Below are 72,089 nucleotides of genomic sequence, written 5' to 3' on the forward strand. Positions count from 1 at the left end.
AGGAACACAGGGTTGATTCTGTAAGGCAAGCAGCAGAGATAACTGATGATTATGAGTTAGTGCATTAGAGCTAAACCCTTTCTCATCACCCTTTTAAATCCAAAAAAGATAGAAAGCAGGAAGGTGAAAGGAAGGTGGGTAGTCATGGGAGAGATGGAGAGGCTGGACATTCCTAGGAAGTTTTTTCACAGAATAAAAAGGAAGGTGCTGAGGGTACAATTGACATTTGAAAGTTGAGGTGTTTTCATTGTAATAAAGTAGGGCACATGAAGTCAGTGTGTTGGAAATTGCAGGGAAAACCTGTTGGCATTATTGGGGTACAGAAAAGTTTGGAGGTAAATGCATTATGGGTTCTGAGGTTCAGGCACAGAAAAAAACAATGGTTTGTATACAAGTAAAACGGGGAGAATCGGTGATAGGTAAAGTAGTGGGAATGTGTTCACAGTTTACCCAAGAGAATTCTGAGGAGTAGGTTGCAGAAATATTAAAGATTTTGTGCATACAGGGAAAATCTTTCCATATGTACAGGATGGAGTAGGTAAAGATGTTAAAATTTTAAGAGACACAGGGCTAGTCAATCCTTAATGTTGTGGGATAGTGATATTTGTTGCTCAGAGGGAGTATTGCAGGAGCAGGTGATAATGAATGGTGTTCATGGAAATGCTAAACATATTCCATTGTGGAAGGTAAATATAAAAAGTAAGTGGAAAAATGCAAAATTACTGCTGGGGTGGTGGAAAAATTGCCCTTTGCAGGGGTTCATTTATCCTGGGTAATGATATAGCTGGATCACAAATGTGGGTGTTATCTGTGGTAGTTGAGAAGCCTGTGGAAGTGATTTCAACAGTGGTGTTACAAGAGGAATATCCTGGATTGTTTCCAGGCTGTGTGATAATGAGATCACAGGCACACATGTTGAAGCTAGAAAAGCAAGAAGGACAGGCAGTTCAAAGGCAGGAAGAAGGTATTGACATCCAATTAGCTATGGGACAGCTAAACAAGCTCCACATCACAGGTGGTGCCTTGCAAGAAAAGGCTGCCAACAATGATGATCATCCAGACACTGCCAGTGGGAATTAACTGTTCAAACTACAGTTGTCTTTCTTCATTGTCATACTATAATTTTTTAGATGTTTGCTGGGCTGTAATGTGAAGTTCCACCAGGTTTGTCGAGTCAACTAACATGAGAGCTTCTGAAGTCTGCTCTATGGCTCATTTTGCAGTGTCATGGGCCTCATTGAGTCTGTTGTTGCCCTCTGTCTGTAGAATCCTTATTGGAATCATCATCCAAAACTACAGGGATCATGAACAATCAACCAGATACATTGATCGGGTTTAGAAGAGATCACATGATGCAATATTGCATAATGAAAGCACCTTGGGATCTTCCCAGGATCTTCCTGGTATTCATGTGGAGGATGAGCTAATTGATATCACACACTAACTGGACATTTATAGAATGAAAGCCTTTACTATTTATTAACAGGAAGTGTTGTTATATGGACTTCACATGGATTTTATCCATTGTGTCTTGTTTGAAATCCTTGCCAGGCTATAGAACTGAATGGGAGCAGGAGGAAGGGGAAATGAGAGAGACACACAAGACAATGGGACATGAAAGGAGAAGAAGACCAACTAGGAGATACCATTCATCCGAATCTATTGACCATCGCACTCCCTCAATCATGCCTCAGAAAGGATCTGTTGAAGGAGGGAAGAAGGCTTAAGAGGGAAAAGAAAAATACTTCCGATGCTGGAAATTGGAAATAAAAACAGAAAATTCTGGAAATAGCAGGTTTGGCTGCATTCGTGGATAGAGGAACAGATTTAATGGGCAGGATTTTCCCGTCGGTGAGCGGGAGGCGGGGCAGTGAACTCCCGACGTCACCGCGACCCGTTTAAATTTTCAGGTAGGCGGGGGCTTAGCAAAATCAGCTGTGCACCCGCCGACCTGTCAATGACCAATTGAGGCCATTGACAGAGTTATTAAACTAATTAATGGACCTAAAAATAATAGATATAAAAACAAAAAACTGCGGATGCTGGAAATCCAAAACAAAAGCAGAATTACCTGGAAAAACTCAGCAGGTCTGGCAGCATCAGCGGAGAAGAAACTCTTCAACTCTTTTCTTCTCAGCTGATGCTGCCAGACCTGCTGAGTTTTTCCAGGTAATTCTGTTTTTGTAATTAATGGACCTGCCCATCCAACCTTAAGGTTGGTGGGCAGGCCGGGAGTCCTGGCAGGAATTAGAAAAAGCATGAAATCTCATCCACAGGCAGGATGAGGTTTCATGTAGGTTTTTAAAAATTTAATTAAAGTTTTGAAAAAAAGTTATAGACATGTCCCAACTCTTGTGACAATGTCACATGAGGGGACATGTCAGAGAACTTTCTTTTCTATTTTTAATATTTTTGACAGTAGAGGCGATCTCCCTGAGACAGCACGCTTTCGTGCGCATGTGCAAAAGAGCACACTCTTGGGTTTAGGGATCCCCCCACCGCCCACCACCGCCCCCCCCCCCCCAACTCCCCCCCACCCCCCCGCCGCCCCCCGCCCACACAGGGAGCCCATCCCTGCAGATGTCATGCTGGGCGGGCCTTAATTGGCCCACCCACATAAAATGGCGGCGCATCCCTGATTGGGAGCGCCGATTGGAGGCACGTCTCCAGGCTCCCACACTTCAACTTCACCCCGACGGGGGGGGAAAATCCTGCCCAATATATCAGACTGATGACATTTCACCAGAGCTGGAAAAAGTTAGAGATGTAACAATTTTATGCAGAGAAAAGGGGAGAAGCAGAAAAAATAAAAGGGAAGGTCTGTTATAGGACGGAAGGCAGAGAGATTATATGAGAAAGAGATGAAGGTGTGAGCAAATGGAGGTGGTGTGGGACAAGCAAAGAAACAAAAGATTGAGCTAGAGGAGGTGTAAATGGAAATAGCTGTCCCCATAAAATGGAAGCTGTGGTTATGATCTGAAATTGTTGAACTGAATGTTGTATCCCAAAGGCTGTAAAGTGCACAATCAAAAGATGAAAGGCAGTTCTTTGAGCTTCATTTGAAAAGTATAGGAGCTCGAGGTCAGCATGGGAGTGGAACAGAGAATTAAAATGTTATGTGACTGGAAGCTCAGAGTCTTGCTTGCAAACTGCATGATCGCAGAAAAGTGATGGTACATTATGCATTTTATCTGTCCAATGTAGAGGAGATCACATTGTGAGTAGAGAATACCTTATACACAATTGAAAGAAGTACAAGTGAATGCTACTTCACCTGGAAGGAGTGTTTTTGGTGCTGGGTAATGGGAGGGGAGGAGGTGAAAGTATATTCTGTGCTTGCATGAGAAAGTACAATGGGAATGGCAGTGGGTATCGGGGGTGACTAAAGATCAGGGTATTGTAGAGAGAATGATCCCTTCAAAATGCTGAAAGGTGAGGGAGAGGAAAATCTGTGTGGTGGTGGCATTACATTAGAGGTGGTAGAAATGACGGACGATGATTTGTTGAATGTGGAGGCTGGTGGAGTGGAACATGAGGGCAAGAATCTCATGTGGTTCTAGGAGAGAGGGAGAGGGTGAGAGCAGAAGGGTGAGAAATGGGACAGACATGGTTGAGGGCCCTGTCAATCACAGTGGGGTGTCCTTGGTGGAGTAAGAGGAAGACATATTGGAAACACAGGGCTGGATCTTATGGCCACAAACTGGGCAGGCTGCCCCCTGTGCCAATGTAAAATAGGGTGTGATGGCATTGTGTCAACAATACAACATCATCATGCCTGTCTCCCAAATTGCAGGAGGTGAGTGGGAATGGAAAGTGGCCGCTCACCTGCCATTTTGAAACTGCTAATTAACCAACTATTGAGCTTGTTAATGACCCAATGGTCCACAAATTTTCGTTGCCTGCTGCATTTTTTGAGTGTTGGACTTGAAAATGTTTGGGAGTGTTTTACCAAAGCGGCACAAAGGAAGAAAAAAAGGCACTGTGTTTGATAACATTATTCAGAAAGACACAGGAAAGGGCCATTTAGCTGAAGTGTTTAACTCAAGGCAGTTAATTAAGTTGAAGCAAAAGGATTTGAAATTAAAGCAGTTATATCAGACAGCTTACTCAGAAACAGAGGTAAAATGTATTCCAGAATGTTATTACCTTAAGGGTGATATGTTAATGAGAAAATGAAGGCTAGATCATGTCTCAGCAAATGAAAGGTGGAGGGAGGTACATCAGATTGTTCTCCCATTAAGTTATAAAGATGAGATACTGAGGATTGTGCAGGAAATTCCCATAGGGGGACATTTAGGATTTAGAATGACACAGACAAAAATACAGAAACATTTTTATTGGCCAAGATTGCATAGGGATGTAGTAAAATTCTGTGGAACATGTCATACATGTCAGGTGACGGGGAAACCTCAAGCATTTGAAGAACCTTTTACTACGGTCATGATTGATGGTAGGACCTCCCCCCCCATTATTAAAATTGGAAATTAGTACTTACTGACAATAATGGATGTGTCTACCAAGTTTCCTGAAGTGATACCTTTAAGAAATATTACAACTAAGAAGGTTGTGCAAGAGTTAACTAAATCTTTTACAATATATTGTTTACCTAAGAAAATACAATCAGATCAGGGTTTAAATTTTATGACGCAGCTGCTTAAGGAAGTGCTGAACAGTTTTGGGATAAAACAGTTTAAGTCACCAGCTGATCATCTGGGGTCACAAGGAGCTTTGTAAAGATGGCTTCAAACTTTAAAAACAATGAAGAGAGCATACTGTCAAGATTATACACGGGATTGGGATAGGGGAGTTCTATTCTTGTTATTTACTATTAGGTACGCTCCTAATACATCAACTGGTTTTAGTCCTTTTGAACTAGTTTATGGTCATGAGGGAAGGGGACCACTGAAATTGATTCATGAGAAGTTGGTTAAAATCCAGAAACTACTCTCCTGGATTATGTATCAAGCTTCAGAGAGAGATTAGACTGAGCATATGAGTTGGCTAGGGAACATTTAAAGATATCACAGCAAGCGATGAAAGCGAAGGCAGATAAGAAAGCTAAAGCTCGCAGTTTTATTGCTGGAAAATGCTAGTTCTGTTACCAGTACTGGATGACTCATTAAAGTCAAGGTTTAGTGGGCCTTACAGGATTGAAAAGAAACTGAGTGAAGTAAATTATTTAATAGATATTCCAGACAGAAGAAAGAAACAGAAGGTGTGTCATGTGAATAGGATCAAAAAGTACTTTGACAGGGAAAAGGAACAAAAAGAGGTATTAGTGGTGGTAGATAATGAGAAAGAGTTAGAAATGCAGGACTCTGAAATTGAATTTCCTCTAATCAAATTGGATAAAGAGGGGGGTACTTGAAAACTTAAATATAATATTGAGTTACCTTCCAGACAAGTGTCAAAGTGATTTGGAAAAGTGTTACAGTCACGCAAAGCTATTTGTAGAAATAAGTTGGGGAGGATAGATTTAGCTATACATGATGTCTCTGTAAAAGTTTCACCTACGATAAGGCAGCATCCTTATAGATTAAACCCGGCAAAGTTATCACAAGTACAGAAAGAAACTGACTTCATGTTTCAAAATGATACCATTGAGTCTAATTGCTGCAGTTGGTGTTCATCAATTGCACTGGTACTGAAACTAGATGGAACACAAAGACTATGTGCACACTATCAAAAGATGAATGCGGTGACAAAAGCGGATTCATATTCTATACCACAGTTGGAGGATTGTATTGAGAAATTGAGGCAAGATTGACTTGCTAAAAGGATATTGGCAAGTACCAGTATCGGAGAGAGCAAATGAGATATCGGTTTTTGTGATGCTAAATCGGCCATATCAGTTTAAAGTCATGCTGTTTGCCTTGAAGAATACACCTGCGACATTTCACAGACTATGAACTGTGAACAAAGTAATTTCAATTCCACTGTTTATATTGATGACTTAATAGTTTTCAGTCAGATTTGGGATGAGCATTTACAACAACTGGAAGAATTATTTACTCGATTACAAGAAGCTAATTTCGTGATGAACTTGGCTAAAAGTGAACTTGTAAAAGCGCAGGTTACGTATCCAGGCCATATAATTGGACATGGTAAGGTGACTCTGAGAGCTGTGAAAGTCAAAGCTATCATGGGTTTCCCAGTGCCTACAACAAAACAAGAAGCTTTTCATGAGTGGATTTTACCAGAAATTTGTACCAAACTTTAGCAGTGTGGTTGCTTCATTGACTGAATTATTAAAAAAGAACAGGAAGTTTCAATGGACACTGGAGCGTCAGAAGGTATTTGACAGTTTGAAAACTGTACTAACTATGATACCAGTTTTAGCAGTACCCAATTATACCAAGCAATTTAAGGTCATTGCTGACACAAGTGATATAAGCATTGGGGCCATACTGTTACAAGAAGATGACACTGGAATTGAAAAACCGATAGAGTGTTTTTCATGGAAGTTGAATGCACAACAAAGAAGATATTCAACGATTGAAAAGGAGCCATTGGGTCTGGTGTTAGCATTGCAGCATTTTGAAATCTATATAGCAAACAATTTGTCAGAAACAGTTGTTTATACAGACCACAATCCTTTAAAGTTTCTGGACAAATTTTGAGATAAAAGTGCAAGGCTATTCAGATGGAGTTTATTAATGCCACCACTTAATCTACAGATTACACATGTGGCTGGATGGGAGAATTTGATTGCAGAGGTGTTTTCAAGGGTTTGAAGCTTAAAGGAAGAATTGGACATTTTTAAAACCTAGACACTAAACTGGAATGATTTTTGCTGATACCAGGGATTTGTATATATCTATAATGTCATGTTAATGAATTAAACTGGTAATGTAAGTATATAGTTAAGTATAGGAGAAAGAGAAGATGGGTTAATAAAAAATGAAGTTGTCTTTAGAATTATGACAGTTCATTTTTTGATAAGGGTGGGGGATGTCAAGAAGGTATAGTAATGTTATTGGAAATTATTTTAAAATAGAGTTCCAATGTGGCCTGTCTCTATGTGTGTGTGTATGTGTGTCTTCATTGGATTAAAACCAGTGAGATTGGGTGCTTTGATGCATAGTAGTTTTGAGACATTAATTAGGTAAAGGTAAGGAGGGTAGAAGGTAAAGTACAAATTTGCATTTGTTAAAAGAAACCATTTAAGACTGCGGGTGAAATCTTACACCTAGCTAGAAGACTCCCAAACAATGTGTTTATTTTTTCAGCTTAATAATAAAATTGGTGGGATGAAAGGATCTTATTGTTAAAAGAGATAAAGTTAAAAGCCTAATGATACAATGGAAAATTTACATTCAAAGAAAAAGATGTGTACAAAGGAGAAAGGAGTTTGTGTGTAAGGTCGAGGCATTTTAAGATCCAACAAGTGTGAGAAGCCTCCAGCCTGTAAGTCTCAAGCTGCTGCCTGCAAGGACCCAAAGCTGAAAGAAACTCATTTTGAATGTGACTGTCCAGGGTGTGCTTTGCCAGGTGTCTGTTTAAATCTATGAGATTTACTATTGCCTTAACAATGGTGTAACTGAGAGTCAGATTAATTAGGGGATTTTCTAATTATTACAGTAGTAATTTTGTAGATATATGTATGTATTTATAATGCTGAAACATATGAATTGCAAAGATAGGTTATGACAGTTGTTTCAAGTTCCCCTCTGGGATTTGAACAACTCAGCCTTTCTCATTGGCTGTGTCATAATAACATAACAAAACCTGCTGCGTCTGAAACTATATTGGATAGAAGGGTTTTAAATTTCCAAGCTTTTTCCATTATTAGCATAATGTCTGAAAATGTAATAACAACACAACTTATATGTGATCAGCTCATTTCATGCAACTAGCGAGGATGTATATAATTTCACCAAAAGTATTGCTTGGACATGCATTCAACTGGACATGGAAGAATTCATTCAGTCTGACATGACAGCAGGGTAGCAAGGTTTTAAGGTTATGTGTTTTTTTTCACAATGCTGGCTTGTCCAAAGTTCAGGGTGCAGTACCGATGACACAGTGGTAACAGGGTGACCGGTGAGTAAATATGTAATCTGTGTGTGAGCAGATTTATAGAAACCTCCCCATTAATTCCAGATTAGCAGAGTCTCTTATCCCTTCATGCTCAGGAATTTTGCCCTTCCTGAGCTCTTCAAAGAAGCTAGTCAAGCCACTGGATGACTTCTATCAAAACAAACATATTCCTCACAATAACTACATTCTTCTGATTGATTATGTGCTTAGCAAAGGTGAAAATGGTTGAAGAGGTAGAGGGAGAAGGGGAGGGAATCAGTGTTAAGTGGCCCACAGATTTTCTGTTTTAAATATCAATAGAATGTCTGTCATCTCTCAGGGCAATAGCAGCGTCCAGACATTTGACTCACTCTCCCTCCCAGAGGACCACATAAAGGCACATAAGAGAAAACACCAAAGGGTCCAGGGTGCAAGTTCCAAAGATGCATTGGATCTCTACCAGGACCAAACTTACACAAGAGGGATTACCCAATCACATGATTCTTTTGTAGAATACATGCAGCTCACTCTGACAATATTCACCTGAAGGAAGAACTTGAATAGGTGAAAGAAAGGCATAATTACCTGGAAAAACTCAGCAGGTCTGGCAGCATCGGCGGAGAAGGAAAGAGTTGACGTTTCGAGTCCTCATGACCCTTCAACAGAACTGAGTGAATATTAAGAGAGGGGTGAAATATAAGCTGGTTTAAGGTGGGGGGTGAGGGTTGGGGGGAGAGAAGTGGGGGGCGGGTGCTGTGGTTGTAGGGACAAGCAAGCAGTGATAGGAGCAGATAAACAAAAGATGTCACAGACAAAGGAACAAAGAGTTGTTGAAGGTGGTGATATTATCTAAACGAATGTGCTGATTAAGAATGGATGGCAGGGCACTCAAGGTACAGCTCTAGTAGGGTGGGGTGGAAAGACTAGCAGGGCATACAAGATTTTAAAATAATGGAAATAGGTGGGAAAAAATCTATATAAATTATTGGAAAAAACAAAAGGAAGGGGGAAGAAACGGAAAGGGGGTGGGGATGGAGGAGGGAGTTCAAGATCTAAAGTTGTTGAATTCAATATTCATAAATAATAAAAACAAAAAAACTGCGGATGCTGGAAATCCAAAACAAAAACAGAATTACCTGGAAAAACTCAGCAGGTCTGGCAGCATCGGCGGAGAAGAAAAGAGTTGACGTTTCGAGTCCTCATGACCCTTCGACAGAACTTGAGTTCGAGTCCAGGAAAGAGCTGAAATATAAGCTGGTTTAAGGTGTGTGTGTGGGGGGCGGAGAGATAGAGAGACAGAGAGGTGGAGGGGGGTGGTGTGGTTGTAGGGACAAACAAGCAGTGATAGAAGCAGATCATCAAAAGATGTCAACGACAATAGTACAATAGAACACATAGGTGTTAAAGTTAAAGTTGGTGATATTATCTAAACGAATGTGCTAATCCATTCTTAATTAGCACATTCGTTTAGATAATATCACCAACTTTAACTTTAACACCTATGTGTTCTATTGTACTATTGTCGTTGACATCTTTTGATGATCTGCTTCTATCACTGCTTGTTTGTCCCTACAACCACACCCCCCCCTCCACCTCTCTGTCTCTCTATCTCTCCGCCCCCCCACACACACACCTTAAACCAGCTTATATTTCAGCTCTTTCCTGGACTCGAACTCAAGTTCTGTCGAAGGGTCATGAGGACTCGAAACGTCAACTCTTTTCTTCTCCGCCGATGCTGCCAGACCTGCTGAGTTTTTCCAGGTAATTCTGAATTCAATATTCAGTCTGGAAGGCTGTAAAGGGCCTAGTCGGAAGATGAGGTGCTGTTCCTCCAGTTTGCGTTGGGCTTCACTGGAACAATGCAGCAAGCCAAGGACAGATATGTGGGCAAGACAGCAGGGTGGAGTGTTAAAATGGCAAGCGACAGGGAGGTTTGGGTCATTCTTGTGGACAGACCGCAGGTGTTCTGCAAAGTGGTCACCCAGTTTACGTTTGGTCTCTCCAATGTAGAGGAGAGCTCATTGGCAGCAACGAATGCAGTAGACTAAGTTGGGGGAAATGCAAGTGAAATGCTGCTTCACTTGAAAGGACTGTTTGGGCCCTTGGATGGTGAGGAGAGAGGAAGTGAAGGGGCAGGTGTTGCATCTTTTGCATGGGCATGTGGAAGTGCCATAGGTAGGGGTTGAGGAGTAGGGGTGATGAAGGGGTGGACCAGGGTGGCCCGGAGGGAATGATCTGTACAGAATGCCGCCGGGGGAGTGAAGGGAAGGTGTGTTTGGTGGTGGCATCATGCTGGAGTTGACGGAAATGGCGGAGGATGATCCTTTGAATGCGGAGGCTGGTGGGGTGATAAGTGAGGACAAGGGGCACCCTATCATGTTTCTGGGAGGGAGGAGAAGTTGTGAGGGCGGATGCGCGGGAGATGGGCCAGACAGGGTTGAGGGCCCTGTCGACTACCGTGTGTGGAAAATCTCGATTGAGGAAGAAGGAACTGTCAGAGGAACTATTTTTGAAGGTAGCAAGATCAGAACAGATGCAACGGAGGCGAAGGAACTGAGAGAATGGGATGGAGTTCTTACAGGAAGCTGTACTCGAGGTAGTTGTGGGAGTCGGTAGGCTTGTAATGGATATTGGTGGACAGTCTATTACCAGAAATTGAAACAGAGAGGTCAAGGAAGGGAAGGGAAGTGTTAGAGATGGACCATGTGAAAATGATGGAGGGGTGGAGATTGGAAGCAAAAATAATTAATTTTTCCAAGTCCCGATGAGAGCATGAAGCTGCACCGAAGTAATCATCATTGTACCGGAGAAAGAGTTGTGGGAGGGGGCCGGAGTAGGACTGGAACAAGGAATGTTCCACATACCCCATAAAGAGACAGGCATAGCTGGGGCCCATGCGGGTACCCATAGCCACACCTTTTATTTGGAGGAAGTGAGAGGAGTTAAAGGAGAAATTGTTCAGTGTGAGAACAAGTTCAGCCAGATGGAGGAGAGTAGTGGTGGATGGGGATTGTTCGGGCCTCTGTTCGAGGAAGAAGCTAAGGGCCCTCAGACCATCCTGGTGGGGGATGGAGGTGTAGAGGGATTGGACGTCGCATTCTGAGATCCACACTCAGTGCCATGCGCTGCCATATGAACACACTTGATCTCTCCCTCCAGCAGCACCGCCGCATCCTTTTTCAAAGCTGCACATGCCCCCAGTTTAATTTTATTCTTTGTCTCATCCGACGCCTCAACAAGAAACCTCTTCTCTTTCTCTCAAGTGCTAAGGAACGCAAGCTCCAACAACTCACCAATACCAACACCCATTTAGGACCCTCCACCCCTGCCTGTCCGTCCGTCCCCACCCCATCTTCCAATCCCAGCCCCGGCCATGTATTCACTATACCCCCTGACCTTCCCCTCTCCGACGCTGAATGTTCAGTGCTCAGCAAAGGACTTAGTTTCATACCCTTACGCCCTCATCTCAATTAATTTCGGGCTCGGCATGATGCTGAACTCTTCTTCCGCCGTCTTCGTCTCCGTGCTCACTTCTTTAGGCAGGAGTCCTCTCCTCGTTCAACGGATCCTTTTACCCACCTCCAATATTCTCCCTCCACCTGGACCCCTCCCTCTGGATTTTTACCTTATCTTGATCTTTTCATTGAGAACTGTCGGCGTGACATTAGTCGTCTCAATTTCTCTGCTCCTCTCACCCATTCTAATCTGTCTCTTTCTGAACTTACTACACTCCGTTCTCTCAGATCCAACCTCAACATTGTCAACAAACCCGCTGACAAGGGTGGTGCTGTTGTTTTTTGGCGCACTGACCTCTACCTCACGGAGGCTGAGCGTCAAATTGCAGACACTTCCTCCTACCTCTCCCTGGACCATGACCCCACCACTGAACATCAAGCCATTGTTTCCAAGACTGTCACTGACCTCATCTCCTCTGGAGATCTTCCTCCCACAGCTTCCAACCTGATAGTCGCCCAACCTCGGACAGCCCGCTTCTACCTCCTACCCAAAATCCACAAACAGAACTGTCCTGGTAGACCGATCGTATCAGCCTGTTCCTGCCCCATGGAACTCATTTATCATTATCTTGACTCCCTTCTCTCTCCCCTTGTCCAGTCCCTTCCCACCTACATCCGTGATTCCTCTGACACCTTACGTAACATCAACAATTTCCAGTTCCCTGGCCCCAACCGCATCCTCTTCACCATGGACGTCCAATCCCTCTACACCTCCATCCCCCACCAGAATGGTCTGAGGGCCCTTAGCTTCTTCCTCAAACAGAGACCCGAACAATCCCCATCCACCACTACTCTCCTCCGTCTGACTGAACTTGTTCTCACACTGAACAATTTCTCCTTTAACTCCTCTCACTTCCTCCAAATAAAAGGTGTGGCTATGGGTACCTGCATGGGCCCCAGCTATGCCTGTCTCTTTATGGGGTATGTGGAACATTCCTTGTTCCAGTCCTACTCCGGCCCCCTCCCACAACTCTTTCTCCGGTACATCGATGATTACTTCGGTGCTGCTTCATGCTCTCATCGGGACTTGGAAAAATTTATTAAATTTGCTTCCAATCTCCACCCCTCCATCATTTTCACATGGTCCATCTCTGACACTTCCCTTCCCTTCCTTGACCTCTCTGTCTCAATTTCTGGTGATAGACTGTCCACCAATATCCATTACAAGCCTACCGACTCCCATAGCTACCTCGACTACAGCTCCTCACACCCCGCTTCCTGTAAGGACTCCATCCCATTCTCTCAGTTCCTTCGCCTCTGTTGCATCTGTTCTGATAATGCTACCTTCAAAAACAGTTCCTCTCACAGGTCCTCCTTCTTCCTTAACCGAGGTTTTCCACACACGGTCGTTGACAGGGTCCTCAACTGTATCCGGCCCATCTCCCGCGCGTCCGCCCTCACGCCTTCTCCTCCCTCCCAGAAACATGATAGGGTGCCCCTTGTCCTCACTTATCACCCCACCAGCCTCCGCATTCAAAGGATCATCCTCCGCCATTTCCGCCAACTCCAGCATGATGCCACCAGCAAACACATCTTCCCTTCACCCCCCCGGCGGCATTCCGTAGGGATCGTTCCGTCCGGGACACCCTGGTCCACTCTTCCATCACCCCCGACTTCTCAACCCCTACCTATGGCACCTCCCTATGCCCACGCAAAAGATGCAACACCTGTCCCTTCACTTCCTCTCTCCTCACCGTCCAAGGGCCCAAACAGTCCTTTCAAGTGAAGCAGCATTTCACTTGCATTTCCCCCAACTTAGTCTACTGCATTTGTTGCTCCCAATGTGGTCTCCTCTACATTGGAGAGACCAAACATAAACTGGGCGACCACTTTGCAGAAGACCTGTGGTCTGTCCACAAGAAAGACCCAAACCTCCCTGTCGCTTGCCATTTTAACACTCCACACTGCTGTCTTGCCCACATGTCTGTCCTTGGCTTGCTGCATTGTTCCAGTGAAGCCTAATGCAAACGGAGGAACAGCACCTCATCTTCCGACTAGGCACTTTACAGCCTTCTGGACTGAATATTGAACTCAACAACTTTAGATCTTGAACTCCCTCCTCCATCCCCACCCCCTTTCCGTTTCTTCCCCCTTCCTTTTGTTTTTCCAATAATTTATATAGTTTTTTCTTTTCTCACCTATTTCCATTATTTTAAAATCTTGTTTGCCCTGCCAGCCTTTCCACCCCACCCCCACTAGAGCTGTACCTTGAGTGCCCTGCCATCCATTCTTAATTAGCACATTCGTTTAGATAATATCACCACCTTCAACACCTCTTTGTTCATTTGTCTGTGACATCTTTTGATTATCTGCTCCTATCACCTACAACCACACCACCCCCCCCAAACCACTTCTCTCCCCCCAACCCCCACCCCCTTCCCCCACCTTAAACCAGCTTATATTTCACCCCTCTCCTAATATTTACTCAGTTCTGTTGAAGGGTCATGAGGACTTGAAATGTCAACTCTTTTCATCTCCGCCGATGCTGCCAGACCTGCTGAGTTTTTCCAGGCAATTCTGTTTTTGTTTTGAATTTCCAGTATCCGCAGTTTTTTGTTTTTATCTTTTATGAAAGAAAGGCATATTTAGAGAAACAGGGGAGACAGAGTGTTCAGATATTTTGTATTCACTTTGTTTATTAAAATAGAATGTGCACTTATGCTGTGCTTTTTGTTCATGGAATTTAGAATCATCAAGTGAGATGATGATTATTTCTGTTGCCATTGCCATAATTGGAGAATCTGTGGTGAATTTAATGAGTGGTCAAGCTCTCCCAGGGGTATCACACTGCCAGAAACAGCCAGGAGTCAGAGGCTGTGTATGCAGAATACCAAAAAATAACGCCCAAAAGTCTTCCCGCCTTCAGTAATCAGTACTCAAGTTATATGCTTAGAAAGTCCTTACCTCTGCTTGTCTCAGCTAATCCTCACAGCAGCTATATCTTGTAAATTCTCACTCAAAACTATCCCGTTGTATTGTGAGTGTAAAATCAGTAAACTCAGGGCTATAGTGTCATTAGCTCTCATTAGCATATATTATAATAAGCTGGCTGAGTAATTGGGTAGTGGATCGGAGGAAGGGCCATTTTAAAAAATTCTTTCATGGGTTGTGGGCATTGCTGGCAAGGCCAATGGAGGAGGCCATTTATTTGGAATGTTAATTTGGCATTGTTCATCCTTTATGTATAAATTCATAGCCCATGAACCAATGGGTGTCTATTTTGGCAAAAGCAGCCCAACAAATACTGAAAAGAACATTGGCCCTGAAATTCCTCGGGTTGGGAGGGTGTCAGTCAGCAATTGCACTTTTGCAGGGGTTCTGTTGCAGAAGTGGAGTCTCAGCTTGCACTGGAGAAGTTCCAGCTCTCTCAGTGATGGAATTAGGTTGGATGGAGTCACCTGTCATAAATTCCATGACTTTTACCTTCCAATCCTCCCTTGAGAACTGAAACCACCATTTAAAAGGTGCAGTTTGTCAGGACTCATTCATCAAAGTAGAAATACACAGTTAAAGAAATAAGACAGAACTAAGATTGTTTGTGGAAAATTTTGGGCATATCTTGAGACTTATTGCAGCTGGATTCTATGACACTTTGTGTGAAAAAATACTTCCTGATTTCACTCCGAATGACCCAGCTTTAATTTTAAGACTTTGCCCATTTGCACAGTTAAGACTCAGGGCTCTTGGGCAAAAATGTTTCCCTGACAAATTGTGGCAGCTTGTTAAGTGCTTCCTGAATTTGCAATGAGGCAAACTCTGATTATAGATGTCCCAGAGGATGACTGAAAGGCTGACGATGAGGCGCTGAAGAATGGGCCCATGAAGTACAAGGTGGTGGAGGGGTAACAACTCCTAAATAGTTGAGTCAATCTCACATGGCACATCTTCACAGATGAATAGGGTACTGTTATTTGAAGTTCCAGCTCCATCAAAGATCTGCCTCTCTCACTAACTTCTCTCTGATCTAAGTGAAGCCCTTGCTCTTCACAGATAATCTTCAGCATCAACACACTGGACAGAATCGTCCCAGATTTGAACTGTGTGGTAACAGCCAGAAAAAAAGACGTTTTGCCCGCTGGCCACAATGTGGGTTGTTGTGCTGTATCGCCTCATTCCCAGCATGACCTGCCTCATTAATAACGTATTCTTAGGAGACACACCGGATCACTGGCGGGGCAGCCGCTGACTCGCTCGCCCCGCTGTCACCTCGTGTCTTCAGTAATCTGGGCGCCATATTTTAAGGGCACCCCTGCACAGAGCTAGCACTCCCCCCTAAAGGGTCGAAAGCTGCTGGAAAGTCATGGCTGCCAAAGGAAGGAAAAACGCTGCCCCCAAATTTAGTGATGCCTCCCTCAGACACCTACTGGACACAGTGGAGGGCTGTCGTTAAATCCTTTATGTTCACTCTGGGTGACGACCAGCAAGCAAGGTCACCAATCCAGCATGGGAGGCGGTGGTATTGGTGGTCAGTGCCAATGCCCTGCAAAAGAGGACAACCACCCAGTGCCAAAAGAGGATGAATGATCTCCTCTGTTTCAAAAGGTAAGTCACTCTTCTCATCACTCTCAACTCACGCTCTCACAAACCCATCACACATCCACAAGGATCTCACCCACTGCCAGTTCAAGGGACATCACTATTTACTGTCACACACACACCTTCAACAGCCCTGTGGAATAGTGTCTTCATCCTGTCCATGGCACCACACATGCCAGGCATCCATCTCATCTGGCCTGGCAGGCATCCTGTTTACACTGTCTCTATCTGTATTCATGCAGGACAAGCTGGCACACAACAGAAGGGAGAGATCGCAGACTGGTGGAGGAATGCCCAACATCCAGGTCCTCACGGGCTTTGAAAATAGAGTCATCCACCTGGCCCACAATGATCTGGACCATTCCTGTGCTGACAGTCAGGTTGGCGGTGCTCTACCAAGCGAGGACCCAGCAGTGCAACATCCATCAGACAACCATGCTGTGAGTCACTTCCCCTGTTCCGTAGTCCCCTGCCATGCACTAGTTATCTCTCCTCGTTTTTGCAGGCACATCTGGGAAGCAGCCGAGTGGGGTCCATGAGCCAGGTCCTCGACTCAAGCCCTGAAGACACCTTGGAAGAAGAATCTGATGACACCCTCATTGAGGACCCAACATAGCTCTCACCCACACCCCCTCCACCGATGCAGAGACACACACCTCAGTGGGGCTTAGTTCCAGAGTAGCCTCGGGGTCACAATCTGGTGAGCACATCACATTGTGTGATCCACAGCAGGCGGAGGCAGATTTTCCAGATTTCCGGCAGTCAGAGGACTGCTGGAGGCCAGGAATTTGTTGAGTCTGAGTCAGATGATAAGCCTCGGACTCGGTGATACTTCAATTGCTGGAGCTGCAAAGGCAAGCTAGGAAACATCAGGAAGGAATGTCCTCTGCACACCTCAGATTACAAGGCACGATGGAGGAGTCCGTCCACCTTCAGGCTGAGGTGATAGCGCCAACTTGCCAATGCACCGAGGTCAACACTGGTAGGATGGCGGCTTTCATGGAGACCTTGGTCCGAGACATCAGTCCTGCACTGCTGCACCGGTTGAATTCCATCACTGACGCCATAATTGGCCTCCGACAGTGTCAACGTGAGAGGGGTAAGGGGCAGATCGATCAAACTTCAGCTTCTGATTCTCCTCAAAGAGCCAGCCAGCGGCCTTCAGGCACCCATAGGGAAGTGGATCAGAGCATGCACACCCCAGGGCCATCCACCCAAGTATCCTGGAAGTATCCTGCCCATCTGAATCCCTTTTTCTTGTGACCCCAGCAGCTCCAGCTCCACAGGCCAAGGAGGGTCTCACAGCTACGCAGCAGGACCCCAAAAGCAGGCTGGGTCTCTCTGGGTCTTGGCCCTCCACAGGGTACCCGCCAAGGTCATCACAGACAGGGTGTCACAGTCAGCAGGCTGCCTCCACCTCCGCTGTGGATGCCAGGAGAGCACCAAGACATGATGGCAGGGTTAGGAAGGTTAAGAAGATGTAACTCTGTTGTTACAAAACAAATAAACTAAATTAGCAAATCAAGGGACAAAGTAAAAGCAGCCCCTTAAAGTGAAAATGTAAAAACAAAAGACAAAATGCAAAGGAAACTTACCAACATTAAATCAAAATGTGATTGAAGGAGTCGATAAAACACCCCAGTTCCCACGGTGCCCACTGAGCACGGAAGGCCTCGACAATGCCAGCAGACACCTTGTGCTCCCTCTCCAGGGACACCCAGCCACGAATATAGCTGCAGAAGAAGGGCAGACAGTCGGGTCAGATGACCCCCTCAATTGCCCGCTGCCTGGACCTGTTAATGGCCAACTTGGCCAGGCCAGGAGCAGGTTCACGAGGAGGTCCTCCTCCCTCCAGGCCCCCCTCCGCACCGTGTGCCCATATTTCAGGAGCATGGGGCTGAAGTGCAAAAACAACAGTAAAAGGTTTTTTAAATAACCGAAAAGGGAGTGCAGCTTACATCACCCAATATAGTCATGGTCCACGGACTCCAGAAGGCCGCAAAAGGCACAGGTATCTTGGGAGTCCATGAACCGACACAACCAATGGTTTTCGGGCTGCTGCATGCAACACCAGGTTCCCGATGGAAAAGGGGAGGATGCCTCTGTAGACGGCCTCCCACTGGGAACCTCCGTTGCCGGAAGTGAAGCGTGTGCAGCAGCAGCCCATACAGGAAACCCCTCTGAGACGTACTAAAGGGTACGGAGGGTATTTCGGAGAGGCGGCTCAGGTTGTGGAGCACCGGCTCTGGAGGGAGGGTTCAGGGTTTGGGGCCAATGTGGAACTCCGTCTGAACAAGGGTATGCTCAGACGGAAGACCACCGCGCACCTGCGCCACATTGAGTCCCAGTATGACATCGGGGCCACGTTTTAAAAAAAATATTTCATGGGACTTGGGCTTCATTCTCTATGCCAGCACTTTTTGCCCATCCCTATTGTCCTTGAGAAGGTGGTGGGGAGCTGTCTTCTTGAACCGCTGCAGCCCATGTGGTGTAGGTACATCCAGAGTGCTGTTGGGTAGGGAGTTCCAGGATTTTCATCCAGCGACAGTGAAGGAATGGTAATATATTTCCAAGTCAGGATGCTAAGTGACTTGGAGGGGAGCTTCCAGGTGGTGGTGTTCCCATCTATCCGCTGCCCTTGTCCTTTTAGGTGGTAATAGTAGTGGGTTTGGAAGGTGCTGTCAAAGGAGCCTTGGTGAATTCCTGCAGTGCATCTTGTAGATGGTACACACTGCTGCTACTGTGCATCAGTGGTGGAGGGAGTGAATGTTTGTGGATGTGGTGCCAATCAAGCAGATTGCTTTGCCGTGGATGGTGTCTGGCTTCTTCAGTGTTGTGGGAGCTGCACTCATCCAGTCCCTTGTCGATGGTGGACAGGCTTTGGGGCGTCAGGAGGTGAGTTACTCATCGCATGATTCCAAGCCGCTGACCTGCTCTTGTAGCCACAGTATTTATATGGCTAGTCTAGTTCAGTTTCTGGTCACTGGTAACCCCCAGGATGTTGATAGTGGGGAATTCAGCAGCGATGGTAATGCCAATGAATATCAAGGGGCAATGGTTGGATTGTCCAGGTCTTGCTGCATTTGGACATAGAACATTTTAGTAATTGAGGATTAGTACTGAATATTGTGCAATCATCAGTGAACATCCTCACTTTGGACCTTATGACGGAAGGAAGGTCATTGATGAAGCAGCTGAAGATGGTTGGGCCAAGGTCACTACCCTCATGAACTCCTGCAGTGATGTCCTGGAGCTGAGATGACTTACCTCCAACAACCACAACCATTTTCTTTTGTGCTAGTTATGGCTCCAACCAGCAGAGACTTTCCCCCCTGATTCCCATTGACTCCAGTTTTGCTCAGGCTCTTTGATGCCACACTCGGTCAAATGCTGCCTTGATGTCAAGGGCAGTCACTCTCACCTCACCTCGGGAGTTCAGCTCTTTTGTCCATGTTTGAACCAAGGCTGTAATGAGGTCAGGAGCTGAGTGGCCCTGGCGAAACCCAAGCTTGGTGTCAGTGAGCAGGTTAGTGCTAAGCAAGTGCTGCTTGATAGCACTGTTGATGACCCCTTCCATTACTTTACTGATATTCAAGAGTAGACTGATGGGGCAGTAATTGGCTGGGTTGAATTTGTCCTGCTTTTTTGTGTACAGGACATACCTGGGCAAATTTCCACATAGTCGGGTAGATGCCAGTGTTGTAGCTGCACTGGAACAGATTGGCTAGGGGTGCGGCAAGTTCTGGAGCACACGTCTTCAGTACTATTGCCAGAATATTGTCAAGGAATAGCCTTTACAGTATCCAGTGCCTTCAGCCATTTCTTGATGTCATTTGGAGTGAATCGAATTGGCCAAAGGCTGGCATCTGTGATGCTGGGGACCTCCGAAGTAGGCATCCACTCGGCATTTCTGGTTGAAGATTGTAGTAAATGCTTCAGTCTTATCTTTTGCACTGCTGTGTTGGGCTCCCCCATCATTGAGGATGGGGATATTTTTAGAGTCTCCTCTTCCAGCGAGTTGTTTAATTGTCCACCACCATTCACGACTGGATGTGGCAGGACTGCAGAACTTAGACCCGATCCATTGGTTGTGGGATCACTTGGCTCTGTCTGTTACTTGCTGCTTATGCTGTTTGGCACACAAGTAGTCCTGTGTTATAGCTTCACCAAGTTGACCTCATTTTTAAATATGCCTGGTGCTATTCCTGCCATGCCCTCCTGCATCTTTCATTGAACCAGGAATGATCCCCTGGCTTGATGGTAATGGTAGAGTAGGGGATATGCCAGGCCATGAGGTTACAGATTGTGTTCTGCTACTGCTGACGGCCTATTGCGTCTCATGAATGCCCAGTCTTGAGTTGCTAGATTTGTTCAAAATCTATCCCATTTAGCACAGTGGTAGTGCCACACAACACGACGGAGGGTACCCTCAATTTGAATGTGGCACTTCGTCTTCACAATGACTGTGCGGTGGTCACTCCTACCGATACTGCCATGGACAGTTGCATTTGCGGATAGGCAGGTTGGTGAGGATGAGGTCAAGTATGTTTTTCCCTTTGTTGGTTCCCTCACCAACTGCTGCAGACCCAGTTTAGGAGCTATGTGATTTAGGACTAGTCCAACTGTCCTAACGTCCTGGATGGCATTGGCCACTAGCCAGATGTACACCAACGCACATTACGCCAACTCCTGGGGAATCATCCAGCCCACTCCTCCACCACCCAGCATGTCCATGACTGGTCACCCTGGCAGCCACAGCCCTCCTGCCCACCAGCTACTGAAAAGGGCGGAGGTGCAGATTTCTGAGCAGCAGCTCTCTGACGATGGCCATTACTCCTGACAGCAGAGAGCTGCGTTGTGAGGCGACCATGTTCCAGACATTGATCAGGTTCTGGTAAAAGATGGGCAATGCCTGCAAGGAGCCACAACGCCCCCTTCAGTCTACAAACAGGAGCTGCATGTCATAATTCAGGCCATGCACCTGGATGAAGAATTACGTTGCCAGGGCGCCCGATCTCAGGTGGGGGCTCAATGTAAAGGCATCGCTGCAGGGCCTGAAGGCAGAACGTCGCCACCTGGGTGCGCAGGCACACCAGTTCCCTCAGCAGGAGGCTCAGAGCCTCAGCAGTGACCCAGAGCCACCTTTTGTCCCAGAAGAATTCAACAAACATTCTCTGGATTTTTGTGACAAAGACTGGGGGAGGGATCAAAGTGACCAGCTGGTACCACAACTTGGCAGCAATCAGCTGGTTTCTGACCAGAACTCGACCTCGGTAAGACAGCACTCAGAGCAGCCCTGTCCAGCGCTGCAGGCGAGCGGTGACTTTGGTCTGCAACTTCTGCCAGTTCACCGGCCAGGATTCCTCAGCAGGGCAGAGGTGGACCCCAGGAAGAGGAGACTGGTCCTGTTCCAGGTGAAAGGCCTGAGCTCCTCGGGTAGGGAATCCATCTGCCATGGACTGACCAGGAGTCCAGAACATTTGTCTCTGTTGATCCTGGCAGAGAGCGTGGCGGAGTAGACCTCCTGGCACTCGTATATCCTACGTAGGTCAGCTGGGCCGGTGAACATGAGGAGCACGTCATCGGCATAAGCTGAGAGGACCACCCCGATGCCCGGCCTGCACAGAACCAATCCCGACAACCTCCTCCACAAGAGGAAAGGCTCCATGCAGATAGAATACAATTGGCCAGACAAGGGGCAGCCCTGATGCATTCCTCTCCCAAAACGAAGGGGATCCATCTGGGACCTATTAACCTTAACTAGACCTCTGCGGCAGCGTACAGAAGGCGGATGAGCATGATGAAATATGTCCCGAACCCCCACAGAGTCCTGAATAAATATTCGTGACCCACCCTGTTGAACGCCTTCACCTGGTCAAAAGACAGGGAGGCGCTCGACAGACCAGTCCTCTGGGAAAAGTGGATAACTTCCCAGACCAGGTGGATATTATCGAAGGTGGTGTCGCCCAGGACTGGGTAGGACTGGTCAGGGTGGATCATGTGGTCCAGCACGGTGACAAGGCGAGAAGACATTGCCCTGGCAAAGATCCTGTAATCCGTGCTGAGGAAGAAGACTGGTTCTTAATGAGGCGGAGATCCCCCTTCTTAAGCAGCAGGGCAATCCCAGGGCATCTCCCCGGTAGTGATAATCTCCCACAGTTCCCCGCATGGTCGTTCCCCAGGACATCCCAGAACGCCCTGAAGAACTCCACGGTTAGCCCGTTTAGTCCCGGGAATTTGCCCCTGGAGAGGCTGTTGAGGGCGCCGGTCAGGTCCCCCAGGCTTAAAGGGGAGTTAAGCATTCCGGCGCCCTCCAGGCCGACCTACGCCAGGTCCTCCCACAAAACTCTGCGAGCATCCTCGCTGGACGGATCCAGAGAGAACAGGGCAGTGTAATAGTCTCAGGCAATGGCCCTGATGCTCTCTGGATCTGAGACAAGGGATCCATCGTCAGCCAGCAGTGTATATAGCTGCTGACGGAGCCTGTGCCTTTTTTCCAGCGAGTAGCAGAAGGGGGAGCCACGATCCAGGTCCTGGAGGAACCAGATCCGCAACCTGACGTGCGCACCACGGGATCCAATGAGTTGCAGGACCCCAGCGCGCCCTTCTCCTCGTACACCAGCCACAGGACCGGGTCCGCGTTGGGCTGACGGAGGTCAAGCACCTCCTTCCCCAACTCCTTACCCTGGATTTCCGCCTCTTTGTCGACACCCTCATGTACTCCCGACAGAAAACGCGGACATGAGCCTTGCCCACATCTCACTATAACCTCAAGGAGGTGAAGCCTCCCTGTTCCTTTCTCCAGCCGGCCCAGAAACGACGAAACGAATCCAGGAACCGCTCGTCCTCCAGCTGCAGGTTGTTAAAGTGCCAGTGCACAGACCCCGTCCGAGCGCAGAACAGAGCGAGCTCTGCTCACACCAGACGGTGGTCTGTGCACAGCACCTGCCTCACAGAAGCCAACGGAACGCAGGACACGAACAACTTGGAAACATAAAGGCGGTTGAGTCTGGACACTCCGACTCCAAGTGACAGGAAAACGAAAACTCGGGAGTCAGGATGGAGATGTCACCAGATGTCCACCAAATTGAAGGACCCAACCAGGTCCCTCAACTTACTCACATCTAGTGTTCCATGCCGTGCAACAAGACAGTCCCTGGCCTGGGGGGTATATTTGAAATTCACCCCAAGGGTGATGCACTTGCCCACGTCGATGGAGCCAAGATGGGTGAGCAGCAGCAAAACAGGCAAATAAAGAAGTCCTGAGGTGCCTGAGGCAAAAGGCACTAAGCAGCAAAATCTCAGTAACAACTTCTGACTCCTTCCAGCTCCAACAACACCCAGCAGACAACTGCAGCAGCAGAAATGAGCTGTAGCTGAGCCCAATCAGGAAGCTGTATTGCACAGCCTTGGCACGGGTGTTAATCACTTGTACATAATGTTCACCATTGTAAATACATTCCCAAGAATGTGTCCCTGCCTTTGGCTCCTTGTTCTGATGAGCTGTGTTTGTGTCACTCAGATGCGAAACCTTTCAGCACAAGATAAATGCAGGTATCTCAGTCCAGGGCCTCTTCTCTGTGTAGTGTGTAACCATCAGACCAAAGTAATGGTCCGGCTTTACACTCACTGGACACAATAGCGAGGCCTTGATGGTTCTTGTCATTGCTGCCAGAATGTCGTGAGCAGGTGTCACAGAGTTCCGTCATTCTCTCCGTGTGCTCTCAGCACCTTTAAGATGGGGCTGGCCCCCAGCTCTTCAGCATCTGTGACCAATGGCGCTGTGCTCCTGAAGAGGTCAGGTGCTGAAGGATGACAAAGGATCAGGTGCATTTAAAGTTTCATGGCTGCGTCTCCATGATATGACCCTAATCACAGAGCGAGCGGACCTCAGCCAGAAGGAGTCAGACATTCACAGAGGCTATGTGATAGATCATCTGTGGAGTGTCCTCACTGCATGTCGTATTCATCCTCCTAGAACCCAGGGAATATTAGGGCTTCCATTATGACTTCATAACATGAGCCTGAGCACTGAGGGTATGTATGCTGCGATCAGCCACACAGGAGTCAAATGTTCATAGATTCAAGGTAAGAATATCAGGACTGTCCTCACTGCATCTCATCATCACCCGCCATGAAAATGAAGCTATGAGGGCCGCCTAAGTACACCTGCCTTGTCTGGCCAGTGCGATGGCCTCCTCGCTGGCATCCTCACCTTCAAGAACAGCATCACCTACATCCCCTTTGACGTCCTTCACATTGGAGGAGATCTGCAACTCTTCCATCTCCTCCTCAGCCAGTTCCTCCTCCTGTTGCAGCGCCAGGTTGTGGAGCACGCAGCCTGCGACGATGATGCACCACACTCTCTGTGGACCGTATTGCAGTGTTCCACCAGACCTGTCGAGGCACTGGAACCTTATTTTCAAAATGCCTATCGTTTGCTCCGCTAGAGTCCAGCTTGTGGCATGAGACTTGTTATACTGTTGCTTTGCTGCAATCTGAGGCCATGGCGTCATCAGCCAAGTCCTCTTGTCCCTGAGGAGCCAAACCTCCAGCCTCTGTGGACCCTGGAAGTTGTCAGAGATCTGAAACCTGCTGAAGATGTAGGAGTCATGGGCGCTCTCTGGGAACTGTGCACAGGCATGTAGGATGTGTTTGTGGTGGTAGCAGACAAGCTGAACATTCAGCGAGTAGAAGTCCTTGCGGTTGACATAGTTGACTGCTTGTTGTTGTGGAGATCTGAGCACTACGCGAGTGCAATCGATAGCCCCCTGCACCTGTGGAAAACCAGAGATCAGTGCAAATCCCAGCACTCCTGGGTGCAAATCCCGGGTGAAATGTGCAAAGTTCTGTGCCTTTGCGAAGATGGCCTCCTGGATACACTTATAGACTCATGGATACACTTGGTAAAGGAGGCTTGTGAGATCCTGCGCAGGTCACCTGTGGAGCCCTGGAAGGAGCCATTGATGAAACAATTGAGCGCCACAGTCATTTTCATGGCCAATGGCAGTGGATGCCCTCCATGTCCCCACGGTGCCAAATCCTGCAGCAAGTGGCATATGTGACCGACCAGTTCCCTAGACATCCACAGTCTTTGGCGACACTGGTTCTCAGTGATCTGCAAGAATGACAAGCGCTGTCTATAGACCCTGGGTCTAGCGAGGTGCCTTTAAGCGAGAGACCACTGTGGAACTTGGTTGCATATGCAACAGGCCCTGCCACCCCTTCACCTTGCGGGAGGTGCTCCTCCTTTGGCCGAGCCAAGTGCTTCTGCCAGTCTTCCTCTTCTTCTCTGGTCTCTATAAGACATGAAGCATTCCGCTAAATCTCCAGGCTCCATGATCCTGATTTAGTCCTCCTGCAGGATCAAAGTGGGAGATGCGCCAGTTAGCATGTGTTATAAGAACATCTCTTTGTTAAGTCTGAAGGTCACTTCACGCATCCCGGAGCGTGCTGGCCACCACTTGGATGGCCAGTGTGTACTGTGCTTCTTGGCTGTCCGAAACCCTACCTACCGCTGCCCCACTCCACCTGACCGATTGGCGGAAGCTTTGCCCACTGGACTGCAGGCTGTGCTCTCAACTCAGGCGCAGGCATTCTCCTAACCCGCATTGCAAGGCTGCACTGTTAGCTTGAACCTTAATGGATACAGGTCCAACCTTAATAAAGACATTGCAAGGGGCTGTGAATGCCTCCACCAGTGACTGTGCCATGGCCGCCTTTCGCAAGAGGATTGTACAGTTACCCAGTCAGACAGTTGTTCTGTTGCCGCCTAAAAGGCACAAAAATTTGCAGCCTGTGTCCGAGAGGTGAAAAGTTCTGGAGCATTTGGTGGCACATTCATGCTTTTATATTGCTTGAGTGAGCAAAAATGTTCCAGAGGCCCGGTTCCAAGCATGTCAATGGAGCTGCAGCTGAATGGTCTCAGCTACGTAAGAATGCTCACTTTTGACAAGCTTTTCCAAATGCATAGCCACTTCTCTCAAACCTCTTTTCCCCCACCCTCTTGGCATGAGCTTGTGTACTTCTCTCAGTCTATGCTGCCTTGCTCCTCACCTGCAACATACCTCCTCCAGCCTCACTGCTCCCCACCCCAGCCTCACTCCTCCCGCCCATCCCCTGGCCTCACCCCTCCCCAACCCAGCCTCACCCTTCTCCCCCGCCACCGACCTCACCCGCACTGGAAACCAGCTGGAAAAAAATGACTTGCCTGTGTCCCCACAAATGCATGGCACCTCTTCCTTGATGCCCTGTGAGCAATGCTCGTGAGCATTGCGCAAGGTTGTATGCACTCAGCTCTGACTTCCCCTTGAAGTTCAGGTTGCCTGATGCACACCTTTTAAAGGCAGTTGTGAAGCACGTCATTCTGAACTCACGCCGACGTGGGCAGTAAATTCGACCTGGGGGATGATTCCGGTGAGCAGGGTGTATAATTAAATGTGAAACTATTGAAATTAGGTTCTTGGAGGGAAATGCGGCCCCCCATTAGCGGGTGCAGTGGGCGATTGTAAACTGGTTTCACAATGGTGTAAAACTGATTTTTGGCCTTCTCACCATATTGTCCAAACCCCTGCCCAGTGCCCGATACCAACGGGGCCAGAAGATTCCTGCCATTGTCTGATTCCCATTAATATCCAAGGAAACCAGTCTATCTTGGGGAGAAGGTGGGAGAATGGGGTTGAGAAACTTATCAGCCATGATTGAATGGTGGAGCAGACTCGAAAGGCCGAATGGCCTAATTTCTGCTCCTATATCTTATGGTCTTATGGTCTATCAATTAAATACTTCAGTGATTTTTTCAACTTGTTTATAAACTAATTATGAACACATTACTTGCTTCTGTCACTGTGCACATACACTATGACCATGTAAGCTAATATTTCTAATTGCTCTAGGATTTGAGATATTGATGGCTGCTCCAAACTATTTTGAGCCTCTAGGGGTGGAAGGTCCCCTCCTCTTTCAACTCCTAAGTCTAGGAACAGGGCAGACTGACTCTGTCATGGGGTCCTTGGCAACCTGATGCTGTAAAAGTGAATATTCCTGCTGAGGTGTTGATGGTGTTCTCCATCAGAGAAATAAGACTCTGAGGTGCACATTAATTTCACCACTGGGAATTGGATTCTGGTTGCAAGTGATCAGTGGCTGAAGAGGCATATCAGGATGCATCATAGGATGCTTGGCCAAGTTGCGGATCTAAGTTTTAAAATTGTTCTAGGTTTGAAAAAATGAATATGACCCCTTGGCCAGGCGCGGAAATTATATGACTAGCCTGTGGGTCAGTCCATGATAAACTAAGGAAAGTGACCAAGAAAGGGGTGAAATATAAGCTGGTTTAAGGTGTGTGTGTAGGGGGGTGGGATTTGGGTGGGGGGAGAGAGAGAGAAGTGGAGGGGGTTGGTGTGGTTGTAGGGACAAACAAGCAGTAATAGAAGCAGATCATCAAAAGATGTCACAAACAACAGAACAAAAGAACACATAGGTGTTAAAGTTGGTGATATTATCTAAACGAATGTGCTAATTAAGAATGGATGGTAGGGCACTCAAGGTATAGCTCTAGTGGGGGTGGGGGGAGCATAAAAGATTTAAAAATATTTAAAAATGATGCAAATAGGTGGGAAAAGAAAAATCTATATAATTTGTTGGAAAAAACAAAAGGAAGGGGGAAACAGAAAGGGGGTGGGGATGGAGGAGGGAGCTCAAGATCTAAAGTTGTTGAATTCAATATTCAGTCCAGAAGGTTGTAAAGTCGGAAGATGAGGTGTTGTTCCTCCAGTTTGCGTTGGGCTTCACTGGAACAATGCAGCAAGCCAAGGACAGATATGTGGGCAAGAGAGCAGGGTGGAGTGTTAAAATGGCAAGCGACAGGGAGGTTTGGGTCATTCTTGCAGACAGACCGCAGGTATTCTGCAAAGCGGTCGTCCAGTTTACGTTTGGTCTCTCCAATGTAGAGGAGACCACATTGGGAGCAACGAATGCAGTAGAATAAGTTTGGGGAAATGCAAGTGAAATGCTGCTTCACTTGAAAAGAGTGTTTGGGCCCTTGGACGGTGAGGAGAGAGGAAGTGAAGGGGCAGGTGTTGCATCTTTTGCGTGGGCATGGGGTGGTGCCATAGGAGGGGGTTGAGGAGTAGGGGGTGATGGAGGAGTGGACCAGGGTGTCCCGGAGGGAATGATCCCTACGGAATGCCGATAGGGGGGGTGAAGGGAAGATGTGTCTGGTGGTGGCATCATGCTGGAGTTGGCGGAAATGGCGGAGGATGATCCTTTGAATGCGGAGGCTGGTGGGGTGATAAGTGAGGACAAGGGGCACCACATCATGTTTCTGGGAGGGAGGAGAAGGCGTGAGGGCGGATGCGCGGGAGATGGGCCGGATACGGTTGAGGGCCCTGTCAACGACCGTGGGTGGAAAACCTCGGTTAAGGAAGAAGGAGGACATGTTAGAGGAACTGTTTTTGAAGGTAGCATCATCAGAACAGATGCGACGGAGGTGAAGGAACGGAGAGAATGGGATGGAGTCCCTACAGGAAGCAGGGTGTGAGGAGCTGTAGTCGAGGTAGCTGTGGGAGTCGGTGGGTTTGTAATGGATATTGGTGGACAGTCTATCACCAGAGATTGAGACAGAGAGGTCAAAGAAGGGAAGGGAAGTGTCAGAGATGGACCACGTGAAAATGATGGAGGGGTGGAGATTGGAAGCAAAATTAATAAATTTTTCCAAGTCCCGACGGGAGCATGAAGCAGCCCCGAAGTAATCATCGATGTACCGGAGAAAGAGTTGTGGACGGGGGCCAGAGTAGGACTGGAACAAGGAATGTTCCACATACCCCATAAAGAGACAGGCATAGCTGGGGCCCATGCGGGTACCCATAGCCACACCTTTTATTTAGAGGAAGTGAGAGGAGTTAAAGGAGAAATTGTTCAGTGTGAGAACAAGTTCAGTCAGACGGAGGAGAGTAGTGGTGGATGGGGGTTGTTCGGGCCTCTGTTTGAGGAAGAAGCTAAGGGCCCTCAGACTATCCTGGTGGGGAATGGAGGTGTAGAGGGATTGGACGTCCATGGTGAAGAGGAATCGGTTGGGGCCAGTGAACTGGAAATTGTTAATGTGACGTGAGGTGTCAGAGGAATCACGGATGTAGGTGGGAAGGAACTGGACAAAGGGAGAGAGAAGGGAGTCAAGATAACGAGAAATGAGTTCTCTGGGGCAGGAGCAAGCTGAGACGATCGGTCTACCGGGGCAGCTCTGTTTGTGAATTTTGGGTAGGCGATAGAAGCGGGCTGTCCGAGGATGGGCGACTAACAGGTTGGAAGCTGTAGGAGGAAGATCCCCAGAGGAGATGAGGTCAGTGACAGTCCTGGAAACATCCCATTCTCTCAGTTCCTTCGCCTCCATCGCATCTGTTCCAATGATGCTACCTTCAAAAACAGTTCCTCTGACATGTACTCCTTCTTCCTTAACTGAGGTTTTCCACCCATGGTCGTTGACAGGGCCCTCAACTGTGTCCAGCCCATCTCCCGCGCATCCGCCCGCACGCCTTCTCCTCCCTCCCAGAAACATGATAGCCCCTTGTCCTCACTTATCATCCCACCAGCCTCCGCATTCAAAGGATCATCCTTCGCCATTTCCGCCAACTCCAACATGATGCCACCACCAAACACATCTTCCCTTCACTCCCCCGGCGGCATTCTGTACAGATCATTCCCTCCGGGCCACCCTGGTACACTCCTCCATCACCCCCTACTCCTCAACCCCCTCCTATGGCACCACCCCATGCCCACGCAAAAGATGCAACACCTGCCCCTTCACTTCCTCTCTCCTCACCGTCCAAGGGCCCAAACACTCTTTTCAAGTGAAGCAGCATTTCACTTCCATTTCCCCCAGCTTAGTCTACTGCATTCGTTGCTCCCAATGTGGTCTCCTCTACATTGGAGAGACCAAACGTAAACTGGGCGACCACTTTGCAGAACACCTGCGGTCTGTCCGCAAGAATGACCCAAACCTCCCTGTCGCTTGCCATTTTAACACTCCACCCTGCTCTCTTGCCCACATATCTGTCCTTGGCTTGCTGCATTGTTCCAGTGAAGCCCAACGCAAACTGGAGGCACAACACCTCATCTTCCGACTTTACAACCTTCTGGACTGAATATTGAATTCAACAACTTTAGATCTTGAGCTCCCTCCTCCATCGCCACCCCCTTTCTGTTTCCCCCTTCCTTTTGTTCTTTCCAACAAATTATATAGATTTTTCTTTTCCCACCTATTTCCATTATTTTTAAATATTTTTAAATCTTTTATGCTCCCCCCACCCCCACTAGAGCTATACCTTGAGCGCCCTACCATCCATTCTTAATTAGCACATTCGTTTAGATAATATCACCAACTTTAACACCTATGTGTTCTTTTGTTCTGTTGTTTGTGACATCTTTTGATGATCTGCTTATATTACTGCTTGTTTGTCCCTACAACCACACTAACCCCTTCCACTTCTCTCCCTCTCCCCCCACCCAAACCACCCACCCCCCAACACACACCTTAAACCAGCTTATATTTCACCCCTTTCTTGGACTCACTCAAGTTCTGTCGAAGGGTCATGAGGACTTGAAACGTCAATTCTTTTCTTCTCCGCCGATGCTGCCAGATCTGCTGACTTTTTCCAGATTCTTCTGTTTTTCTTTTGGATTTCCAGCATCCACAGTTTTTTTGTTATTATCTAAGGAATGTGACCTTTGGGTCAGGATAAAATAAGTTGATGAATGGTCTATGAGTTATACTGTAATAAACTGATAGCTTGAACTCAGAGTCAGGATATGCAGATGACTGGGCACAGCAGCTAAATATCAGGGTAGATAAGCAAAGTTTATGTTTTGGAAACAACTGTGAACATTGTATGTACCAAAGGTCAAGTATTCCATGATTGTTTTACAAATTCCCCTGGAACTATGGAGGTGATGAACAGCTCATTCTGTGTTTATGCTGTAAACTCACTTGTAATTAAGGATGTAACAAATAGACATATAAAGTAAGAACATTGTGAGTTATCCCAAAGGTGGTATATATAACCAACAGAAACTGTGTAATTTCAAATTGCCTTTTAGAGCATTCTGAAAGAGCATTTCCCATGTGTGCACACTTGTACTAATAAAGAAATGCTACTGAATTTACTTACAGTTTACTGTGTTGAGTGTCTTTTAGGTACTCCACAACAGTGGGGCAATAGACCTTACAGAATTAGAAAGCTTTTAAAATATCGGGGAATTCAATTCTTAATATTGCACAGACAGATTAGAATACACAGCCTGAAACACATGGGCTGATCATATCTTTACAGTAACAGCAAAGCTTTCTTCAGCAGGTGAAATATTGAGGTAAATTTTGTCTTTATTTCCTAGACAATAATCTGGTGCAGAGTCGTAGATTCATAGAGTTATACAGCACAGAAACAGGCCCTTTGACCATTGTGTCCATGTCAGCCATCAAGCACCTATCTATTCTAATCCCATTTTCCAGCACTTGGCCCTTAGCCCTGTATGCTATGGCATTTCAAGTGCACATCTAAATACTCCTTAAATGTTGTGAGGGTTCCTGCTTCTACCACCCTTCAGACAGTGTGATCCAGATTCCAACCATCCTCTGGATCAAAAACTTTTTCCTCAAATCCTCTCTAAACCTTCTGCCCCTTACCTTAAATCTATGCTCCTCAGTTATTGACACCTAAGAGGAAAAGTTTCTTCCTATCTACCCTATCTATGCCCCTCATAATTTTATATACCTGGTGTTACTTTCAAGCCACCCATCACTCAAAAGCCATCACCATCACCCTTCAAACGTCTTCCCTCCCCAATGAGCCCACACCTGTCACAGTGCCCATGCCCACTCTGATCCTGCCAAGTCCCAAGATCCGCTCTTATGGTCCAGAAGAGACCTATACCTGCCGCAGATGGATTCTCACCCTCTCACCCGACTGCATCCCTCTGCCCTCTCACACAGTTACAGTGCCCTTCCACCACCAGGACCCTCCATTTGCCCCCAAGATTCCAGCATCGACAGCACAGGCCCCTCCCTCCAAATATTCACCCCCATTCAAGGCTCCCTGGTTTCTCGCACTGCCTTTGTCCTCCAACCCACTCCTTCGTCTTTCAGCAGCCCCCCTCCCTCCACCCACCCCATTGTTGCACACCCTACCTCCGTCTGGTTCTCCTGGTGATGCAGGCCACGGTTTTTGAGGTTCGTGCCGCCTCGCCATTTAGTCCATTTATGAATTGGACCGGGGTGAATTCCCGCTGGTGGGGCAGAGGTGGTGGTGGAGTGAGGGGGGGTTAGCATTCTGATCTGACTTGAATACCATTAATGATATGATATTCCGCTTCCTGACAACTTTTAGCGGAAATGGCGGACTGTCATTATCCTGCCATTACAGTCGAGACTGTTATTTCTCGTTGACGGGAAACCGATATTTTTCCTTCCTCATATTCTCTGCCCCCGCCCACTACGAACCCCGGCACTGGTGGGTGGGGAAAATCCCAGCCTATGCTAGCGGTGGGTCTGTAAGTGCTATCTTAGAGACAGCCACCACTTCCACTTCCAGAGCTCCAAGCTCTGTGAGAAGCTTTGTGGAAAGGTGAAAATAGACTCCTCCATGCTCTTTGATAATGGCAGGAGGCTCTGTGACAGGCTTGTCAATGCACCCCTAACATCTTGGTGTGGATCCTCATCAGCATTTTCCCATACACTGCCCCATCTGAATGCCCTGCAACATAACTTGTCTATGACCTCTCCCTCCACTATCTGACACATAAACTATCTACTCTCCATGACATGACTGCAGCTAGCCCACTTGTGCCCAGTGATTCACCACATGTTGCTTGGACTCTATGCTATCCCCTAAGTGAGCTGGTCAGATCAAGTGCCAGTGTTTCTTCATCAGAGGTCAGGTGCAGCTGTCATCTTGAGGTTGATGTGGCTGGCAGGTGGTAGTTCTTTGGTATCTGAAAGCAGAAATACAGAAGGGGTCAAGTGGGGTGAGGGAAGGGGCGTGTGTGCTGGTGGTGTGGTGGAAAACAAAAGGTCCATGGTCATACCACTTCACGCTTGCACTTCACATCAGATAGCAGGATAAGGGTGCGATGGGATTTGAGAAGGGAGCAGGACCATACTGACAACCTGAATATTGGGATGCAATGACCTCAGTCACAGCCAGCCCCGTGATGCAGAGTACTGCGTCCTTCAGAAGGCTCATGCTTGTCCCCACCTGGTTGTGCTCTGCTCCCTGACGCTATGAGCCATTTTCTGCAAGTGAGAGGGAAGGACATCATTGAGTGTATTTTAATGTGTTTTGGATGATGTGCTTGCCATAGCTGAACAGCTGGAGCTATGTGGAAACTGCAAGTGGTGGCTATGAGGTTGGCAACAGTGTGTGAGAGTGAGGTGGGGCATTTAAATGCTAGGCTTGAGTCCTGATTGCTGTTGGGTGTGTGAGGAGCGTGAGGTACATTGAGTAGCGTGAGAGGATGGTGGTGAGCTGGATAGACTTTAAAAGATACATTCATTGACTTTAACATCTGTGTGAGGTCACTAAACTTCAATGGGCTTTGGTGACAGGTCTTTGAGAATTGACCTTCTTGGCTATATGTTCCCATTCCCTTCTCAAGGTGTGCTTTGCGGGTCTCCTGCCTCTTCTCCCTTCCACCTCCTGGACTAAAGTCTCCAGTGCAGCATCAAAAGCCAGGAAGTCCTCACTCTTGCTTGTTACTCCACCTTGTGCCTTTTGTTTCTATTCAAATGACTGCAGCAACTTCTTTGCTCCTCTTTCCAGAGGGCAGGCTGCTTTTAAAATGTGCAGGTTCGCTGTGTCACATGCTAGCCACTCATGATGTGTGGCCCGCTGATGAGTGCTCAGCCAATCAACAGAGCTGAGTTCCCTTAGCTGACGAGGCAGCATGAAGTGTGCTGCCTGCCTCAATGGGACCGGGCACAGGTCATCGCATGTGACAACCTCAGTGCCCAAAAACAGGTTTTAATGAACTTTTCCCTAGATCCGATATCAGCTACACAAGTTAATTTAGGTGAAGTCACTGTTCAGAAAATCAGCTAAAATCATCTAAAATGTATTGTCTTAACTTGGATGCAGCTGCGTCTTTGGTTCTATAGTGGATATTTAATCTGGTGCATTGATGGCCATAAAACATAGGCGTGTAGAAAGCAGCAACCCAGGAGTACACTTTGCACTGTTCACCCAACTTCCATACTCTGTTAAATATGTCATTTTGTCACTGCTTTATTATTTTAGACTGACTTCAATCCTTGGCTTTTTGCTGTTACTTTTAAATATGAAAGACTTGATTTGTGGAAGATATTGGTTCTACCAATTTTGAAAATCAAGCTCCAAAAGAATTATAGTATCATTGAATTGTTACAGTGCAGAAGGAGGACATTTGGCCCCTCGTGTCTGTGCTAGTTCTTTGCAAGAGCAGCTCGTTTCGTTCCACACCCTTTGCCCTTTCCCCATAGCCTGCAAATTCTTTCCTCTTCAAAATAATTATCCAATTCTCTTTTAGGCCTCGAATGAATCAGTCTCCATCCCACTCTCAGGCAATGCATTCCAGATCCTAACCATTTGTTGCTTGAAAAAGTCTTTCTTCATGTCCTTTTTGCTTCTTTGCCATTCACCTTAAATCTGTGCCTTTTGGTTCTTGATCCATCCACCAATGGGAACAGTTTCTCCCTACCTACCCTGCCCAGCCCCCGCATGAATTTGCACACAGAGAACAGGCGTGTAGGTAATTAAATAAGTGAAATAAAATAAAATAATTATTTTCTGTGGAAGATATATTTGTTAGCACTCATGAAATATTCCACATTTGAGAGTGGAGAAAATAACTGAATTAATTGGCAATGGATAGCCCTTCCCTCTGTAATGTGATATTCAGAAAGTTGGAAAGACTAAGCTTGTTGAGCACTTTATGGTCTCTCATAACCTGAGTTAATAACCATTTTGGCTGTTGTTAATCCAGATGATAATATTCACAGTTTTAAATACTACAGCTCAAAAACATTTTAAAATCTTGAAACCTGGTAGCATGACGATACTTTTCCAATGTTTTACTCAAATTCGAATAACAGATAACTTTAATACACTTGGGCTGACTCCTGAAACTAGATCCTTAAATTCCTCAGTGTCACACGTCCATAATTCATTCAACTTAGGAAAAAATTATTTCATGTCAAATTGGCACACTTACCAGCCCAGTATTTATCTTAATTTTGGAGAATGATTTCAGTTTTTTGGAATACTGCAGCCTTGACTGTTGCAATTCTTGCTGTTAGTCAGGGTTTCAAGCGAATCTGAGCAGTAATCAGAGATAGTTGATTACTCTCTTCATGAGAACTGCTATGAAGCACACTTTACCATAAAATCATACAATGATGCATGTTAGAGACAGTCATTGCCTGACACTTGCATGGTGCGAATGTTACTTGCCACTTATCAGCTCAAGTCTGAATATTGCCCAGGTCTTGCTGCAGGTGGGCAAAAAATGCTACAGTATCCAAGGTGTTGAAAATGGCATTTGACAGTGTGCAATTACCAGCAAACATCCTCACTTCTGACTGTATGTTGGAGGGAAGGTCATCGATGAAGCAGCTAGAGATGGTTGGATCTAGGACAGTATCCTGTGGAACTCCTACAGTGACATCCTGGTGCTAAGATGATCGCCCTCCAACAACCAACAATATCTCTTTATGTTGGGTATGACTACAGCCATTGGAGAATTTTCCTCTGATTCCCATTGACTTCAAACTTCCCAGGGATACTTTATGCCACACTCAGCCAAATGTTGCCTTGATGTCAAGGCCAGTTGAACTTTGATCTAATTTACTGCATCATACGAACATATGAACTAGGAGCAGGGGTAAGCCACGTGGCCCCTCGAGACTGCTCTGTCATTCAATAAGGTCATAGCTGGGCATCTACCTCAATTCTACTCTCCTGCTTGCTTGCCCTATCCATTGATTCCCTGAGACACCAAAAATCTGTCTATCCCAGCCACGAATATACTCGATGGTGGAACATTCACAACCCTCTGGAGTAGAGAATTCCAAAGATTCACAACCCTTTCAGTGAAAAAATTTGTCCTCATCTTAGTCCTGACTGATAACACCTTAACCTGAGGTTATGCTGGATTCTTAGTCGAGGGAAGCAGCCTCCACGTGTCTACCCTGTCAAGTCCCTTCAGAAGCTTATATGTTTCAGTGAGGTCATCTGTCCATTGTTTTATCAATCAGAGACAGGCTGGCTGCTGGAACTGATGTAGAACAGGAGAAAATATGGCCAAGATTTTCATCCTATTTTTCCTACCAACTGAAAGCTCCAAGAATGAGGAATTGAAGCAGGTATTAATTAAGTGGAACCGGAACAAACTAAATGGCACAGGACATAATGGTTTCGAAGGCTGCCACCATTGAGCATATATGTGCGTGCAACACATTATTTTTCTGTTTTTTCGGGAGTCAAAAAAGTGCTAGTTTCAGGAATAATAAATCACTCATAGTCAGTTCACCCATGTAGGATAATGTTGCCAAAATTAATGATGACAATATTCGGCAATGTGAAACCTCATTTAGAAGTTAGAGTTTCACAGACAAAAGATCTGACAGTTTCCAAATCTCTATACTGAATCAAAATGGTCCAGTTTGGGCTTCGTCCCAGCACTCATTAGCAGACCTTGCCTCCTAAAAATTCAAATTCCATGGAATAAGTGGAAAGCACGCCGCAGAACTAACAATTGGAAAAAAACAGTACCATTGGCACCAGTATTCTGGAGTTCCATGTTCAGGTATAGAAGACTAGTTTGGCCAGTACCAGTCATTTCTAAGTTTACTGCTTTTTCCTTCTGGGTTAGTGCACCAGGCATTACTGGGTGCCCCTCCAGTGCTCTGTCTGCCCTGGAAGTTGGAAAACAACTCAATGGCTGATTGTAACTCCCTTCAGGAAGCTGGCAGGAGTGAAAGGCATTCCTGCCTGGGAGCTTGAGTTGGAAGTGCAACAGATTTTAACTGCTGGACCTTGTTTGAGTGCTGGCAGTCAGCTGCTTACTTCTTTTAGGTGGAAAGTAGCTTCTGGCCAATTAGAGGCATTCCTGCTCCTCCTGGGTCCGACTAAGGGGGGTTTCTCTATTTATTTTCAACAGCTTTGCTGACTTCCCAAGAGTTTTTATCTGTTGGAGCTGCTGCTCTTAGGAGCAGGTTAAAATGTCATTGGATCCTATGACCACAGTTAGTATTTATTAATGAAGTTCCTGCCTCCAAAGCCAGCAGCGTTAACATAAGGAATGGTGAGAACAGACTGGAAAATGGCCTTACCCCATTTCAACCATTCCCTTCTGTTCCTGCCGATTGGGGAGGGTTAAAATTCTTCATTAAGATCAAGATCATTGTGTTGAAACTATAATTAATAAATTAACTTACAAGGTTAATTACACAGAAATTAAAACACAACAAGAAATGAGCAGCACATTATTTGGCTTAGTAGAAAAAGATCATTCAATAATTTGCCAATGGAGTCTCTAATGAAATGCCATTTGGACAATTGACACAGCAGGTCTCCCCTTTTTAATATCTCAACCTGGAGACAGGCAGCTAGACAAAAGAATTGGAGCTGTAGGAAGAACATATAGCTCTTTTTAAATTCCTGCTGGTCTCCAAAAGGAATGTTTCTTCTAAATTTCAATCAACTCCTTTCCTAACAGTCTGACAAATGGAAAATTAATTATTTCTTCCAAACAAGTCAATGCATTATAAACAGCATCAATTTAGTTGTCTTTTTAACTATTCATTTGAGACACCTGGCCATGATTCATACCTTTCTAAATGCTAAGGTAGAGGTAGGGTTGAATAGAAATGAGAAATTAATTCTGTTGGAGAGTGAAGGAATGATGGAGATACTTTGTCTTGGTTTGTATAACTTATTGCCTCTAACCAGTGTGGGATTACACTTTGCACTACTCAGCACTATCTGAAGTAAGAAACTGTTCACTAATAACAATCTCATTAAGGTTCCAACTACATACTTAATCCCCTCAAATTGGTGTAGGGTCAAACTTGCATGACTCAACACTGACTACAACAGCTAACATGATTGGAAAGAGGTAAGCCATGGGTCTCAACACTAAAATCAACCACCTGAACAAGATTGATGAGTTGTCCAAGATGAGCCAACATGGCCTCGCACATCAACTCGGTCTTCAAAAATCTCGGACTTGCTGAAGCAGCACTTAAACTTTACATTGAATGGCATCAGAATTCTACAAGAACACGAAAAACAGGAGCAGGAGTAGACCACATGGCCTGTCGAGCCTGCTCTGCCATTCAATATGGTTATGGCTAATCTTGGGCTTCAACTCAACTTTGTTGTCTGCTCCTCATAACCCTTCATTCCCTGAGAGACCAAAAATCTGTCAATCGCAGCCTTAAATGTATTCAACAACAGAGCATCCAAAATTCTCTCAGGTAGAGAATTCCAAAGATTCACAACTCTTTGAGTGAAGTAATTTCTCCTCAACTCAGTCCTAAATGATCGGACCATTATCCTGAGACTGTGCCCCTGTGTTTTAGCTTCCCTGACCAGCGGATACAATTTCTCAGCATCCAACCTATCAAGCCCCTTCAGAATCTTATATGTTTCAACGAGACCACCTCTCATTCTTCTAAATTCCAGAAAATATAAGCCCAATTTACATAGTCTCACATCATAGAACAATTCCCTCATCCCAGGGAACAATTTAGTGAACCTTTGCTGTATCTCCTCCAATGTAAGCATATGCCTTCTTAAATGTTGAGACCAAAAATGCACACAGTACTCCAGATGTGGTCTCACTAAAAACCTATACGATTATGGCAGGACTTCCTGTACTCCAATCCCTTTGCAATAAAGGCCAACATGCCAATTACCTTCCTAATTGCTTGCTGCACCTGCATGCTAACTTTCAGCCTTCTTTGTATGAGCACACCCAAGTCTCTTTGAACATCAACACTTACATGTTTCTCATCTATTAAAAAATATTCTGCTTTTCCATTCTTATGGCCAAGGTGAATAACTTCACACTTCCCTACATTATACTCCATCTGCCATCTTGTGACCCACTCACTTAGTCTTTCTCTATCTCTTTGCAGCCTCTCTGTGTTCTCCTCACAGCTTACCTTTCCACTTAGCTTTGTATCATTAACAAACTTAGATACATTACTCTCTGTTTCTTCATCTTTTAGTGATATAGATTGTAAATGGCTGAGGCCTCAGTAGAGCCTTGCAGCACTCCATTATTCACTGCCTGCTAATTTAAAAATGCCCCATTTATGCCCCATTCTCTGCATCCTGTCCACTAACCAATCCTCTAACCAAGGAAATATATTACATCCAACTCCATGAAAGCCCTTTTCCTGATTATTAACCTTTTATATGGCACCTTGTTGAATGTCTTTTGGAAATCCAGGTATACTACATCTACTGGTTCCCCTTTAACTACCCTACTAATTACATCCTCAAAAAATTAGAATAGGTTTGTCAAAAAGGGTCTCTGTTTAATAAAACCATGTTAATTTGTTCTAATCATACAATGCTTTTCTAAGTGCATTGTTAAGACTTCCGTAAAAACAGATTCCAGCATTTTCCCAATGACTGTTGTTAGGCCTATTGGCCTGTATTTCCCTGTTTTCTCTCTCCCTCCTTTCTTGAAAAGTGATGTAACATTTGCCAACTTCCAATCTGATGGGATTGTTCCCGAATCTAAGGAATTTTGGAAAATCATAACTAGAGCATTCACTACCTCTGTAGCTATCTCTTTTAAAACCATAGGGTGTGGGCCATCAGGTCCCAGGGATTTGTTGGATTTTAGTCCCTTAAGTTTCTCCAATATCTTTTCTCTGCTGATAATTTCTTTAATTTCCTCATTCTTTTTAGTCCCTAGGTTACTGTCAATTTTTGATATGAAACTCATGTTTTCTACTGTGAAGACAGACACAAAATATTTGTTCAGTTCCTCCACCATTTCCTCATTCCCCATGATAATTTTTCCTGCCTCTGCCTCTAAGGGACTGACATGTCAGTAAGAGATGAATGAAATCATAAACTATGTAAATCAAACTTTATTCCTTTTGCTTATTTGAAACAAAAGATGGCCTCCGCAAGTCATCTGATGTCTGGAATTGTAAGGCATTATATAGGTTGGACTGGAGACATACCCTGATATGTTGTTCATGGAATCTCACACCTGGGACTGTCAAGTTCCATTTCAAAAAAGAACTATTGAAAGGAAATGGATGTCATTTGCACCTCTATAAGCTTACCCCTCTAGCGGAGTCCAAGGGTCCACCAAGACAACAACTACCCGGAACCGGGTCATTAATAGGCCTAATGACTCTTTCAGAGGCAAATGACTGGGACATTGAGGTCACATGACTCGTGCAGATTTTTTGAAATCTCTTTATACAATTGAGAACTCAGAAGCAGGAAAGTCTGCTGATTTATCTCTAACCTTCCAAAATCCAACCGCAGGACTCCAGGCCAACCAAGCAGCCTGCAACAAGCCCTTCTCAAAGCCTGTTTATCTGGAAGCCACTGGCCACCGCCTGCCAAGCACTTACCAAATGTCAATCTCATCTCACTGCATCGTCTTAAAGGAATTCTGCACTTCTGCCTTCAGCCAGGAACCCGCCTGAATTGGAACTTCCCAATGCAAGATCCCCATCTGGATTTGGACTTTCAGTGGTCCTTTTTTTTTGACTGTTAAGTTATACATAGTTGCAAAGCCCCCTCTCTTCTACCCTCCCCTTACGATATACAAGTGTGTGTGTGTGTGTTTGTGTGTGTGTGTGTGTGTGTGTGTGTGTGTGTGTGTGTGTGTGTGTGTGCGCGTTCATGTGTGTGCGTGTTAAGTTGCAATCATCCCCTGGATTTGAATGTGTGAATAAACTATACTTCTGACTTACTACTAAGAGAGTTTGCTGTGAGTTACTTTTAAAAATTGCCTACACAAACAAAGAGTTTTTGGAATAAATGCCACCGCCTATTTTTAAAACAAAAAACACCTCTGCTGACAGATAGATGGCGAGAGAATGAAGGAGCTCAGTTTTGTCTCTCCCTCCTGTCCACAACAGGGACCAACTTTTATTTTAACTACTGTTTTCCTTTCTATAAACTTACAAAAGCTCTTACAATTTGTCTTTATATTTCTGCTAGTTTACCCTCATATTCTATATTTTTCTCTTTATGTCAACTTTTCAGTTGCATTTTGCTGGTTTCTAAAGCACTCCCAATCCTCAGACCTGCTATTACTTTTGCAAGATTGTAAGCCTCTTCTTTCAATCTAATTCTATCCTTGACTTCCTGAGTGAGCAACAGATGGGCCTTCCATGCTGAGGTTTTGGAATTCCAATCCCAAAAGATAAAGGAAACATGGGGCAGAATTTTCTGCTTATCAGGTGGGCGGGAGTGGCCGCAGGTGGGCACCGACCTGATTGGCGTCCATGATCGGGGCCGCGCCACCATTTTGTGCAGGTGGGCCAATTAGGGCCCGCCCAGCGATTTTCTGACTCCCGTGAATAGCGGGACTGTGCAGGCTACGGCGGGCGTGCACAGACCACCAGGTTCAATGGCGACCCGGCAGTCTGTTTAAAGGAAGGCCTGGCAGCCTCCTATAGGCTGCTCACAATGGCCACATCGAGGGAGCAACACAGAGGGTCGGCTGAGCAGGCCAGGCTGGAGGGAAGGGCAGAGGAGCAGGGCAGGCTGCAGGGTAGGCCAGCAAGGGGGCCAATGTGCCCCTCGCTTTTCTGATGACTACCTTGCTGCCCTCCTTGAGGAGATGGCAGCACGGTGGGAGGTGTTGGTCCCTCAGGATGGGAGGAGGAGGCCCCTCCACACGGCCAAATGTGCCTGGGAGGAGGTGGTGAGCTCCCGCAACGTGGTGCCGCACACCTGGATCCAGTGTCGCAATCGCTTCAACGATTTGTTGCTCTCTGGAAGGCCAAGTACCATGTTGACATTGGGCATTTAACCCAGCAGGTAGTCTTAGCCTTTGATGACAGCCCCCACCCCCAAAGTCTTACTGTTGTGATTGCATTGAATCATGTTGGGCATTTCTCGTATGCTGGGTGGGCAAGCAGATAATGCCCATGCTTACATCAGCCTGAATGGTTTATGAGGAGATGAGTTCTCCCCCGCACCATGTGTTGCTCTTAGTCGCACATGACTAGTCTGGGGGCAGCCTGCAGGAGATGCAGCTAGGCGCATACTCAGAACTCCAACACATGATGATGGTGGAAGGGGAGCCTCAAGGGGCCGTGGCCTAAGAGCCATCTGCTGCCATTGATGCTGCACATAGTTGCGCCTCCTTGCTATGGGAGCGGATACCGTGTGTTTCCTAAAGTGATGTATGCAGCATGAGTCCAAGGTGGCCGTTGGGGGATGTTGGGAGCAGGCATACTATCTTTATGTGACTGATCAGCAGTAGTGTGGAGAGGAGGCACTGGAGGCCTGATATGAGCCACTGTGGTTGGGGTGCTGCAATGAATGGTCTTCTCTGTTTTTCAGGAGAAGAATGCTCATAACACATGTAAGCATTCGAGGACCTGGAGGCGGCAGGCCCAGCTCATGATTTTGAGCCATTTCGAGCAGGAGGCCCAGGAGCTTGAGAGGCGCCATGCAACCATGTCAACTGGTGTCGGTGAGGCTGGGGCAGAACGGCTAGGTATTTGATGCCAACAATGGGATCCGCTATGTCCTCCCAGACTGATAGAGTCACTTTATCTATGAGGGTCATAGTCAAAGGTCCCTCTGCCCAAAGGTATCCAGAACCTTCCAAAGTCACCTTATCCCATTTCCGACCACTATCCCCATGGCCTTGTATGCCATAGCATCACTACTGCACATCCAAATACTTATTACACGTGAGGAGGGTTTCTGCGTCCACCACCCTTTCAGCCAGTGTGGCCCACATTACTTTATGCAAAAGTTCCTCATCACCTCACCTGTCAACCTCATGCCCCTTTCCTTAAATCAATGCCACCAGGTTATTCACCCCTCCATCAAGGAGAAAAATTCCTTTCTGTTGACTCTAACTATGCCTCTCATAACATTATAAACCTTAATATTGTCACCCCTCAATCTCCTCTGCTCTAGGAGAAATAACCCCAGTCTAACCTATTTCTCCTCTTAAGTCAAACTCTCCAGTCCAGCATGCATCCTGGTCAATAACCTCTGCACTCCCTCCACTCCAATTACATCCCTCCCGTGAAGCACATTTCACAACTGAACGCAGAACTATAGCTGTGGCCTAGGCAGTGTTTTCTGCACTTGCAACATGACCTCCCTGTTCCTTTATTCTATTCCTCGGCTAATAAAGAGAAGTATGACATTTACCTTCTTAAATGCCATATGTACCTGTCCCGCTACCTTAACGGGCCTGCTGACATGCCCAGCAAGGTCCCTCTGATCCTCCTTACTTTCCACGGTGCTACCATTCCTCGTGTATTCCCGTACCTTGTTTGTCCTGCCCAAGTGCTTCACCTCACACTTATCCACATAACATTCCATTTGGCATTCATTAGGCCATCTGACCAGCCCGTTTGTATCTGCCTGTAATGTTAGGGTCTCCTACTGACTATTTGCCACCCCACCAATATTCAGCTCCATAGGTTCTGGAAGGTTGAGCGCATAATGAGCCCGGGGGAAAGGGATGAAGTTTGTCACTGTGTGCACGCTAACTGATCCACTGTCCTTGTTGTTCATTTCAGCATCATCAGATCCTGTCCACTAGGAAGAATTCCAGATGCCCCCCCTCACACCTGAGGGCCGTCAAGTGTCATCTGCATCACACCATTTCTGCGAGGCAGGCACCAGCGCAGATACTAGTACCTCGGTGGGAATTGCAACATCGGCTAGTGTCCTGGGGCACAGTGGAGAGGGCACTTCACAATCGCTGGAGGAGCTGGCAGAGACAGAGAGTGCCGATGCCACCAGCAGTTGGAGGACTGCAGGGGACCAGACACATGCTCAGTCGGTGCCTGATAATGTGCCTCTGGAGTCGCCCGCGACATAACAAACACAGGAAGTGCGGCTGGGTGTGCGGGAGCATCAGGGAGTGTTGCATGAGACCATGCTTTGCTTGGTGTCCATGGTGGAGGAGTTCACGTGGAGCATCAGTGATGCAATGAGCCTCATGGCCGAGCATCATGCTTCCTCCATGGAGAGAGTAGCGACTCTCATGGAGAAAGGCCCCCAGGAGAACAAACGGATTCTCCTGAGGTTACGCTCGAACCGGCAAGCCCTCACAGCAGCATTGGCCACAGTTAGTCAGTGCCAATGTGGGAGATGGTGTGGGCTTCAAGCTTCCCTGCTCGGTGCCCATCTGCGGGCTCCTCTCGTAGTGCTCCAGATGAGGGCAACAGCTGCTCCACCCCTCTCCCAGTGACCGTTTCATCGGGTGAGGCTGCGCCCAATAGGGAGATGCCAGCTGTGGACCTGGCAGATCCCTCCCAGGCGGGCCCAGCACAGGCTCCATGGGCCACAGGACAGCCACCAAGGTCATCGACGCCAACAGGGCAGCAGGGTCAGCAGGCTGTCTCAGAAGCCACTCTGAGCGATGGGGCGGCAGCCAGGCATTGCACCTGTAAACGTAAACATAAAGCACCTTAGTCACACCACGGCTTTCTCACTGGTGCTTTTTTGTTGGCCCGAGATTAGGTAATTATTATTTGTTTATGCTTGAAAAATGTTTTGTTTTGACTTTGTGTGACTTTTATGATGGTGAAAATTAAAACCAGATGTGTTACCATGGCTGAGGGTGGCTCCTTTGATTTGCATTTGTTTGTTTTACATACACATCATGAGCGTTTGAGTGGACATTGAGGTTTATGCCCAAAGCTCTTAGTTGCAGCTGATGAAGTGGCAGATGTAGCACTGACGTGCCGAGTTTGGAAGCGCCAGGCAAGGCTGGTCCTCCTGATCCATTTGTGTGGAGCTAGCTGAAGGTTGGTTGGATTAACATCTCCCGGGTGTCCCTGCCTCCTTGGTGTAGTCCCGGGTCAGCGTTTAGCCCCTCAGCATTCCCCTGTGCTTACTCATCATCAGAATCAGTGCTGGGCTCATCATGTGCAGCCGCATCCCCTGCGTCAACGTCTTCATCATTCACTGCGTCCTCCCTTTCCTGCGCACGATTGTGTAGAGCACAGCACACTACCACTATCACCAAGATATGATCTGGGGGTTACTGGGGTACACGCCCTGAAAGGTCCAGGCATCGGAAGCGCATCTTGAGAAGACCAATGGTTCTCTCCACCACAGCCCTTGTGGTGCTGTGGCTCCTATTGTAGCGCTGCTCAGCTTCTGTTCATGAATGGCGGAGAGGCATCATGAGCCACTTTCTGAGGGGATAGCCCTTGTCACCCAGCAGCCATCCATCCAGCTGAGCCGGAGCACTGAAGAGCCCTGGCACCTGGGAGTGTCTGAGGATGTAAGCGTCGTGGCAGCTGCCTGGGTACCTTGCACAGACTTGCAGAATCAGCATCCTGTGGTCACACACTATCTGCACGTTCATGGAGTGGAAGCCCTTCCTGTTGATGAAGGCACCCGGCTCACCTGCTGGTGCCTTGATGGCCACATGTGTGCAGTCTATTGCGCTCTGGACGCAGGGGAAGCTGCAAAGCCTCTGGCTCACTGTGTCTGACTTGCCTGGTTGCAGCGGAAGTGGATGGAGGTCAATGCCCATCTGAACAGAGCGTCTGTGACCTGCCCGACACGAGTGTACACAGCTGATTGGGAGACATTGCAAAGATCAGCCACCGAGCTCTGGAAGGAGCCAGATGCATAGAAGTGGAGGGCAACTGTGACCTTTAGAGCTGCTGGCATGGGGTGTCCACCCATACAGTTAGGGGAGATCTCGGGGCCAATCATCTGACAGATATAGTTGACTGTCCCCCTTGACAGACGGAGCCTCCTTCAGCACTGCACCTCAGTCATATTGAGGTAGCTGTTTCGCCGCCTGTATACTCTGGCAGCAGGATAGTGGCATCTTCTGTGGCCCCTTCTGCCTTGGACAACCTCTTGGCCCTGCACCCCTTGTGCCTGCCCCTGTCCTTCCAAAGGTGGCTCCCCTGGAGGCTGATTGTTCACTCCTGGCCTCCTCCTTATTCTATCCTTCCCTTCCTCCTCAGAGGAGCTGCCCCCAGTGGACATGTCAGAACCCATATCCAGGATAAATGGAGGCCTCCGGAAAGCTGCAGGCCCGATAAAGATTCCTGACTGAAGAGTGCTGACCTGAAGGTTCAAAGGATAGAGAAATCTGCTGGAATTTGTTCTGACCTGCTGCAGATCACACAGGCAAGTTTAAAACACTTTCTGCAATAAATACTCACAGACCAGATTGACAACCTCACTGAGCCCTCTCATCCTGCCTGTGGATGAGTTTTATTAAAAAGTCTCTTACCCGCCTGCTCGTTGCGCCATGCACTGAGCCGAAGATCGTACAGATGCCTGAAAATCGGCATCGCTTGCCAAGTTAAGGGCCTTAACTATCCTGTTAATTAATGGCAGGCGCGCATTGAACTTCATCGTGTGCCCACCCAGCGGAATATTGTGATGGCGCGCGGTGACGCTGGGACGCTCGCCTGACGTCACCGTGCATCATTTTACGCACTGACGTGTGGGGCCTGCACGTGAAGCAGAAAATTCTGGCCATGAGGATAAGGAAGGGGATCCAAAGGAGCATACACCTGCTTGTTTAAGAATGTATGGCTGATAGATGTCCTTATCAATGGCCCCAAAACTCTAAGCAGTTGGCTAAAGTTCTTGGAAAGATTGTTTTTAATCTCTTAGGTGTACCCACAGAAATGGAAGTCACTCCACAGCATTGAGTCCCATAGTGCATGTGGGGAGAAACTGATCTCAGAAAGTACAGCTATAGAGCATCGAATATATAGTGCCCAGGCTTCTCAAAAGATATGAACCTTGGAATATTTTTAATTTGATGAGACTGCGTTTTCCATAGGCTTGTTGGATAAAGCATACTTGCTTTCAAAGGTGATGCTCTGCTGGGCCAATAAAAGCTGTTATATGGGTGGCACGGAATAATATAATTTACTGGTGACTGGAAAATCACAAAGCTCTCTTTATTTTAAAGGAGTTCACCAGCTGCCTGTGGCTTGTTATATGACTCAGACTGTAGCTTGTTTTCTGAAAGGGTAAAACTGCAAGATTGCAAGATGAGAGGGTCACAAAATTTGACTTGATTCTATACCACTTTTCTGGGCACACTCATGTCTCTGGGCTATAAAACATTGGATTTATATTCCTCCCTGACAGCAACACCTGCCCGATCCAGCCCTTAGCGGGACCAAGGCATAGGATACCGTCTGAAGCAACATTTTGTGAAGGGAATGAGTGAGAAAGATGAGATAGATGATAATAATGAACTGACTACACTCCACTATATAAAAAGATTTCTTTTGGGTGCAGGTTATCTGTTGAGAGAGGTCTGGGCCTTTGCTAATCAACAAACAATCCAGCATTTCTTCAAGAAGGCAGGTTTTTTTAATGGTGGTGTGACAAATGCTGAGAAATTGTGGCAGAAATTATAACTATCAGGTGCAAATGTCAGAGGAGGAATTTTCTCCAATGTGTCAACTTGCTGACCATGACACTGCCTGGAACTGACACCAATGGCATTGGCAAAGTGATGGACAGCCAAAGTTTGAGGATAAAGAAGAGGATGTTGACAGTGGAGAGGTTATGGCAATGCAGAGCAATGTTTAATTTGCTGTTCTCGTCTTGTGATTTGCTATGGAGTAGCATTGCCGTACGAAACAAGATTGGGAGGCTCTCAAAAAGATGGGATATAGTTTGACATCCATGCTGCCAGAAGAGGACAGCTAAGACATAGACACCAGAGTTCTTTGGTGGAGACATGTAGGACGACTGTGGTGTAAATGCCTATTCAATTATATCATTCTTAAATTAGAATTTAATGCTTTTTAAAATTGCTTATATTTTTAGCAGCTGTGGCTTAAATGAAGCTTGTTATATGAAATAGTAATTTGCTTCAGTCCTGTTCAGTAGTAATAGTTTTACATATTTAAAACAACCAATGGAAATAGCAGGCAAATCATATTAGTCCCCACTACTCATAATGGTGTGCTGGTCCTGTACCAGCTTTTATCTTCCAATTTTTAAAAACTGATTTCAAATTCACAAGCTGCCATGGTGATATTTGAACTTACACTTTGTAGTTTTTCGTCCAGGATTGGGATCATAATGGCTGCACTACCAGACCCAGTTTGCAGCTAGGCTGTGTTAAAGGGGCTTTGCCAACTGTAATTCACAATCTGTTCAACCTGCCACCCGCAAGATGCCAACAGCACTGTAAAATGGGCCCTAATTGGACCTTTAACTGAGGAAATTGTCTTCCCACCTTCTTGGGATGGGCAGCCTCTGCATCGAATCTTGTTGTCAGTAAAATGCCCTGAAGTTGGGACTGCACAGAGGAACCAAGCTGATGCTGTGCCTTGCGATATTACCAGCCCCTCTGCCTTCCACCCTGAATCCTGGGGCAGAATTTTATGTCCAACCTCATCGGGCATAAAATTAAGCATGATGATGTCGAGTGAGTGTCCCAACATCATCGTGCAGTCGTGGAATGTTTCGGTTGGTGGGTGCACACTAGAGTCGACAGCACGCCTGCTGACAATTAAGAGGCCGATTAAGGCCATTAATCTATTAATTAACCTGGATTTTTCGCTGTCCATCCAACGTTATGGTTGACGGGCGGGCGAATCGGCCAGGCGGCCTTTGGATTTTTGAGGAAATCTCATCCAAAGGCGGGATGTGGTTTCCAATGTTAATTAAAAAAATAAAAATGTTTGGACAGAATTTTTATGTTTAGGTGAGTGATTCTTATGGATGGAAATTTTTTTCAGAATTTCATAATGTTTATTTTTGGCTTTAAAATCCTTCAACTCCCTAAGGCAGCTCTCTGCCTTCAGGGAGCTTTCATTGTGTGGTGCCCTGTGCCTGCGCTAACTTCAGCGCAAGCCCTCCTCCTGCCCCCATCCCGGCAGCGCTGGGCCTTTCAGCAAGCGTTTCATGCTGGCTGGCCATGAAATTGTGGTCAGGGGCCAATCGTGGGTGGGGGGCTGTTTCCCACCATGCCTGCATGCCGACCTAAAAATCCTACCCATGGAACTGGTAAAACTCAGGCCTAAGTGTTCAATTTACATTAAAGTATGCAATTGTTAAACATACATTATGCCAAACACGTTTTATTTCTTGGCCGTTTTTGCAGGAGGCTCTGTAGGGGCAGAATTTTCCTCCCATCAGGAGGGAAGTTCAGGAGCGGGGGTGGGGGGGTGGTGGGGGTGGTAGAGGCATGCCTCCGATCGGTGTCCCTGATCGGGAGCATGTTGCCACTTTATGTGGATAGGCCAATTAAGGCCCGCCCATTGTTACATCCACCAGGAGTCGCTATGAGCTCCCTGTGCGGGCGGGGGGGAGGGGGGGAGTGGGGCGGGGATATTCCCTAAGCCAAGAGTGAGCTCTTTCACGCAAGCGCACAAAAGGGCGCACTCATATCCCCGAGGCTAAATGTTGCCTCAGGAAGATCGGCTCCAAATGTAAAAATGGTAAAAATAGGAAAATAAAATTTCCCTGACATGTCCCTTCATGTGACACTGTCATATGAGTTGGGACATGTCCATCACTTTTAGTTAAACTTTTATTACATTTTTAAAAACCTACATGAAACCTCATCCCACCTGTGGATGAGGTTTCATGCTTTCTCTGAAGTCCGCCAGGGCTCCCGGCCTGCCCGCCAACCTTAAGGTTGGACAGGCAGGTCCATTGATTATGTCAATGAGCTTGTCAGGTCGGCGGGCGCACAACTGATTCGGCTGAGCCTTCGCCGACCTGAAAATTGAAACGACACGGGGTGACGCCCCCAGCTCGCCGACGGGGAAATCCTGCCCCTAACCTTCTTGTATCACCTCTTTACATCACCACCACCACCAAAAGTGGGGAAGTCAGTTCCCCTAGTTTTCTCTCCTATTCTCCCAAAGGGTGCTGACTTTTGTGGTTTCGCAGGTGTTGGTGGTCCTTTGATGCCTTATTCTAGTGTCCGTTTCACACATGTGTTTAGACAGAGAGTTTTGACTGGCTATTTGTTCATATGGAGCATCACTGTCAAAACTCGACCACTCCTAACCTGATGACCATGAGTGTGTGCTTTAAGCAGGAGTGATTGGATTGTTGTTAGGAGTGTGAATCCTGGGCTTTTTTCCCATTTGAGCCCTAGGCAGCTCAGCTAATTTTTGATTCATATCAGTCAATTCAGTAAACCTGCCACATCTTTACCTATTTGACTGAAGACTTTTAGCTTTCCCATTATTTTTAATACTCTTTTCTTTTGGACAATATATTGTACCTCAATGACATCTGTGTTCAACCTGGCAACTTTTGAAGAATGTTTTAAAATCAACTCACTAGCTTTACATAATAGTTTTTCATGAATCCCAGTTGGTAGCTCATTCCCAGTTATCACTGGAAGCCTGAATGGTATCATACATAATTCACCAATTGGAAGTCACAGATAGGGCAGAATAATCCCATTGCCAGTCGCGCATGACATTTTTAACACAAGAACAGGTGTTTTGCAAGCCATTAATATGAAGAGAAAACAACAGGGGAAATAAATTTAAATTCTGAGCAACAACAGCTACTCTTTTGGATTTTGATTAAACAGCAGGACCATCAGAGTTCAACTCACTAAATAAGGTTAAAATTATTCCTTGCAATCAGAACTAAACTCAAAGATTAATCATTCATGACATAGTATTGTAACATTGACATTTCTAAAGTGCTTTCCAAAAACTTCTCATAAGAAAAATGGATTTAGTCATCAAGGTTGGCAGTCATATTTTCTTTGAATATTATGTGAAAATTCCTCACTGGTTAAAATAGGAGACTTGATATAAAATTATGAGCTTGTTGAAAACCTATTCAAATGAGGGGTTATTATGCATTTCTTTAACATTAACATTAGTCATGTTAACTAGATTGTAGAGAAAAGGATTCCAGGATTTCAGCACCAAAATATAAACTGACATTCCTGTGAAGTGCAGCGAAGGATTGCAATGTCAGAGATGCCAACTTCAGGTAAGATATTTATGTGAGATCCTGTCTGATTTATTTAGCTGTCCATTAAAACTCCCAGCACACTTACCCAAATAAGAGCAAGGCATCCTAGTATCCTGGCTAACAATCCTTCTCCAACTAACAGCAAAAGAAATAGATTAACTAGTCATTCATCTCACTGCTCTCTTTGGGATCTTATGGTAATAAGTTTGCTTAAATAACCATCTTTATTGTGTGTGAAACATTTTGTGATAATGAACCTGATTTTGCGGAGTTGTAGAAAATCTGGGGACCTTTAAAAATGATGGCTGGGATCCGGATCCAGAAGCCCTGCCTCCATTCCTGACAGATCCTATTTTCACCGGAGTGGGGAACAGTGGTGAGTGTGACTCTTAGATGTGGGAAAGGTCAGCAAAACCATTTGAGCTCAATGCTGAACTCAAACTGTCACAAGGCTATGCCCCTTTATTTCTTCTCTGACAGTCATTAATCTTTGGAACTCTCTTCCCCAGAGAGTAATAGAGGCTGGATCATTGAAAATATTCAAGGCTGAGTTAGACAGATTTTTGATCTATAAAGGAGTCAAGAGCCATTGGTGGATGCTGGGGAAGTAAGTGGAGGGGGTTTTGTTGGGGGGGGGGGGGCAGTGAGAGGATGGTGGGGTAGTTGAGGGTGTCAGGAAAATGGAGTTTGGGCCACAATCAGATCAGCCTCAATCTTATTGAATGGCAGACCAGGCTTGACGGGCTAAATGGCCTGTTGCTGCACCTATTTATTAGGTTCTTATGAATCTAGGCAGTTGATGGAAGGACCTGTAGATGGTGGCATGTATGCGGAGGAAGGAGGATGATATATCATGTAAATTCAGTGGAGACATACTGATGTGAAGAAGAAATCTCCTGTATAACTGGAATGGCTGCAGGTAAAAATTTGGTGGGGGAGCAGTACTGGTGGGAGTGGATTGGCTGTCCTGATTTTCCTTCTGAGAAACTGCAATGGAAAGGAATGCTAAACAAGCGGCCTAACCACTGCTACCTATTTTGTGTCTCTTCTAAATTTGAATTTTACTCCAAATGTCTCTTACAAACATCAGCAGTTGCTCTCCATCCTTTTCAGGGTGCTGGTGTTCCTCATGTTGACTCCCATATTTCCTCTTCTGGGATTTCCAAGTACAGCAAGTAATTAGGAAAGCTAATAGAATGTTAATACTTATTGCGAGGGGAATTTAATACAAAAGTAGAGAGGTTATGCTTCAGTTCTACAGGGCACTAGTGAGACCACATTTGGACTACTATGTACAGTATTGGTCAACCTATTTGAGGAAGAATGTAAATGTGTTGGAAGCAGCTCAGAGAATGTTTACCAGACTAATACCTGGAGTTGGTGGGATGTCTTATGAGGAAAGGTTGGACAGACTAGGCTTGTATCCACTGGAGTTTAGAAGAGTAAAAGGCAACATGATTGAAACATATAAGATCCTGAGGGGTCTTGACAGGGTGGGTGTGGAGAGGATGTTTCCTCTTGTGGAGGAAGCTAGAACTAGGGGTCACTGTTTAAAAATAAGGAGTCACCCATTTAAAACAGAGGTGAGGCAAAATTTTTTCACTCAGGCAATTGTGAGTCTTTGGGATTCTCTTTCTGAAAAGGCGGTGGAAGCAGTCTTTGAACATTTTTAAGGCAGAGATGGATAGATTCGTGGTAAGCAAGGGGCTGATAGGTTATCATGGGTAGGTGGGAAACAGAGTTGAGGTTACTATCAGTTCAGCCATGATCTTATTAAATGGCGGAGCAGGCTCAAGGGGCTGAGTGGCCTACTCCTGCTCCTTGTTCGTATGTTCGTATACCAACGTTCCACTCATTACCTGTGATGCCACATGGGTGCCATCAGCCTATACAACAGCTTAGAACCACTATTGTCCTAGTACCAATTCCAAGGAAGGGGGAGGAGAGAAAGATAGGAAAGGTAGGCAGCTTGGTAGCAATGATACCAATGCTTCATTGGTAGCAATGAATCAGAGACACTTCACATTGTTACAGTAGATAGCCTTGATTTTCAAGTAAATGACAATTTGCCTTTCCTGATCAAAGAGTAGTGGCAATGTAAATTATCTGGAAGTGAAGGCATTGGAACAGTTGCCAGGGAGTTGCATATTGACTTACATATGGGTAATGGTGGAGTTGAACCAGTCCCTGACCTCTGACTCCAAACTTTGGTGCGGGACCCCACCTACCACAGGGCATTGTCTGCAAGGCATTCCTCACATCTGCCAAAGAGCTCTGTTGGCTGGCGATGATGGAGAGTGATGTTCATTGTTGGGAGGGCCAGAAGCCACAAACAGGAGCTGAAGTATGGGCAGGAGGAAGGAGCCTCAGGGAGTGATAAGAGGCTGATAAAGGGCTACGGCCGCAATGAGCCGAAACTTTGGATCGATGTGACAGAGCCTCAGGGAGAGGGGCCACAAGCTGCAGGTTGGAATGTGGGCAGGCTTGAAGGAACAGGAGCCAGTGAGATTGACCTGACCCCTATGTCGGGGCCTGGAGAACAAGTGAATGGGACTGAAGCAGGGTCCAGCTGCTAGGGATCAAAGAGGACAGTCTGAACAGCATGGAATTCCCAAGTCTGAGAAGCCCGGAGATGCTGGAGATACTGTTCATGGTCTGGATGGCAAAGTAACATGTTCAAGGGGAACTAGCAAAAGGAGTGCTATGAGATCGCTGGTTCTCAATTTTGGCCCCTCACTGCATTTTGAATCCAGTTTTAAGTCCAAGCCAATTTGTAAGGATTGCTGGGATAAAATAAAAAGGCCATGACTCCTATGCAAGGCACCCCAGCTCCCATTGTTTAACAAGCAAGTCCGAAAGTAAAAGTGAAAGCTGCTGTAGTCCTAGAGGAGTATAGGCTGCTCTCTCATTAGAGAGAGACAACTGGTGGTGAATTTAACTTGAGGGACACCATGCCTCAGGTGAGGGGTGAGGTTGAGAAAGCAGGGTCTTCATGGATGACCTTAGCCAGTATGGAAATTGAACCCCTGCTGTATCACAAACCAGCTGTCTAGCCAACTGAGCTAACCTAACTCCCCTAGCAAACAAGCCTACAGCACTGCTGACTTGAGACCATGAGTTGAGTTCTCAATGGATTTTCTTTGTTTTGTACTATTGAGTAACAGTCATCGACTGTAAGGAGTTTGTTTCTCTAAGATAAGCATTTTCATGAATGTACATGTATATTTGGTGCCAATGAAATAAAATGTCATGGAGCTGGTACCTTCTTGCATTCTGTGTGCTTTTTCCTGTGTTACAGAAAGTAGTGCTGCTGATTGGAAATGAGGACCATGTTCAAAAACTGAAATCCTTTTCTGGCATTTGGCAAGAGAGATAATTGAAATCTATGGCCCTGATATTTATAGAGCCATGCATTTGGAGCAGAGGGAGAAGTTGTGGGCGGCTTCAGTTTTAAACCACAGGAATGTCTTATAAACTTTTATTTTTCAGTTTTCCCAGCTGATAGGAAAGCTGATTGATCACCTGGCTGCCTGTTGGGAAAGCCTGCAGCACAGGGCCACAACTGAGCAGAGAACAGATAGGAAGAGATCATGGTCAGCGGGGAAGGAGTCATCGTTGGGGGTGCTTTTGATCAAAGGAGATTAATTGGGGTGTGCTTGTTTGTGGGGAGAAGAGAAAATCACAACAGATAATGTGGTCATGGATGGCAATATCCTCTTTAGAGGCAGATGGTGGTCGCAAGGTTGTGGTGGAGAAATGAGAGTAGACGATTGGCAAGCTGGAAGCAGGTAAGCTTGTCGGTCCAGGGAAACACTCCTTCTACTCCAAGCCTACCATCAGTGCTGTAAAGGTTACTTACCTTATGGATCCAACCCTTCTCACCTCCTTTTACCTGCCAGGTTTTCTGAGGTCCAGGAAACTAAAGGTTAAAATCTTGATTAAAAATCAAGAACCTTGTTAAAATGGAGGCTTGGAACCTTCTTAAAAGCTTTCATTGACTTACCCATGTCTTGTGAGGAGATTGGTCTCTCATCCTGACCTCTGATAAAACTTGAAGTGGGCTGGATCGAAGTGGTTTGGGGTCAGATTCACAATTTTTTACCCAACCTGTTCTTGGTGATCCCTTGGATCTTTGGAAAGCATGTCATGCTGTAAAATCATCACAGAATTATCAAATCAGAAAATAGTGCATCACAGAAAGAGTCCATTCAGCCCATCCAGTTTGCACTGGCTCTTTCATAAAGCAATCCAGTTAATCCCACACCCCAGTCCTTTCCTAGATCCCTGGAATATTTTCTTCTTCAAATATTTACCAATTTCCTTTTGAAAGTTACCACTGAATCTCTATCCACTGCTTGATCAGGCTCTGCATTCTAAATTCTAACCACTCGGTGCACAAAATGTTTTCCTCATGGCGCCTCTGGTTCTTTTGCCAATCGGCTTAAATCTGTGTCCTACTGTTATCAACCCTTCAGCCACTGGAAACAGTTTTTCTTTATTTATTCTATTTGAACTCTTCACCTTTGAACATCTCTAGTAAACTTCTCTTAGCCTTACTCTGCTTTAATGCGAACAACATCTGGTTCTCCGGTCTACCAATATAACTGTAATCCTTCATCCCTAGAACCATTTTAATAAACTTCTTCTGTACTCTGTCCAAAACATTCACACCCAATCCTAAAGTGTGGTGCCCAAAATTAGACACAATGTGGGGCCAAACTATTGTTTTAAGATTAAGTATAGTGCCCTGGCTTTTGTGCATTAAAGTCTGGAACCTACTAGCCCTATGCAGATGGGCTGGGAGGTGGGAGGGCCAGTAAAATTATGGCAGAGGATGCCAGGAGGGACGTTGTAGCTTTTCTGCCACCATGGCATATTACCTCATACCCCAGTTCCCATCCCTGAGATCTCCCTGATGGAGTCAGCCTGCCAGGCACTGGCTTATTTTTTTTTTAAACTGTTCTTGAGGGCCCTTTGACACATTGAGCTATCATCTCCTTCATCCTGCAGCCTCAGTAACGGCCACCTGAGGTTGCTGGGAACCTCAGCAACATGGCTGCCCACCAGGCTGCTAATTTTGTTGATTAGGTGACCATTTAAGGGCCACCTCCAGTTCCCGCCGTCATTTTACCAGCATTAGAAAGTGCTGCCACTGAGTGGGGAAACTGTCAAGTAAACCCTGGCAACCTTAGTTGTTTGGCCTATTCTATGGCCTCTCCTTGGACCATGAGGGGCCCCTATTCCTCCGCAGCAATGGCCACCACTGCTGAAAGGTGCCCACCCCATACCCCAGTTCCCATCCCTGAGATCTCCCTGATGGGGTCAGCCTGCCAGGCACTGGCTTATTTTTTTTTTAAATTGTTCTCGAGGGCCCTTTGACACATTGAGCTATCACCTCCTTCATCCTGCAGCCTCAGTAACGGCCACCTTTAACTGTGCCTGTGCTGGCCCCTCTGATTGGGCTGGTAGCTCTTGGAAGCAGGCCATTGTCTTCAATTGCACAGTAGCCCAAGAGACACCCTCCCAATTGGCCACTGCCAGTAAAATGCTGCCCCAGGGTCCTGTCACCCACCAGCATGTGGGGCCAACCTATTGTTTTAAGATTAAGTTTATGCCCTGACTCTTCTATATTGAGGTCTGGAATCTACAAGCCCTTTGGAGATGGGCTGGGAGGTGGGTGGGCCAGTGTAATGATGGCAGAGGATGCCGAGAGGGGCACTGAAGCTTTCCTGCCACTATGGCATATTACCAGTGCTGGGAACCTCAGCAATGTGCTGCCCACCAGGCACAATGTATGTACAATTCTTTCTGCCTGCAAATAACAGGGCCCTGTGTATTAATATATGTAGCTTCCAGTACACACAAATGTGCCACACTGTGAGCCTGACTGACAATCTTAAATTAGTCGTCAGCATAATTTTTAGCACACTGAGGGTTATTAAGCAAACTTGCCAGCCAATCAGCACTCTCTCCTCATTGCATCTGTTTCAGCTAAACAAAATAACTAATAGATATTCACTAGTTCATTCCTTAGGGCAATGCCTTGACCAATCAGAGTCAAGCCCCCTGTTTTAAATTTCAAACAATGCTTGGCAGTTAATTGTCAGTCACTATCCACTGGTGCATTCTCTATGGCAATGCGTCCACCAATCAGAATCCACTTGCAAACCAATCAGCACTCTCTTCTCACACAGTATAAAGTTGTTACTTCCCCTGACATTTGAATTCTTGTGATTGTCCTGATGAGTGCATATGAAAATCTTCAACAAAATATCCTTTTTCAGCAGTACTCAAGTCCTGTACTACCAAATGACGATTAACTACTTTGTTAATGTGTCCTTATCTTCAAAGATTTGTGAAAAAAACACCCACAGTCTCTGTTTCTGCACTCCCTTACAAATTATGTCATTTAACTTGTATTGTCTTTCCTCATTTTTCCCACCAAAATTTATTAGCTCATATTTTTATGAGTTGAAATTTATCTGCTATGTTTCCACACATTCCACTAGTCTGTCTACACTCTCTTGAAGTCTCTTAATTTCTCCCTCCCTGTTTATGGCACTTCAGATTTTCATGTAATCTGCAAATTTGAAATTTGTTCCAGCTACTCCAAGTCCAAATCACTAATGTGTATCAACAACAGTATTGATCCATGGGGAGTGCCACTGTATACCTCCCAGCCAGCCTAAAAAACAACCATTCACTAAAATTCTTTGTCATCTATTCATTTTGTCTCCATGCTGCTTTTATTCCATGGGCTTTAAGTTTGCTAACAAGCCTGTTCTCTGGTACTTTTTCAAATGCCTTTCAAAAGTTCACATGCACAATATCAACTGTACTGCTCTTATCCATCCTGTCAGTATTCTCATCAAAGAACTCAACCAATTTAGTCCAGCATAATTTACCCTTAACAAATCTGTGCTGGCAGTAATTTATTAGCTCATGCTTGTGCAAATGACTACTAATTTCCTCCTGTTTATTATTTCTGAATGCTTTCCCAACAATCTTATTAAATTGACTGGCCTGTAATTGCCAGGTTTATCCATCTCTGTTAAACAATGTGATGCCTTCTCCTGCTGTCACTCATTGTTCATACAGAAGAAGATAAATTGCTTCCTCCAGCAAACAATGCACTTCTGACTTGCTTAATGAGGTGAACACACTTCATTGACCAATGTGGTGTCTCCAGGGCAACCTCCAATGAGCTTACGTTAAAATCATTAGAATTAGGAACAGGAGGAGGTGATACACCCCCTTGAGCCTGCTCTGACATTTAGTAAGATTGAGCTGAATTTTTGCATTAACTCCACTTTCCCACAATAACCCCTAATCTCTTGATCTCCTTAGTGCCTAAAAATCTATTGATTTCGGTCGTGAACATACTCAATGACTGATCATCCAAAGCTCTCCGGAGTGGAGAATTCCAAAGATTCAGAACCTCCTGAGTGAAGAGATTTCTTTTCATATGAGTCCTAAAGGACTGTCTCCTTGGGTGGGATTTTACAGCCCTGTCCACCACTTGGATTGTCTGGTCCCGCCAAAAGTCAATGGATTTTTGGCTGGGCTGCCAAATCATGGGTCCCACCATGATGGGACTGGAAAATCCTGGCCCTTATTTTGAGGCTCTGCCCTGGTTCTGGACTCTCCAGCCAGGAGAAGCAGCCAGTCGGCATCTCCCTTGTCAAGCCGTCTCAGAATCTTATGTATTTCAATGAGATAATCTGTTATTTTTCTAAACTCCAAAGAGTATAGGTGCATTCTACTCAAGCTCTCCTCACAGGACCTCACCCATCCCAACCCCACTCACCATTCTCACCCCAAGAATCAATGTTGTGAACCTTTGTTACAGCTTCGCTAAGGCAAGTATTTCCTTCCTTAGGTATAAGGAGATAAAACTGTGCACAGTATTCCAGGTATGGTCTCACCAAAGCCATGAATAATTGCAGTGAGAGTTCCTTACTATTCTACTCCAATCTCTTTGAAATAAAAGCTAACATACCTTTCACCTTCCTAATTGCTTTATGCACCTACTTGTCAAAACTGTTTACACACTGCCATTTTATTTTAATAATTGCCACCAACTGGATCAGCAAATATTTGTGAAACAACCTCACTGTACGATTCATGTTTATTTTCTGTTGCACAGGATAGGCAGTTGTATACTCTATAGTCAGTTGGTAGTATGGAATTTGAGTATTGCTGAAAAAAGATTTTTTTTTTGTTGCGTCACACATTTGCGTGTACTGGAAGTTACATACATTAATGCACAGGGCCCTGCTCTTTGCAGACAGAAAGATCATGTACACACATTGGGCCTGTTTCAGCTAAACAAAATAGGTGTTAGCCATTTGCTGGTTCATTCCCCAGAGCAATGTCTTTACCAAACAGAGTCAAGCTACCTGGTTTAAATTCCAAACAATGTTTAGCAGTTAGCTATCAGTCACCATCCACTGGTGCATTCTCCATGGCAATGCTTCTACCAATCAGAGTCCACTTGCCAATCAATCAGCACTCTCTTTTCATACTGCATAAATATGCTATTTCTCCCAATGCTGGTATTTTATTGCACTTTGCCCTGATGAGTGCAAGACGAAAAGATTCAACAAAAGATGCATCTTTTTTCTGTAAACTCTATATGCTCACCAAACTTGCAGAATTATAAATCCACTAAAGGAAAAAAAAAATCACTCAACAGATTGTCATCTGACAAGACTCTATGGGATAAGCTTGTATGAAGGTTTTTGATGGGGAAACAGAAAATCAGAGCAAATCAGAGTAAAGCAGAGATTTGCCTAGCATTGAAAGCTTTTCTATAGCCTTACTTTAGAAGCCTTTTTTCAAGTCTGCCACCTTTTTAATGATTTGGATCCAGATCCCCTGGGTCATACAGTAGTATTGAGCCTGTCTTATCCCGATAGGCTTGCTGTATGAGTTATTTTTATGAAAGGTGCCTTTCTATTCCAAGCAAGGCTATTTTCCTTTCCAATGTATCCTGATGCACTGACAAGATGCCACATTTTGAACCAGCTTCTCGTAAGCCCCCACCCTGTACTCCCAGGCAAAAATGCAGCTGTTTGAATGACTATTGAAGCTGCAAAACTGTGACCAATCCAAAGGCCAGTCAGCTGTGCATGAATGACACATTCCAGAATTGGGAATATCCAGAGTCAATAGCCAAGTGACTGTTAAGCCCACAATCTAACTAGCTAAGGCAATTTCTACCCTTACATTGTGATCAGTTCCAGCTCACTTAATTAAAAAAAATCTTTGTGAATAGTAAACAAAAGGAATATGGTAGATTTTCAGAGCCTCACCTGCTCAGTGTGCAATGGAAAATTAGAAAAACACATCCATGGATTTCCACAATGAGCTGACTACAAATGAGGACTTGAAAAGTCTACTAATATTTTAAGAATGTGCATTCTATTTTTTCCATTTAAATTAATTCAGTAAGATGCTCTAACTCCCTGAGCTGGCGATGGGGATGTGTAATGATTTCAAAGTAGTTAAATGTAAGACTGACATGTGCTAAATAAAGATAAAGGAACATGTTATTTCCTTGTGCAGTGTTAGGATCAGGGATATACATCTCTCTCTAAAAGGCAAATTCTGTACAGCTTCTGCGGAGTTACAACAATAGTATCTACACAACATTGTGGAAATGTTGGCAACGAGAGTAAGCTTGCGGGGAACATAAAAATTGACTGTAAAAGTTTCTATAGGTATGTAAAGAGAAAAAGATTGGTGAAAACAAATGTAGGTCCCTTACAGTCTGAAATAAGGGAATTTAAAATGGGGAACAAATAAATGGCTGACCAACTAAATACATACTTTGGTTCTGTCTTCACAAAGGAGGACACAAATAACATATCAGAAATGTTGGGAACACAGGGTTTAATGAGAGGGAGGGACTGAAAGAAACCAGTATTAGTAGGGAAATGGTGTTGGGGAAATTGATGGGATTGAGGGCCGATAAATCCCCAGGGCCTGATAATCTACATTCCAGAGTACTTAAGGAAGTGGCCCTAGAAATTGTGGATGCATTGGTGGTCATCTTCTGACATTCTATAGACTCAGGAACAGTTCCTACAGAACTAATGTAATCCCAATATTTAAAAAGGGAGGCAGAGAGAAAACAGGGAATTATAGGCCAATCAGCCTGACGTCAGTAGTGGGGAACATTTTAGAGTCCATTATAAAATATTTAATAGATGAGCACTTGGAAAACAGTGGCAGAATCGGACAGAGTCAGCATGGATTTACAAAAGGGAAATCATGCTTGACAAATCTACTGGAATTTTTCGAGAATGTAATTAGTAGAGTTGATGAGGGGGAGCCAGTGGACGTGGTTTATTTGGACTTCCAGAAGGCTTTCAACAAAGTCCCACATGAGAGATTAGCGTGTAAAATTAAAGCACATGGGATTGGGGGTAGTGTATTGAGTTGGATAGAAAACTGGTTGGCAGACAGGAAACAAAGAGTAGACATAAATGAGTCTTTTTCCAAATGGCAGGCAGTGACTAGTGGAGTACCGCAGGGATCAGTGCTGGGACCCCAGCTATTCACAATATATATTAATGATTTAGATGAGGGAGCTAAATGTAATATCTCCAAATTTGCCGATGACACAAAGCTGGTTGGTAAGCTGTGAGGAGGATGCAGAGATGCTTTAGTGTGATTTGGACAAGCTGAGTGAGTGGGCAAGTACATGGCAGATGCAATATAATGTGGATATATGTGAGGTTATCCACTTTGATAGCAGGAACAGGAAGGCAGATTATTATTTGAATGGCTATAAATTGAGAGAGGGGAATTTACAGCGAGACCTGGGTGTCCTCGTACACCAGTTGTTGAAGATAAGCATGCAGATGCAGTAGGCAGTAAAGAAGGCAAATGGTATGTTGACCTTCATAGCGAGAGGATTCAAGTACAGGAACATGGATGTCTTGCTGCAATTATACAGGCCTTGGTGAGACCACACCTGGAATATTGTGTGCAGTTTTGGTCTCCTTATCTGAGGAAGGATGTTCTTGCTATAGAGGAAGTGCAGCCAAGGTTTACCAGACTGAGTCCTGGAATGGCGGGGCTGACATATGAGGAGAGATTGAGTCGGTTAGTTTTATATTTGCTGGAGTTCAGAAGAATGAGGGGGGGGATCTCATAGAATCCTATAAAATTCTAACAGGACTAGACAGGGTAGATGCAGGAAGGATGTTCCCGATGGTGGGGGAGTCCAGAACCAGGGGCCATAGTCTGATGATACGGGGTAGACCATTTAGGACTGAGGTGAAGAGAAATTTCTTCACCCAGAGAGTGGTGAGCCTGTGGAATTTGCTACCACAGAAAGCAGTTGAGGCCAAAACATTGTATGTTTTCAAGAAAGAGTTAGATATAGCTCTTGGGGTGAAAAGGATCAAAGGATATGGCGAGAAAGCAGGAACAGGCTATTGAGTTGGATGATCAGCCATGATCATAATGAATAGCGGAGCAGGCTCAAAGGGCCGAATAGTCTAGTCCTGCTCCTATTTTCTATGTTTCTATGTTTCTATGAAAATTTCCCTGGTATGTCCTGCCCACAAAAAGGAAGGCAAATCCATTCCAGCTAATTTCGTATCCATCAGTCTACTCTCAATAATCAGCCAAGTTGCGGAAGGTGTCATTGACAGTGCTATCAAGTGGCACTCACCAATAACCTACTCACCGATGGTCATTTTAAGTTCTGCCCAGGATCGCTCAACTTCCGTCCTCAATCATAAGGTCAGAAGTAGGGATATTCACGGATGATGGCACAATGTTCACCACCATTCGCAACTCCTCAGGCATTGAAGTAGTTCTGTCTATAAGCAACAAGACCAGTGCAACATTCAGACTTGGGCTGATAAGTGGCAAGTAACATTCGTGTCACACAAGTGACCGGCAATGACCATCAAGAGAGAATCTTACCATCTCCCCTTGAGATTTGCCTGCATTACCATCACCTTCCCCACCTTCAACATCCTGGGGGACACCATTGACCAGAAACTTAACTGAACAGGCCACATAAATGTGTGGCTGCAAGAGCAGATCTGAGGCTAAGAATTCTGTGGGAAGTAACTCACCTCCTGATTCACCAAAGTCTGTCCACCATCTACAAGGCACAAGTCAGGAGTGTAATGGAATACTTTCCACTTGTGGATTATTCTCTCTGCATAGATAGGCATTCTAAGATTCTAAAGCCCAAACTTCTACAATCACTCACCAGAAAGAAATCTGGCTTATAGTTTCACTTTTGGCATGTTACAAATGCCAGTGTGAAAAAGAAAAACAAAAAATGGGTCATTAGATCTGCCAACCAGCCCTATTTTGCTCTGAGTGAGCAGTAACTGCCAGTAACTCTCAAGCACTGGTAAACTATTTGTTACAATACCAATGTGTGCTGCTGTGCAGGTGTTAAATGGGTGACACCACTTTTGTTCTGATTCAGATCTCCTGCATTGATTAACTGATAAAATAATAAATGCAGAAACACAAACGTATCAAAAGCTGAGCAAAATTAATAAGGCTGCTTTGGCGGCTTGAATATCTACATTTCGGATTATATCAACAATATACAAAAATAAGGTGGACCTACTCATATGTACCTTTATCTTTATTTCAAGCAGGTTATAATAAATATTTTAAAAACACACGTGTTTAGGCATCAACTGAATTTTTGTGTTCGGTTCTGGACAATATACTTTGGGAAGAATGTCAAGATGTTAGAAAGGGTGCAGGGGAGAGTTACTAGAATGGCACCATGGATGAAGGTTCTAGGGGAACCCCTGACATGGTCTTTGTTTGACAAATCCAAGAAAAATTCTGAGAACAACACCAAGAACTCTTCATTGCATTCATTGACCTGACACAAAGCATTTGACTCAGTAAATTGCGAGGCTCTGTGGATTGTGTTCCAAAAATTTGGATGTCCAAGAAATTCCTCACAATCCTGCAACTGCTTCATGATGATGTGACTGCAGTTGTTTTGTGTGGGAGATCTGAAACAGAATCCTTTAAAATCCGGACTGGGGTCAACCAAGGTGTGATAGCCCCCATACTATTTACAATTTACTTGACAGTGGCTATTCACCCCATGAAAGATCGCTGCCATCTGATGTCCACATTAAATACTGCCAAAATGGAAAACTTCAGTTGCCCCGTGCCAAAACTGAACTGGCCACCATAGACATACGTGATCTACAGTTTGTAGAAGGCTGCAGTGTTATTGGCCATATTGCACCAGATTTGCAAGCACTCTTGATCTCTTCAATTCTGCATGAAAGAAACTCAGCCTGTCCTTGAATGTTGTCAAAACAAAACTCAGATATCAACCCACACCTGGTCAGCCCAAATATTCCACCTCCCATATACATTGAAAGAAAGACTCTGGAACATGTTGAGCACTTCCCCTATACCTTGTCAGCCACCTCTCACAAAACAAATTGACTAGGAGATCCAACACTGGATCAGCTGCAGTGGCTCAGCCTTCTACAAACTACAGCAGTGAGTGTTTGACAACAAACACCTCCACAAGAAAATAATAGTCATAGCATATAGAACAGTTCTTGTCACGACACTCCTGTATGCATCAAGGCCTGGGCTGTGTATCACAGCCACAGAAGAGCAGTAGAGAAATCCCATTAGCAATTCTTCCACCGCATCCTTCAGATTTAATGGGAGGACCATTGAATAAGTGCTACTGTCCTTCTTGAAACTAGCTCCACAAAATTTCAGGCAAAACTCCTGCAAAATCAACTTTGATAACTGGACACTGTGTTCAGATGGCCAACCAGGTCCTGTTAACTCAATTCTCAAAGGGCCAATGTTCCAGAGGAGAGCAAAGATAATGCTTCAAAGACATTCTGAAGCTCTCCTCAAAGCATGGCAGCATTTACATTAAAGGTTGAAGGAGCTTGCTACAAATCACCCAGTATGGCAATAACATGTCCATCAAGCTGCATCACAATTCAGAATGTCTTAATGATGAGGCAGAGTAGCAGCAGGGAAAGAAAGAAAGCAAGTCCTGCATTCCTGATTCCACTACCTCGTGAGATATCCTGCCCCATTTTCCATAAGAACTGTAGGTCGAGATCGGGCCTGTTCCCTCACATGAAGACCTGTGGCAGAAACTCATGGCCCTGAGCAGATGTCATTCTTGAATTGAAGGATAGTTGACAATGACCAGGGATGAAAGACGTCAGTAGACAATGCAGAAACTGGAGTTGCTTTCCTGAGAGTAGGAAAGGTGAATGGAAGTTTAGATAGACATGTTTGAAATCTTGAAGGACCTTTGTAAGTAAAGAAGGAGAAACTTTTCCAGTGTCAGAAAGGTCAGTTGTCAGAGGAAACAGATTCGAAACAACTTGCAAAATACCCATTTTTAATGCAATGAGTTATTGTGAGTTAGAATGCACTGCCTGAAAGGATGGACAGAAAAGATTCAACAGTAACTTTCAAAAGGGAATTGGGTTAATCCAGGAAAAGGAAAATGATTGTTGGGTTATAGGGAAAGAGTAGAGGAATGACACTAATTGAATGGTGCTTTTAAAGAACCAGCTTAGACATGTCAAGTAAATGGCTCCTTTCTGCGCTGTATCATTCTATGATTTTTCCGAAACAACTTCCTAAAACGCATGACAGTGGGTAGGATTTTCCATATCCACCCGCTGCCGGGATCTTCCAGTCCTGCTGCAAGTCAATGGGCTTCTGGCTGGGGCGCCGCCTCGCCTATGGCCAGAAAATCCCGGCCAATGTTTTCCCTTTCATTATTGCTTGACTAATTACAGGTCTATGCATTGAAATTCTTTAGACAGCTAGACAACTAGTTTTCCAACTTCTTTAGAAAATGTTAGGATATAGCAGAGACTGATAGTTAATGGTATATTGGATCTCATTTCTGTTAGCCCTAAATAGTTGTTTTGTCAAAGGCATTACAAGCAGTATCAATGAAAAATAGGAAGTTGAATGTAATATCACCATCTAAAATGTGCCACTAAAGTTCACATGGATACTAACACATGACAGGCCTGCAGGTATGTAGGAACATAGGGCTTACAAGCAGGAGAAGGCCAATCAGCCCTTCGAGCCTGCTCCACAATTCAATAAGATCATGGCTGATCTGGTTGTGGTCTCAATTCCATTTTGCTGTCTGCCCCTCCATAACCCTTGACTCCCTTGCCCATCAAAAATCTGTCTAACCCTGCCTTGAATAAATTCAATGACACAGCTTCACTGCCTTCTGAAGAAGAGAACTCCACATACCAATGACTTTTGAGAGAAAAAAAAATCTCCTTATGTTCGTCTTAAATGGTAGACTTCTTATTCTTAAACTGGTCCTAGTCTCTCCCACAAGTGGCAAGTATCTACATTGTCAAATCTCCTCAGGATCTTAAGATAAAACCAAAATACTGTGGATGCTGGAAATCTGAAACAAAAACAGAAAATGCTGGAAAAACTCCGCAGCATCTGTGGAGAGAGAAACAGGGCTAACGTTTTGAGTCTGTTTGCAGAAGGGTCATACGGATTCAAAATGTTTGGGGGAGGCAATGTTGTATTGTTGCTGGACTAGTAATCCAGAGTCCTGGGGTAATGCTGTAGGGGCCTGGGTTCAAATCCCACCACAGCAGATGGTGGAATTGAGTTCAATAAAAACCTGGAATTAAAAAATTCTAATGATGACCATGGGCAGAATTTTCTGCCTGCCATGTGGGAGAGGGCGCGGGCGGGGGTGGATCAATTAAGGCCCGCCCAGCTGGAAACATGGCTCCCGAGGACAGCGGGAGTGGGTGGGTGGTGGTGGCACTGCTATGACGACCTGGCAGCCTGTTTAAAAGTGCTCCTGCAGCCTTGCAAAGGCTGTCAAACAGCACAGAGCACTGCTGGTGAGCAGCCCAGGCAGGAGGGTAGGGCAGGGGGGCACTGTGCCCCTCTTTTTTCAGACAATTGCCTTGCTGCCCTCCACGAGGAGGTGGCAGCACGGCAGGAGGCCTTCATTTCCAGGGATGGAAGGAAGAGGCCCCCCCCACATGACCACTGTCATATGACCAGGCCTGGGAGGAGGTGGTGGAGGTGGTGAGCTTGCGTGACGTGATGCGGCACACCCGGATCCAGTGCCGCAAGCGTTTTAACAACCTATTGCGCTCTGGAAGGGTGAGTACCATGTTGGCATTGGTCAATTAACCCTGCAAAGAGGCTTTCTCCCCTGGCCGCACATCCCTCCACTCCTCCAACTCTGAGTGCAGTTGCATTAAATCATTGAGGGCATGTGTCCTTCGCTGGGTGGGCCAGCAGATATTGACCATGCCAAGGTCACCCTGAGAGGGTGGTGATGAGATGGTTCTGCAACCGCAGCATGTGGTACAGTGACACTCATGTTACTGTTTTGGGGGCAACCTGGAGGATCTGCACCTAGGCAGAGTGCTGGAACTGGAAAAGATGTCAAAATCAGGGTGCTGACATGCTGGGAGGGGAGCTTCCAGGTGGCAGGGCACCAATCCATCTGCTGCCCTTTGCATTTGCACCTCCTTGCTTAGTAAGGTTAGACCATATGGTGCCAAATGTGACAGTATTTGGCCAAGGTGGGGGGGGGCACAGGCCTGGCATCTTTGCATGAGTGAGTAGCAGCTGTGGGTTGATGAGGGACGGCAGTAAAGAGAGCCCAGGTACAAGTCACACTAATCAGTGCTCTTTTCTCCTTTTCAGGAGAAGAATGCACACAATGCCGCTGAGTGGGTGAGGAACGGTGGAGGGCTGGCCCAGTTGACAATTCTCAGCCGCTTCGAGCAGGAGGCCTTAGATCTGGAGAGGCGCCTTGCACTCAGGTCCACCGGTGTCAGTGAGGCTGGGGTGCCACGGGCAGGTATGTTTGCCCAGCACTGAGGTCACCATTAGTGTCCCGGCAGCCATGGCGCTGCTGAATGTTCAGTGATTGAAGTTTGCAACATGGCTTGACCATTGCTTATGGAAGGATGAGCGCATAATGATCCAGGGAACAGGGATGCACATTGACATTGTCTCCACGTTAACAAATCAAATGTCCTTGTTCTTCATTTCAGCATCAGCAGATCAGGGCCGGGAGGAGAAAGCACAGGGGCCTCTGAAGTCTCTGACCCACCAGCATCACACTGTCTCTGCCAGGCAGGCATCAGCTCAGATACTAGCACCTCTGTGGGAATTAGATCATCAGCTAGTTCCCGGGGCACATAGGTGAGGGCACTCCACAGTCGCTGGAGGAGCTTGTGGACAACTGCAGGGGACCAGGCATATGCTCAGTCAGTGGCTGATGATGTGCCTCTGGAGTCATCCATGAGGCAGAAAATGCTGGAAGTGAAGACGGGTGTGCAGGAGGATCTGGTGGAGATACATGAGGCTGTGCTTGGCTTGGCCTCCATGGCGGAGGAGCCCACGTGAACGATTGCCGAAGCAATGAGCCTCATGGCCGAGTGCCATGCTTCCTTCATGGAGAGAGTGGTGAAGCTCATGGAGAAGCTCCTCCCAGAGACCAATCAGGGCTTCCTGGGGATGTGTTTGGACCAGCAAGCCCTCACATCGGCATTGAGCTCAGCTGGTCAGTGCCAGTGTGGGAGATGGTCTGGGCATCGAGTTTCCCAGCTTGGTGCCCATCCATCTATGGTGAGCAGGGAGGTCCAAAGAGACCTCATGTCGGTGCAGCAGCTGCCTGTCGTCTCTGCGGGTTCCTCTCAGGGCACTCCGGATGAGGGCAGCAGCTCCTCCATCCCTCTGCCAGTGACCATTGCATCCAATGAGGCTTTGATGACTGGGGAGACGCCAGCTGTGGAACTGGCAGCTCCTTCCCAGGCGGGGCCAGCACAGGCTCCACGGGCCAGAGGACGGCTGCCAAGGTCATCGAGGCCAACAGGACAGCACAGTGAGCAGGCTGTCTCCAATGCCAGTGATGAGGCAGCACCAAGATGTAGCACCCGAAAGCATAAATTTAAGGCACCTTAAGCACACCATGGGTTTCTCACTGGTGCTTTTGTGTTGCCTCACAATGAAGTCATGATTAGTTGGTGTGGTGTTTAATACCTTTGTCATTTTGTTTCCTTAAGATCATTTTGTTCTATATTAAATTTAGACATGTGACCATGGCTGAGGGTGATTCTTTCCCTCTGCAGGTGGATGCTTACCCATGATGTTATGAGTGAGTTGTGTCACATTGAGCTTTATTGTCAAGGCCCCTAATGTTCCTATCCAGGCAGATTTAGCACTCAGGTATTGAGTATGGAGCCTGCAGCACAGGCTTTTGGTGGAGGTCCCTCTGTGATGTTCTAGTTGAAGGGCTGTTGGATTAAAGCCTCCCGGGTGTCCCTGCCTCCCTGGAGTATGCCCGGGTCAGCATCTACCCCTCAGCATTTCCCTGTGCGTGCTCATCCTCGGACTCACTGCTGGACTCATCATGTGCAGTTGCAGCCACAGCGTCTACATCTTCATCGTACACAGCGTCGCCCCTTTCCAGTGCCAGATTGTGGAGGGCACAGCATGCAACCACTATCAGTGACACACGATTTGGGGGGTACTGGAGTGTGCCCCCTGAGCAGTCCAGACATTGGAAGTGCATCTTGAGAAGACCAATGGTTCTCTCCACCACAGCCCTTGTGGATATGTGGCTCGTATTGTACCACGGTTCAGCTTCTGTTCTTGGATAGTGGAGAGGAATCATGAGCCACCTTTTGAGGGGATAGCCCTTGTCACCCAGCAGCCATCCATCAAGCCGAGCTGGAGCACTGAAGAGCTTCAGCACCTGGGGATGTCTGAGGATGTAGGCGTCGTGGCATCTGCCTGGTTATCTTGCACAGACTTGCAGAATCTGCATCCTGTGATCACACACTATCTGCACATTCATGGAGTGGAAGCCCTTCCTGTTGACAAAGGCACTGGCTGACCCACTGGCACCTTGATGGCTGGATGAGTGCTGTCTATTGCACCCTGGGCATGGGGGAAACCAGCAATGGCCGCGAAGACTCTGGCTCGCTCTGTCCGGCTGGCCCTGTTCCAGCAGTAGTGGATGAAAGTCAATGCATGCCTGTTGCCTGCTTGACACAAGTGTGGGCAGCTGATTGGGAGATACTGCAAAGGTCTACCACCGACCCCTGGTAGGGACCAGAGGCATAGAAGTTGAGGGCAACTGTGACCTTTAGAGGCACTGTCATGAGGTGTCCACCCACACAGTTAGCAGAGGTCTCAGGCCCTCTCATTTGACAGATGGAGTTGACTGTCTCCCTTGAGAGATGGTGCCTCCTTTGGCATTGCACCTCAAACATATTGAGGCTTCATTGTCTATACCCTGGCAGCAGAATAGTGGCGTCTTTTGCAGCCCCTTCCGCCTTGGACTCCTGTTGGCCCTGCGTCCCTTGTGCCTGCGCCTCTCCTCCCAAAAGTGGCTCCCCTGAGGCTCTCCTGGCCTCCTCCCCCTTCTGGCCCTCCCTTCCTCCTCAGAAGAGGTGCCTCCAGTGGAGAGCACAACTCCCATTCCCAGGCTAAGGGAAAGCATCCTGAAACCTGCAGGCCCCAAAAAGGATCTCCACTGTAGAGTCCTGACCTGAAGATTGTGAGTTCTATCCAAGCAGCTGGTATGAGTTTTGAAGTATTTCTGCTCACACAGGCAAGTGTCAAATTAAATATCTGACTGAGCACATTCGCGACCTCACTGATCCCTCTTATCCCACCCGTGGATGAGGTTTATACAAATGTCTCCTACCCGCCTGCCTGTTGTGCCCATGTGACGACCTGAAGATCACACGGGCCCCGAAAAATCACCATAAATTGGTGCCTCAAGGGCCTTAAGTGGCCCGTTAATTAATGATCATCACATGCCCGCCCACTGAAATATCGCGATGGCGCGCGGTGACGCCTGGACGCTTGCCCGACGTCACTGTGCGTCATTTTAGGCATCGGCATGTGAGGCCTGCCCCTGTACACCAACAGGGAAATTCTGCCCCATGAAACCATTGTCGATTGTTGTAAAAACCCACCTGGCTCACTAATATCCTTTAGGGAAGGAAATCTGTCATCCTTACCTGGTCTGGCCTACCTGTGACTCCAGACCCACAGCAATGTAGTTGACTCTGAAACGCTCTCTGAACAAGGGCAATTCTGGATGAGCAATACAGGCTGGCCTAGCCAGTGGTGCCCACATCACATGAATGAATAAAAAAAACTGTTTCTCTCTCCACAGATGCTGCTAGGCCTGCTGAGTTTTTCCATCATTTTCTGTTTTTGCCCCCTCAGGATCTTATTTGTTTCAGTAAGATCACCTCTCCCTCTTCTAAACTCCAATAGATATAGGCCCACCAGTTCAATCTTTCTTCAAAAGATAAGCCCCTCATCCCAGGGATGACTTGAGTGAACCTTTTCTGACCTGCTTCTAATGCAATTATATATTTTTTCAAATAAGGAGACTAAAACTATACACAGTGCTCTAGATGTGGTATCACCAATGCCCTGTACAGCTGCAGTAAAACTTCCCTACTTCGTCCAGCCAATGAAGCCCACATCCCATGAATGAATTCAAAAAAAATTCCATTCCCTGTGCAATAAATACCAACATTCCATTTGTGAAAACTGTTTTTCAATCGAGTCAGTTAACCCGTTCAGCAGGTCTCACAAAGAGGTTCTGAGTCTTGTATGGTTGAACATTAAAGGGAGAGTTTTCTCCCTGTTGGACGGGCTGTTTGGGAGCGAGTGCGGGCGGGCGCAGGCGGGCACGGAGCCCGTAATTGGTTCCGCCCAGTGTGAAATGCGGCTCCTGAGGACAGCGGGAGTGGGCGGGCGGCGGTGGGACGGCAATGGCTGCCGGGTCCAATGGCGACCCAGGCAG

Source organism: Carcharodon carcharias, chromosome 3 (assembly GCF_017639515.1).
Source record: "Carcharodon carcharias isolate sCarCar2 chromosome 3, sCarCar2.pri, whole genome shotgun sequence".
NCBI classification, from domain to species: domain Eukaryota; kingdom Metazoa; phylum Chordata; class Chondrichthyes; order Lamniformes; family Lamnidae; genus Carcharodon; species Carcharodon carcharias.